The 72,089-nt window shown below is 37.0% G+C and overlaps 2 protein-coding genes across 2 annotated transcripts; both read left to right on the top strand.

Moving 5' to 3' along the window:
* The first annotated feature begins 39,027 nt into the window (after window positions 1-39,027).
* On the top strand, window positions 39,028-40,712 carry LOC147611099 (acetylajmalan esterase 2-like). The gene is made up of 5 exons (XM_086785336.1): window positions 39,028-39,271; window positions 39,419-39,637; window positions 39,723-39,880; window positions 40,017-40,281; window positions 40,390-40,712. The coding sequence occupies exons 1-5, from the start codon at window positions 39,028-39,030 to the stop codon at window positions 40,662-40,664; spliced, it is 1,161 nt and encodes a 386-aa protein (XP_086641462.1). The 3' UTR covers window positions 40,665-40,712.
* A 10,130-nt stretch (window positions 40,713-50,842) lies between these two features.
* Window positions 50,843-52,494, top strand: LOC147611098 (acetylajmalan esterase-like). The gene is made up of 4 exons (XM_086785196.1): window positions 50,843-51,137; window positions 51,287-51,505; window positions 51,591-51,748; window positions 52,258-52,494. The coding sequence occupies exons 1-4, from the start codon at window positions 50,894-50,896 to the stop codon at window positions 52,261-52,263; spliced, it is 627 nt and encodes a 208-aa protein (XP_086641322.1). The 5' UTR covers window positions 50,843-50,893; the 3' UTR covers window positions 52,264-52,494.
* Window positions 52,495-72,089: the final 19,595 nt, after the last annotated feature.

The raw sequence follows: 72,089 nt of genomic DNA, 5'->3' as shown, positions 1-72,089 counted from the left end.
AAGCCTATTCATTAAGCCTTATGGGTGGAAGCATATTACCTTACTACACTTTTTTGTATCCGGGACAGGTGCTAGTTAGCATGCCTTTTTATAATGATTTTTGGATCCAAAGATGACCCACGCTGCAAAATTTTTTATCATGCTATACATCATTAGAAAGCTCTTAAAGAAGATAATCTTTATGAATAATCTCCAAAAAATTCTAATTTAATTTGTAAAATTTTTACCACATGCCCATTTTTATGTTAGCACTACTAAAAAGCGCTGGCAAAAACCTAAAAAAGTGTAGCACATTAATATGTTTCCGCTCTTATGTATAAAGCCTTCGCATAGAGCCTTATACATAGAGCTTGCAAAAGAGTCTTATGCATAGAGACTAGGCATAGAAGCTTTATGCATAGAGCTTGCAAGAGCCTATCATGCATAGAGGTAAACCTAAGCTAAACCTAAACCCAACACCCAAGAGTGCAATAAAGGAAAAACGTGCTGTTGTAAGCAATTAAAAGAAGAAGAGAGCTTACCGCTCTTATGTGAGGCTGAAAAAGAGGATTAGTCCAAGAGCTGCAAAACAAAAGAGGAAACAACACAAGAATGTTCTAACAGAAGAATGCTTAAGGCTTAAAGAAAAGAGCCAACATGTGAAATTAGAACATTGTTGAGACCTTCTACAATACTGCTTAGACAAGCAAGGTGGACAATGCCCCTTTTGGATGATAGCTTTTGAGGACTTTCCAAATGATCCCCACTATTAAATCCAAAGGAAACTTATCTTTTACAATATAAGGATAATGAAAAGATCGAGGGCTCCCCCTCCACTATAACCACCTACTTGCGAAAAACCATTCCTAACTTGAATTAACCAACATTCTAGATGGCCTACAATAATGCCCCATATCTCTATGCATAAGCCTAAACCCTAAACCCGGAAACCAAGGTGCAATAAAAATGAGGTTGCATTAACGATTACATGAATAAGAGAGCTTACCTTGACAATGTCAAGCCGAAGGAGAGGCCAACAATGCAAGACCTACAAAACATAACATGAGAAAACGCTTAGTTACAAATTTAAACTTCATGCATGCATAGCACTCCACATAAAAAAAGAATGAATCCTTAGGGATTATGCATAAATGCCCCATATATCAATGCATAAGCTTTAATCTCTTTTCATAAGCCTATGCATAAAGATTATGATTAAGGCTTATGCATAAGCCTTAAGCATAGGCTTATGCATAAGCCTATGCTTATTAAGACTTATTCTCAAGCCTTAAGCTCTATACATAAAGCTTATGCACGAGCCTATGCTTAAGGTCTATGCATAAGCCTTAAGCCCTCACTACAAGAGAATCATTGTTTTTCTACGCTTAGTTTCCACGCCTGGTCGCACGCGCAAGATAATTTGAAATGTCGGGGAGCACAAGATCTGGAAAGATTTTGAATTTGAAAGAAAAGTAGCGACCGTTGAAATAAGCGTCGAAAAAGCTGTCAAAATATACGTCGAAAAGAGCGTGGGATTTTATTTTTTCAACTCATTTCCACGCTATTTCCCACGTATTTTTTGACACTTTTTTCTACTCTTATTTCGACGCTTTTTTCCACGCATATTTCAACGTATATATTGACGGCGCAGGTTTTTATAGTAAAACAGAACCTCTCTTTTTTCTGCGTTTTTTTCGTACACGTGTTTTGCTTGCTTCCTCACCAGGTATGCCTCCTTTTCCCACACTCCCATCTCCTCTTAGTTACATGTACATGTGATGTAAAATATATGTGTGTGTAATTATGATTTTTTTTTTGTTTTTTTGCTTTCTCATTTGTTTTGCAGGTTCTTTGTCTCTCTCCCAAGCTCTTCTCCACCTCCTTCTTTGCCCTCCCTCTCCTCCCCTCCCCTCCCCTCTCCTCTCCTCTCCTCTTGGTTGTTAAATTGGTGTGTGTGTGTGTTGAAGGATAAACCTCCTTGTGTATCCATGCTATTCACACTTTTAGGGTTTTGTATTACTAATTCTTTTCTCAACTTTTTGTTTTGCTTTGTAGGTCTTCTAATCCTCTCTTTCAACTTCACCAAAAAGAGGTAAAATTTTTTCTCTCTTTCCTCTCTTTTCGATTTTGTATGTATGCATTAGGTTCATAGGGCTTCTGTATGTATGCATTACTAATCCTTTCCTCACCCTTTTGTTGGTTTTGTAGGTCTTCTAATCTTCTCTTTCAACATCACCAAAAAGAGGTAAGTGCTTTCCTCTCTTTCCTATCTTTTTATCCTCTCTTTCCTCTATTTTTATCTACCAAAAAGATGGGTTTTGTTTTGTAGGTCCTCTATGCATAGAGCTTAATGCACATGCATAGAGCTCTAATCATAGATCTTAATCTATGAATTAAGCTCTATTCGTATAGCTTGATGCATAGATTAAGCTCTATGCATGCATTCATAATGCATAGAGATATATGCATAGATTAAGCTCTATGCATGCATTAAGCTCTATCTATGCATGCATAGAGCTTAATTTATGCATGCATTAAGCTCTATGCATGCATGCTTAATGCATAGTGCCGAGGTACGGTTTAGTTTAGGATAGCGTGGCTTGCATAGTGCTTTATGCATAAGCCTCATGCATAATGCTTTATGCATAAGCTTTATGTATAAGGCCTCATGCATGCTTTATGCATAAGCTTTAGCATAGCTTGCATAAGGCTTGCAAAGCGGCATAGTTTGCATAAGGCTTGCATAAGGTTTATAAGCTTTTATATGTATGCAGCATTACTAATTCTTTCCTCACCCTTTTGGTTGTTTTGTAGGTCCTCTAATCCTCTCTTTCCATATCACGAAAAAGAGGTAAGTGCTTTTCTATCTTTCCTCTCTTTCTTCTATTATTATTGCACCCTTGGGTACTGGGGAGTTTTGTAGATTTGCACATAAGCATTATGCATAATGCTCATTCATGCTTTATGCATAAGCCTCATGCATAGCTTTATGCATAAGATCTCATGCATGCTTTATGCATAAGGCCTCATGCATAGTTTTATGCATAAGGCCTCATGCTTAAGGCCTTATGCATAGTGCTTTATGCATAAGGCCTCATGCATAAATGAATGAATGTTGAGGGATAATTCATGTGTATGCTCTTATTAAAGTGTCCATGTGGGCTTTGTTATGTGTGTGTAGAAACATGTCTTGCACTCCAGATGAGACATCGGCTTACTCTCCATCCTTCTCTCCATATGCCATGTTGCCTGACCAGTTTATGGGTTTTTTAACACAAGCCATGCTCGAGCAGCAAAGAGCGATGGCACAACAATATTTTGGGAGAGGGGTGGGCACTTCGGCCGCACCATCAGAAACCACCACCGCTTACCCTAGTTCACCTGTACAAACCCCACAAAGAGCCGCTAGAACCCCTCCTTCAGGTCGCTCATCCACTCACAGAGAGGACAACGCTCAAGTAGTGGAGGTGGAGGTAGTTGTTGTCCAAGTGGGGGCACAGATGGGTCTATGCCCCCACGTGAGCATCCTTCCCCATCCACCGCTAGAAGCACTCCATGCTCGTGATCATCTCGCGACGTTTTGACACACAACCCACACCCGCCGGGGATGGAGAAAAATTTTACACAATTGTCAATGGCAATGTGGTTTTGGATAATGTCGGGCAAGAGATGAAGAGCCTTATCCGCGAGCTTTTCCACATTGTCTTTGTTGCAAATGACTTTATGACTTTATGGCCAAAGTTGGATAAAGACAACAAAGATAGAGTCATAAATCAAATCAAGGATGAGTACAAGCCAGCCGGCGGTAGTGATGTCGTCCCCATAAGGTGGATAAAGGACCACATGGTGGACGTCATGAAACATTGGCGGGGAGATGTGACTAGGAGAGTGAAGGCAGGGGGTGAGAAGCCTTGGTACATGAGCACCGAGGATTGAAATGAGGAGAAGCAAAAGCATGCTCGAAATCCCCAATGCTACAAGCAACAAGAGGACGCGGCCAAAGCCCGAATGGAGAGCATAGGAAGCTCTCACCTTGGAAGCGGCGGTTCGGATGCATTCCATGTCTACTTTGTAAGTATCAACATTTATCTTGTATGTTTCATTTGATGTTATGTCTACTTTGTAAGTATCAACGCTTATCTTGTTATTTTAGTACTTTTAGAATCAAGTGGTTGGTCAGCCGGTAAAACGAGAGAAGAGGAGGACATTGCTCGCCGCCATAACACATACTTTTTTTTGGAGAAGCTTGAGCGAGAAGGTGCCAACCTCAATTGGGGATGCATTGTAGATATGGTAAGTGCGGTAAGCCTTAACCTGATGATTTGTATACTTGCTTTGCCTTGTCATGTTAGATCGCTTTTTTGGTATACCAAAAAAAGTGTCTTGTATGGTTTTTGCAGGGACCAATGCCTTATCCTAAGTGAGAGCTCCGCATAGAGTGGCCTTGCCCATGTCTTTCCCCTTGTACATACACATTTTGGTCAACTCACATCTTTGTTTGAGCTTATATAGATTGTATGCAAATTTTGGCTTATCTCGTCAGAGCTTGATATGTAAATTTTAATTTTGGCTTATCTCGTTAGAGCTTCATATGTAAATTTCACATCTTGCAATATAATTTGAACATTGTTTACACTTGTGTGAATTGTGTACCTACTTTTAATGTCGAAAACGTTATGGCACTCTCTCTAACTTTTTTAACAAATTTGCTTCGTTCTTCACATCAAAGTACAGTTGCCTTTGGTACTCTATAAATTTGGCATAATGGTGTATCCAGTTACAAGACTTGCACCATTATGCCAAAAAAAAATTAATACTTGCATGCGTCAAAATAAACATCAAAAGTTTCTTGCATCCATTAAAAACAGTGTCTAAATGATAGTCGAAATACGTGTCGGAATAGCAGTCGAAATAAGCATCGAAATAGTAGTCGGAATGTTAGTCGAAATAATAATCACAAAAAGAGCGTCAAAAAATACGTGGTAAAATTACTTTTTTTGACTCTTGTTTCGATGCTTATTTCGACGTTTCTATTTTGACGTTTTTATTTCCATGTTTCTATTTTCACATTTTTTTTGATAGATATTTTGATGTTTAAGAGATTTTAAGTTTAGTTCTAAAGCATCAAAAAAAGCGTGAATAATGGCCCTGCCTCTTGTAGTGCCTATGTATAAGGAGTGCATAAGCCTATACTTAAGGCTTATGCTTAAGCCTTAAGCCCTATGCTTAAAGCTCGTGCTTAAGACGTATGAATAAGCCTATGCTTAAGGCTTAAGTCTTATGCATAGGCCTTAAGCATAGGCTTATGCATAAGCCTATGCATAGTGCTTAAGGCTTAAGTATAAGCCTTCAACATAGTCTTATGCATTGCATAAGCCTATGCATAGGGCTTAAGGGGCTGAAGCATAAGCCTTAAGTATAGGCTTATGCACTCCTTATGCATAGGCTTATGCATAAGCCTATGCATAAGGAGTGCATAAGCCTATACTTAAGGCTTATGCTTCAGCCTTAAGCCCTATACTTAAGGCTTATGCTTAAGCCTTAAGCCGTATGCTCAAGGCTTATGAATACGCCTATGCTTAAGGCTTAAGTCTTATGCATAGGCCTTAAGCATAGGCTTATGCGTAAGCCTATGCATAGGGCTTAAGGCTTAAGTATAAGCCTTAAACATAGTCTTATGCATTGCATAAGCCTATGCATAGGGCTTAAGGCTTAAGCATAAGCCTTAACAATAGTCTTACGCATAAGACTATGTTTAAGGCTTATGCTTAAGCCTTAAGCCCTATGCATAAGCCTATGCTTAAGGCCTATGCATACGCCTTAAGCTTTAAGAATAGGCTTATACATGAGTCTTAAGCATAAACTTTATGAAGCATAAGCCTTATACATAGGGCTTAAGGCTTAAGCACAAGCCTTAAGCATAGGCTTATGCATAAGTCTTAAGCATAGACTTATGCATAAGCTTTAAGCATAAGGCTTATGCATAGGGCTTAAGGCTTATGCGCATAAGCCTCATGCAGAGGGCTTAAGGCTTAAGTATAAGCTTTAAACATAGGCTTATACATAAGCTTTAAGCCTTAAGCATAGGCTTATGCATAACTTGACCTAACCCTAATCCCGGCACCCAAGGGTGCAATAACACAAAAAGAAAAGCATAAAAAAAGAATGGAAAAAGAGGGCTTACCTCTTGTATGAGAAGCCTAGGAGAGGATTGGCCTAAACCCTTATAAGTTGTTCACATGAATAAACCTACAAAAAAGTAATATAATAAATCAAAAAGTTAGTTCATTCTAACATATTAGCAAGCAAGGAAAAATAGGTTAGTACCCTAAACCCTATTCCTAATGCATAAGTGATTGAAAGAAATCGGTTTATGTTGCTCTATGCATAGAATGCTTAATAGATAGCTTGATGGAGAGCTCTCCCTCTCAAAGCTCTCTATTAGAGCTCTATGCATAGGGCTAGGGTTAGGGCAAGAGAGAGGAAAGAGAGGGGAAGGGAAAGGAAAGAGAGGGGAAGGGAGAGAAAAGCTTACATACAGCTATTTAGAAGCCTTTTATGAAAGCGCCTTAGAATGAAAGAAAGCATTGAAGCTTTCCATGAAAGCTTGGGAGAAAGAAAGAAAGGAGAGCTGTATGCATAGCGTTGGCTAAGGTTGGGAGAAAGAAAGAAAGGAGAGCTGTATGCATAGCGTTGGCTAAGGTTAGGACAAGGGAGAGGAAAGAGAGGGAAAGAAAAGCGAGCGGAAGGGAAAATATATAGAAGCTTTCCATGAAAGCTTAGAATGAAAGAAAGCATTGAAGCTTTCCATGAAACCTTGGGGGGAGAAAGCAAGAAAGGAAAGGGGCACTTACCTTGGAGAGGAAGAGAGGCCTGATGGAAGAGGTGTGGTGGGAGGAAATGTTGTTGTACAGGTGTCCTTTTCGCATGTTTAAGGAGTCGAAGTAGGTAGAAAGAAAAGACTCCCGTCTCCGACGATTTATAAGGGAGTCCCAGTTTCCAGGTTGCTGTAGTGAAATTTAGGTGGAAGTCCCAGTTTCTAGGTCGTTGCAGCGAAATTTCGGTGCTAACTTCGCTCTTTTTCACTACTGAGCAGCATTTTTTTGTTGCTGGAGTAGAGAAAAAACGCTCCTGTAATCGTTGTCTAGCAGTGAAACCCTGGGTGATTTTCTGTCCTGCCAGTTCTGGATAGCCAGGTTTCAGATGATATCTTCACTCTTGATGGGAAGATGATATCTTCACTCTTCACTACAGATCAATTACTAAATGAGACTAGGGAAGGCAGCTACAATTTGCAAGCTACTGAAAGCTGGTCGGCGGATCAGAGTTTTCTGGGCTATATGATTTTGGCTCCACTACAAAACAAGATTGGGAGCAGCTTGAGAAATCCATAATCTTAGCTCACCAGAGCACTGGCAGTATGAAGTGTGCAAATGAGCAGCGATCATATTTCTGAGATTGCATCAAAAGCAGCTTAATGCAAACAAAGGATAATATAATCAACCCACACAATTATGAAGCCCTTCTCTCTGCTGCTACTACTACTGGTGTCAGCCCCTCTACCTTGAATTTGTCTCAAAGTACATGGGCCTCCTTGGTTACAGTCGATGATAAATTCAGAGATGTAGGGCAGCTACAACAAGAGGGTAGTTCTAATACCGCTCTTAATCACCTGCAATTACAGGAGTGTAATTCTAGTCCAGCTCTTGATCACCTGCAATTACTGCAGGAGTGTAATTCTAGTCCAGCTCTTAATTAGCAAGGTTACACTTCTACCTATAATTACAAAGGAGCGGAATCCTGGGCCAATACTGCAGTCTTTACCGCCGCGTATGGTGATCCCAGAACGTCACTTTACGAGAGTGTGAAAAGGGAGCTGATGTCCGACGATGCAAGGATAGGGCTGAATTTGGGCGGCCGGACATATTTCGCAGCAGATGATTATACAAGTTTTGGGTTTGGGAAAAGGCATAAACCTTTGCGTTCGGGCCCCTTTTGCCAGGTTGACAATTGCCAAACCGACCTTACCACAAAGTCTGCGAATTCATTCCGGCAAAGCAGCTACGGTAAAGATCTCAAAGCAAACACGGCGTTTCTGCCAACAATGCAACAGGTAATTCAGTTAATCAAACTTTCCTATTATAAGACATTTCAATTGCACTCAGTGCGTTACATTTTAAATTTAGGTTTAGAACTAGCCCTCCTAGGCTATAATTTTCCAACTCCTCTTATACTATACATTCACTAGAAAATGATAAATATAGGTTTAAATTCTTGAACATTGTTCAGGTGATGTTGCATGATGATTGTACAAATGTAACAATCCATATAGTCTGTAATCATCCAAGTCCGCTTGAATATTGCTCATAGTTTTACTATATATATACAATATGATGGTTAGGACATTGCACTATCCTCCTATATGTAAAGAGTATGATATTGAGATAAAACAATCTTTACTAATTATGATTAGGTATGGAACTACAACATGACAGTTACATCTCTGATTTTTATTTGCATTGTAGCCTAATGATTGATGTATATCACAGGTTTCATCATCTCTCTGAGTTTGATGATGGAAAAAGAAGTTGCAGAAAGAGGCTCGCCGATCACAACAAACGAAGGAGGAAGCCCCTTGCAATAAGTAGCTTATTGGACACAAGTATTTCCACTATAATCAAAGACTAGAAGAATGACTATGAGCAACACAAGGAGACAAAACTAGCAAGTTTTAGCATCTGCAATGCATATGTGAAATTTCACTTTCTATATAGAAATGCTTATATTACCCTACATTAAGCACCTTTAACTACATCTCAATGTGAAATTTCACTTTCTATATAGAAATGCTTATATTACCCTACATTAAGCACCTTTAACTACATCTCAATGTGATTTCAAGCCGATTCTCTATTGCTATAGTTGATTTAGCATCTGCAATGCATATGTGAAATTTCACTTTCTATATAGAAATGCTTATATTACCCTACATTAAGCACCTTTAACTACATCTCAATGTGATTTCAAGCCGATTCTCTATTGCAATAGTTGATTTAAGCTCATCTTTACATGCCTAATGATGGATAATGATAGTCAAAACTCGAATTCCCAAATGAAAGAGATTCATTTTTTGAACTAGTCTAAGCTTGACTTCAAATGCTACTTTGTTGTAAATAGCGAGTCATGAAAAATGTTCACAAAATCTTGCAAACGTTCACTCAAGTCCATTTTACATAAAGAAACATTAAAAAAGGACTAATTTTTAGAGATTTTTTTAAATAGATCACTTTTTACATAGGTGGGAATTGAAAAATTAATAAATATTTTTCTCTTTTCATACATTTTAGAATGCATTTACTCACTTAAATCATGAGAACTCTCAAAAAATGACTTAATTTGGGCCAAACCAAACCCATCACATTCCATGAAAATTGGAGTACAAAAAACATTACAATAATTGCAGAACACAAATACTTCTCCTTGCAACTAAGAGAGATCTTTGACCTTTTGCTTCAATATCTCTACGGTCGTCTTGTGCAAGTGACCAGATTTTTTCAAATCAAACCCATACACAAGGATTTCTACATCCTCTAGATTGAGCGTGTCCACACGGCGACAACTTCCTATTTTCTTCCCATTTTTGTTTTGTTTCAGCATCTCAGGATCGTACTTGCCTTTCAATGGATCTTCTCCAGTTGTTCGATACCCATGCATTTCCACAGCATTCAATACAAAATGCTCTTTGAAAACCTTTGTGACTTTTGCGAGCCAAAATGGATTACCATTTTCATCGTTGGTAGCAAGAACCGCGATCATTGTGCCCTCACTTAGCTCATTTACATTTCCTTCCCACATTTCTTTCTCTTGTTGTCGACGCTTTCTACTCTTCCTGGGACCAACATACATTTCCCTTGTTTCTCCATGAACAAGAGATAATAACTCTACTGATATTGACATATCACTGACACTAGCAGCTACATCATTGTCACTCCTTTCACTAAGGCCACTCTTGTGCCACACAAATGCATGTTGTATAGCTGAAATGTGTCAACCCTGAACTCTTCAACTAGCTTCTCCTGCTTTGCAAAAAAACTCCTCCACCATGCCAGAGAACTAGCTCGAAAAAACACATGTGCAGCATGTATTGTCTCCTTGATCTCGTTCAAACATTGCAGGAAATCAACAAAGCAATTTTCTTTCTCAGCTTTGTGTGTCTCACTCGTTGTAGAGAGTAGTTTGTACTTTGCTCGTTTAAATTCATGACAAGGAACAAATAGTAAGAACTTCAAACCCTCTTCTCGCAACCACTCTTCAGAGTTTGAGTATTTTTTAGACCACATAACTTAAATTTAGGAATTTTGAAAAATATGCACAATTTTGGGACAATTCTTTGTTAGATCCAATACAATGTTTACTGTGCGATATGCAAGATTTATTATTGGATGTTCTCAACAAGTATTTAAATAATGCGATATGATTTATGTACTATTGTACATTTGTAACAAGTATATATGATGTTGGTGGGATGTAAATTTGCCTGCACACACACACACACACATGCACACTAAGAATTAAGTTTGTTTATATTACATAGCCTCAAGTTGACCATCAAACACAAAAACTTTAACAAAGAAAGGATATTCAATGTAACTTTAAGTTGTAAGAAATACTAGGTGATAGAATTAAAAAGATCACCATCTGTATTGAATCAAAACTTTTGAACAATGGGTGAACCATAAATCTAAAAGCTTAAGAAAGCCTTACAATCTGAATAATGATTGAACTATGAGTTTGGTAGCATCATACAACATTGCTAAAAGATTATGAAGCTAGTTGCCCATGTGCTAATAAATCATTCTTGGGTTGTTGCAAGATCAGGGTGTCCAGTTTTGTCTAGTTTATGCTGGACTGGGACAATTCTTAGAGAGCAAATTTGGGGGGGTAAGATACTTCAAATGAGATCAAGCAACTAATAGAAAGTACACATGCACTTAAATTAACTCAATATAGCTTAAATTAATATAAATTAGTCTAATTAATCAAAATTAAATAAAAATTTAATCTTTCCATACTTAGAGTGATCGAATGTTTTTTTCCATAGATGCACCATTATTACAGGTGCACTAGTGCTTATAGATTTTAGATGATTTACATCAAAAATGTAATTTTACTAATTAGATTATTAATATTTACAGGCCTTCTGATAGCCTGGAAATTTTTTGGAAAAGAGATCATTAAAAATCCAACCATTGGATTTGTAATTTTTACTAACCACCACATTCTAACAATGTCTCACTATCTGCCACTCTTTTGATCTACAAGATTGAGCATTTTAAGTGGTAGTTATTGTGGGTACAAAAAATGGCATCTATTATAACACTTTAAAGACCTTGAAATATTTAAATAAAATAGACAAATAGTTTAAAATTTTCTCAAAAAAATCAAGTTAAGCTCTATATTATGTGAACATCTAAGGTACAAAGTGGGAATCACATATGATCTTATATGTAAAAGATATTAGCATTTTATGAAATCGGTCTAAATTTGGGACAGCATGTATACATTGACTTTGTACCTAAGGAAATGAGGACTTTTGACTATCTAATGCTTAATTAGATTCTAAAACTATATTCCCAACTTTGAATGTGATGTTGCAACAAAAGAAATTGAAAGGAAATTCCTTCATTTTCTAGGAGAGATTAGCCACTAAAGGTAAACAAATGCCTATTTTTTTTACTGTTTACAGGGTGCCTGAGTGGACAAAACTGGGCACCCGATCCTGCAACCACCCTCTTTCTCAACTGCACTGACGTGTGATGGTGCCTCACTTTCATGTTGATTCAATTGATTCTGTTTGGCCTTGAGTATTATAGTCTTTGGAATCTTGATTTTCTCTGGAAGTCGTCCACCCTTGGGCTTCCATGCCCAAATGATGTAGCTAGTGTCTTCCCAGCGCTAAGGATCAATCCTGTTCTATCGCCAATACTTGTTCCAGCAATCCTTATAAACCTCCACATCACTTGCATTCTTCTTCTTTGAAATTGGTGCCCAATATTGTATCTGAACTTGTGGTAGTTTATCGAGTTGTTGTTCTGATCAACATCACTTGTTGTCACTCCCAACCATATTGGGTAATTTGCATCACAAGGTTGTACAAGCACAAAATCTCCTTTAGACACATCAAGAGTCAGGTTGAACTCTTCAGCAGGTCTGTTGCGCATTGGACCACAATAATGGTCCTCATTTACATCAAACCCTTCGTCTACATTATCCTCCACTTGAAGGTTAAGAGGCTTAGATTTTTCGCATACACTCCTTGGCCAAAAGTCATGAAATCCAATGTCTTCCCTTGCACTAGGGGTTTGCATGTTTAGCATAAGATTCTCCCAATAGGCAAGGACCAGATTGATCCACTTAGCATAATCACTTTGGTCTCCTTTCTCTTGCAAGTGCTCTTTCCACCAATTGACATGTTTTTTTAAGCCCTCCACAACCTTCTCATTTTCCTTAACATACTCAAAGGGTGGCAATACTTTTGGAAAACCTTCAGGAAGCTTGGGTCCTCCCTGATCATTTCTCTTCCATAACTCTATACCGCTTTCTGGTAACCAGTCAACATTTTTGGGGTGTACTTTGTATTGCATCAAAGGTATTCCATCACTCATATAAAACCTGAATTGCAATGGCTTTGAATGTCCAATCAAGCTATCGGCTCCATCATGTAAGCATCCCTTGACAAAGCCTTTGAAGTCTACCGCCTTTTGTAGGAGAAAGGGTGCTGGATGCATGCTAACACACTCATTAAAGATCTTCATCAAATGTGGAAATGTGAAAATGGTTTGTTTCCTCAACTTCTCAGAGAAGCGACTAAACAATGCATCAATATCTTCATGAGTATGACCAACCATAAGAAAACCAAGCTGCACCATGTCAAACACTCCTCCTGCAACCAATAGGGATAGATAGGCAAATACATAACGATTCTTATTTTCAAAACCACAATTATCAAGCTGCAACAACAACTTCCTTGGCAATCTCTTGAAAAATGTCCTTGAGTTTGATGGCATTAAACTTGAGGCATTGCCATTGCCCCTATCCTGCACATGTGTGTTAGTATGAAAGACTGACTGCATATGTGAAGAACAATTTCCCTCTATATCCACATTTGTTTCTACATGTGTCTCTGTATCTGCATCCTCAATGCTTTGCTTGCAATATGCGTTTCTCTCCTTCAGCACTCCCATATGCTGATACAGGGCCATAGTTGACAAAACACAATCAAAAAGATCTCTTCGTGGTTCTGCATCTGAGTTTTGTGAGCTCAAGTCACCATACATGTGTTGCTCTCCTCTTTCTAAGTTTCTTAAACATTTTGAGAGAGATGAAATTGTGAAGTTGGCATCACTTGTCCATAACCCCAAGGCAAAGTGACCATAAGCTGTTTGTCCATGTCCATGAGTGAGCATTCCTGTTAAGGATACTGGAAGCCTCTCAACCCCATTGAGAGATTTAGGAACTGGTTTAATTTGTGGTATGGCAGTCTTGCTCTGGTCCATCTTATCATGTATAATACACAAGATGATGATGTATGGTAGAATTGGGTTAAGATCATGAGGCTATATGCAAAAGGCTTGCTACAAAATACAAAGGGCGAAACTTAAACTAAAAGTCTTGATCAAAATCCCAAACTTCTAACTTTGAAGAGTGGGCAAATTGAGCAGGCACCAGGAACAGTCACGCTAGGCCCAACGTTGTTTAGGTGTATTTTAGGCCTTCAAAAGAGTGAAGTTTTGGACATTCAAACAGCACTTCTTGACAAGAGAATATTGCTTAAGAAGGGAAATCAAACCCATCAAAGAATGGATATGGAGGAGATGGCTTGGAAGCGAAAAATAGATCGAGTGCTCAAAGATGCAATAACTGCCTTCTGTTTTGATCTGACAAGGGAAAAGATGACTTGGGAATAGGTGTGTGAGACATATAAGCTAGGGGATTATGAGTATAATCAATTGAGGAGCTACAGCCAGTCCTTTGTTAGGGATGCTCTCAATCGTTCAAAAAAAAAAAGGACGCTCTCAATCGTTCAATTGATTATAAGTATAATCAATTGAGGAGCTACAGCCAGTCCTTTGTTAGGGACGCTCTCAATCGTTCAAAAAAAAATCCACTTCCAAAAAGTGTAGTAACTTTACTCAATCACCTATATAGAGCATCTATGGGTATTGTATCTCAACAAGAGTCTATTCCTTGGACAATTAGGGGGGTGGGTTTTGATATGACAAAGATTATAGCCTTCTGTAATAGTGAAGAGCATGTACCATTTCAATTGGCAATCATGGACCTACATGGTACAAAGGAGAAGCTCTCGTCAAAATTTTTCTCCAGGTTGGCACTTGCTTTAAACACACTAAACTCACAATATGAATATATTCTTGTGTGTTTTGTTGATTTCATCATCATTGGAATGCTTATCGAAGGGTTTTCTAACTAGTCAACAAAGGTGCACTATGAATTTGGCGTGATCCACACACAAAAAGATGGTGCCTGGACATCTAAAACAGTTGAGATTGCAACTGTTATTCTTTTCATCAGCAAGGTTGACAAGTTTGAGGCCATTGCTAAGGTTCTCACAAAAAATGTATTCATCTCAGGCTCTAGTGGCCGAAATAGAGAATTCATCGACAAAGGCTTTATTGATGGTCTCATCACAGGGTTTTGTCTTGAACACAGCTATGTTGTAGAGATATATTATGGTGGAGTTGTGCTAGAGGAGAGCTTGCTAAAGAAGAGACGATGTATTTCTTTATGCAAAGATGATTTGGAAGCGATGGCATTAGAATCAAAGTGCTCTGCTCTTTTAGACGGTCACCCGTCCTTGTTGCAAGAGTGGTGTGGTGCAAGTGGCGGCACAAAAAAGCAAACACTAGATGATGCAGAAAAAGAGAACCTTCAAAATCTTCACATTGACAACCTGCCAAAGTATAGAGGAGGATGACGAAGGGGTGATGATATTGATGACAACAAAAATGACAGAGATGACGATAAAGAAGTTGGGGATGCTATAGACTGTGAAGATGCAGGGCAAAGGAATGAAGAGGACCAAGGGAATTCCATGCTCATAGCCCATCAAGCTCTCAACCAAAGAAAGGTAGAAAAGTGCATTGATAGTGCTTATGAATGTACAATGAATGGTGATCATTGAAAGGAGCTTATCAACAACTAATATTAACATAGGTCTTGTTCAAAGTGTGGATTTGTTGAAATAATTATTAGTATTTTGATTAATACATTGGCTTTTTTGGATTCACTTTTAACATTTTTCTATTAAAGTGAATATTTCTATTCTAATTATCCTTTATTTCATGCCAACGTCTGGTACAAATGATGATTGACACTTACTATTAAGAAATTACTCCATATCCTAGTGTAGCAGTGAGGCTCAAAATTAAGTTTGAGCCTAATACAAATGATGATGCACACTTACTATTAAGAAATTACACTTACTCCATATCCTAGTGTAGCGGTGAGGCTCAAACTTAAGTTTGAGCCGTACCTCCACTTATGTCGAACCTTGGGGGGGTGTCTTCCAACACAAGGCACAATCTCAAGTTGAGCGATCTTTACTTTGCCCTTGTAAGTGAGGCTCAAACTCAAGTTTGACCCTTATGTGAAAGTCTTGGCAGGTAATATGGTTCCTAATTCATTATGGTGCATCACTCAATGTTGAGTAATCTAAGTTTGGATGATACAAAGTATATGTGTAGATATAAAAATGACTAGTATTGTATTAGCCTTGGTGTATTATTTAAATCCTAAAAGTAATAGCATTTTATTTTAATCTTACAAATATATACAAAGAAGGGAAAGACAAAGATAACATTGCTCAACTAGAACATCATCATGAAAGCCCTACTAGGGAGATCAACTCTCATGATTTAAATGCTATAAATAATGAAGACAACATGGTGGAGGTAGATCACATCAATGATTTAGCTTTGCAAACATCTTCAAGGCCTTCAAGTGATAGGACTAAAGAGACTAATGACATTCTTGATTTGAAAATTAATGTTGAGGTTAGTGAGAATAAAGATGAAGTTAATGAAGAGCTTCAAGAGACTTTTACAACCAAGGAGAGACAAGAAGAGATTGTCGAACAAATTGATGAGGCTACATATGCTACGAATAAAGGAAAAATAGTTGAAATCAAGGACTCTGTTCGCAGCGGGTGTTGAAGAAATCGACGAGGCTACATATGCTACGAATAAAGAGAGAATAGTTGAAATCAAGGACTCTGAGGCGCAAAGGTTGCCAAGAAAACTAAAGGTAGATCTTTTTCAATAGGATGTCATTTAAGATGATTTTTTTAGCAATTTTGTGTGTTAAAAAGTATGTTTCTCAGCGAGAGTTGTTTTTGCAGGTATAGCTGCTTCTAACAATCACAAGTTAAGTGCACCAGAAATAGAGCAACATGTTGAGGAGCTACGTTCCGATACACAAAAGAGTAGGCATCTAGGAATTTTATATTCTTTTGAGAGCAACGTGTTGAGAGCAACGTGTTGAGGAGCTACATTCCAATACACAAAAGAGTAGGCCTCTAGGAAGTTTATATTCTTTTGAGAGAGATGGAGAAAGATTAGTATTTCAATCTTCACCAATCAATAGGGAAATGCAATCAAGTCTAGGAGCCATCGTCATAGATGAGTATGGAAGCATGAAACGAAAGTAAACTTGTGGATGTCTTGTTGTAATTAGCTCTCATTGATAATATAGGATCACTTGTTTTAACATTGTTAAGTATGTAAACACATTAAAGTGTTATCATTCTTCTGTATCGTATGCAGAAAAGAATCCTTGTGCAATCACCATAAAGAAACATGCACTTATACTTGATCTTAATGGAGTTTTCTCAACAAGAAAGAGAAGAGGCATCCACAAACAAATTGTATTCGAATTGATATTGGTCGCACCACAGTTGTTATTCGCCCCGGGTGTTTTGAATTTTTGGATGAGATTTGCCAGTACTTTCATGTTGGTACTTGGTCCACCATGCTACACAAGAATGTTTGTGCCTATGTAAACACTCTTGAACAGTATGCACATAAGAAATATCATTTCTTTATGGTGTGGAGACAAGAAGAATGTTATATCCATAATCTTTGAAAAGTGTATAGGCCAGATAAGCCTACTGTTGAGGCTATGTTTAAATCTTTACTCAAGGTTTGGAATCAGTGCCAATATATTTGCAATAAGAAGAATACATTACTTATTGATGATAGCCCTTTCAAGGGATGTGTTAATCCAAAAGACAACTGTCTCTTCCCTGAAAGTTTTCAAGGAGGGCACGACTATGTAAGATCCCTGTTCCCACCGAGCAACAGATTCGGGATACTAGCAGCGGAAGTAGCACTTCTCACGCGGGACAGGGGTCCCACATTCGGGGCCTCATCCACGGATATCCGGATAAGAGACTAATCCGTCGGTTGTTCCAAAACCGAACCCGGAAAAACTTCCTTTACCGGAAAGCACGGGCGATTCCACCAGGATAACTTTTTACTCTAACGTAGTCAAGATCATTTCTGATCGAGCTGATCCAATTACATCTATAAGATACTTGGTCAGATCAAGGAAGAAACTTGCACTTGGATCATTGGGATCAACGCTTTTTTCCCCATTCAAGAGGCACAACCGTTGATTCCTATCCATAGAACAGTTACTGACCGGGATTTATTTTATCTATCGTAAAAACAAAAGTTTGAGTCTCGATTTACGGATCCATCAGTCCACCCTAACCCCATCCGATCCCATGGGTTAGCCAACCGCCCAACCACTGTAGTGATGGGATCCAATTAAGAATTTGGTTAGGTTTTGTCCCGGGTACCAAGGAAAAGAGTTCCAAGGCCCCCTAGCCGGATGTTCATGCAAAAATAAAACTAGTCACACCACTCACACACCCAATATGAAATTGCCTTTTCACAGATTCAACCAGTTTAAAACAATCCTTTAATAAAACCATAGTATCATTGATCACCATCTTCCAATTTATCCAGTTGATTCTTAATTTTTCCATCATTCCTTCATCAGAGTATCTATGGCATCATTGGCAACTAGGACGCTCACCACCTGTCCACTCAGGGGCCGTTTCCTAGTTCCTAGCCCATAATACTCGGCAATATAATCACTTATCAAGATGGACTCTCGTTGACGATCAGCAAGATCAACCAACAGATCCATATAAAGAGCCACGGACTCATCCATTGAAGACCAGCAAGGTCAATCAACCAGATCCATGCCCGATTTCAGAAAACAACTCCTGCTGTGACTTGGAGCAGCAAGAAGCAGCCTACGGTTGCTCTATCCCCAGTAGAAGCCGACCAGTAGAGGCCGAGTACAGAGGTGCTGCTATGGCAGCATGTGAGGTACTTGGTTGAGAAAGCTACTTGCAGATTTGGGTCTATCAGTGGACAAGTTGTCATTTTTTGTGACAACATTAGCAGTATACAGTTGCCCAGGAACCTAGGTTTTCATGCTCGCACACGAAGCATATAGAGGTCCACTACCATTTTGTCAGAGAGAAGGTTTTGGCAAGAGACGTTGACCTTGTTTATGTCAGCACCACACAGGATCAGGTCGCTGACATCTTCACCAAAGCATTGGGTACAGAGAAGCTCCATAGATTCAGGGCTTCGCTTGGTGTACATGAGATGGAGTTGAGCTCAAGGGGGAGTGTCACATAGGCTGTAATGCCTGTGACCGACGGCGGCAGACCGGATGGCCAAGGATGTGGCCATCCGGGGTTCAGTGGGAGAGGACTCCCATGCGGAGTCATGGGCGGCCAAGCTAATGTGGACGGCAGGCCACACACTATATAGCCTGGTTGGGGGAAAGTATAGGAATTTATTGCCACAATACTATGGGCCTTATGTTATCACACAAGGAAGATTGGAGATTGGGCTTATGAATTGCTCCTTCCTCCACATCTTAAGGTTCATAATGTCTTCCATGTTAGTCTGTTAAATATCAACCCTAGACACATCTTAGAGAATGATCATATCATCCTATTAGTACAAGGATAGATGGAACTAAAGCCTGAAGAAATCCTAGATATTAGGGAAAAACCTTTACAAAGTTGGATTCTAAGAGAATACTTAGTTAAGTGGAAGTTTTTCCATGTGTTGAGGATGCAACTTGGGAAAAAGAGGAGGATCTAGCTAAGGACTTCCCCATTTCACCAGATAAGAACATCTCGATGCTTAAGCAGGGGAGAATGTGCCCATATAAATTGCCTCTTGTCTGTATGATTAAGTGGGGGAGAATGTAAGATCCCTCCTGCCCCGTATAGAAAGAAATTATTAAATAGAGGAATTTTTTCTTTTTTTTAAATGACAAAATTGTGTACTTTTAAAGTGAGATAAAATGTGAAATAAATTGAGTAGTCACATGGGAAAATTATCTAAGTTGAGTAAACCTTGGAAAATTTAATATTTACATAGAAGCATTATTTTGATCCTATATACTTTCTAATTTTCTATCATATTGCTAAGGAAACCATCACAATTTTGGCTAACTAGCTATTGAATTATGTTATTAGCTAACCTATGGACTTTTAACAGGTTTGACCAGTGCTCTTGATGCATGTTGTGGTGCCGGGCCTCATTTTCCTTATGACTTCGATAACTCAAATGAATGCAGCATTAGTTCATTCCTGTGCTCTGACCCCGGAACTTATATCCTGTGGGATGGTGCCCACTGTACAGACCACTTCAACTCAGAAATCTCCAAACAAATGTTCAATACGGGTTTCTACCTTGACCCACCTAATGGGCTTAGCGTTTGCTCTTATGCTGAAATCTCTAACAGTAAAGCAGCCACCACTACCATCATGTAGCACTTTATACTTGAATTATGATCTCAAACATTCATGCATCCGATTACGAGTAGACCATTTAATGAGTAGACATTGATTAAATGGTGATTGTTTCTTTTTGATATCACCAAACGTTTACAACCGTATGTTGCATGTGATCATTAAAATGTTGAATAGATGATGATCGATTTTTTGATCGACTCATTAAGCATTATATCTAATTAGTAACATAGACTTTTGTGATCATATATTTTCATTTCTCACTTGCTCGCGTTCTTTTCTTAGACAAAATGCAAAAGATGAATGTCATTCATAGATTGCAGAAGATATAGTATCATCAAAGATCATAGAAAATTGCTGAAGTAGTATTCTTCTACTATTCTTGCGAAGATCCTGACATGAGTAAGATTAGACCTTAGCTCATGAAGCTACATATTTTCTTGCACATTTTTAGTGGTGATTCTTGATGGCCAAGTGACTATGTTAATGTTCTTCATGTGGCATTGTCAAGTCATCATTGTGGTATTTGCCTCATGCCAATTCCTTGGTCCATGTCTCATCATTGTCACTCTTTTTTGACCATTAGGTCCCTTGGGTGGGGATAAAAATTAGAAGTGGTCCTATTTTACATGTTCTTTACTTATCTAGTAATTATGTCTTATATGGGTACATAGTTTTTAATTCATGTTACCACACTTACTATATAACACTCACTATGGTATACTTTTGGTGATAAGTTTTGGATGCATTTGCAAGACATGGGCAGTATCAACTTGTGTTTAATTGGTGTTGTATATCTCTTCTAGCAATACTTTTGTGGATAGGTTCTGGATGCACTTACAAGACATGGGTCTTTGTTTCTCAATATCAACCAGTGCTTGATTGGTGTACATTAATTTGGACATGTGCATTAGAAGGAGAAATAGGTGTAAATATTGTTGAATCAATATCAACTAGCCATTTTTCAATTTGTGATTATCATGTGTAGAGGTATACAAGACACATCACAAACCCACTTATTGTTAGATGCTAAAGCATTTAGAGTGATTCATTTATTTACTCAAATTTAAACAAAGTGGTTATCCTGTTAGGACATAGAGGAAGTTATAAAGTAGTATTGGCATTATAAAACTTTTTTTAGGTTAAATTTGGAGAAATTTCCAACGTGCACAATGTTCCTACTATCATAAAAGCATTAGATGATGTGGTAAAATGAGAGAATGATTAGTGCATCAAATATAGAATTAAAGGAATAGATTGGGAAACATCTCCTAAGATGTCCGTCTTTTATTCTAGAAGAGGAATACTTGTGAGTAAGAAAAAAAAAGTACTATAATAAACTCACGTTGCCTTGCATCTTTTTGCATGCCACACTTTTGCTGAAATGTAAACTCGGGGGGTCACTCATAAATATGTAAGCGTAGCACGTGGGTTCAATAGAAGGGATAAAAAAAAAACATATTTTTTACATACAAAAGGGTACCATTTAAAGGGAGTATTTACATATTGAATAAAAAAAGGGTGTGTTTTATTCATGAAAAATGTATAGTTAAGAGAGTTTACATATAGTGAACTTCTCAAGAATGTAAAGTCGTGTTCTTGTCCATTGAATACCAATGAATTCCCTATTGAGGCCAAGGATATTGTGCCCTCTTACAATATCCCTCCCAACCTACCTCCATCAAAATTCCCTTCTTTAAATTCTCACTATATTTCCCACTGTCTTCTTTAAAATCCGCTAGCTCTCTTAAAAATTCAAAACTCCCTATCTCTAAAATAACTTTGCTTGTTTTTCTAAGTAAAGGAATCTAACTTTTCTAAACTAACCCACCTCCTAACATACACACTAAAATTTTAACTATCCTCCTTTCCTTTTTTCCTAATAACCTTTTCTCCTTTTTATTTATATTTCTCACTAAGCCTCCTTGCCTCTAGTCCTTTTACACAAAAAAGAGGGAGCAAAAAATATTAAACACCAAAAAGATACTCCTCGGATTGATGTTTTTTCACATGTGCCCACATGACTCATTTATGCCTTGATAATAGGCTAATGTTGGACATTCATATTGATAATAGGCTAATGTTGGGCATTCATATTTGATAATAGGCTAATGTTGGACATTCATATTGATGGTTGGCTCACACTTTATGAAGTTGGGCATTCATATTTAATGTTAGGTTAATGTTGGGCATTCAAGGTTGGCTCACTCTATTTCAAGTTGGGCATTCATATTGAATATAATTTAGGCCAATGTTGGGCATTCATATTGAATGTTGGCTCACTCCTTATGAAGTTTGGCAGTCATATTTGATGTAAGGCCAATGTTGGGCATTCATATTAAATGTTGGTTCACTCTTTTTGAATTTAGACATTCATATTTGATGTTAGGCCAACATTGGGCATTCATATTGAATGTTGGCTCACTATTTATGAATTCGGGCATTTATATTTAATGTTGGGCATTCATATTGAAGGTTGGATCACTCTATTTGAAGTTGGGTATTCATGTTTTGATATTCGCTAATGTTGGTGGGCATTCATATTGAATGTTGGCTCACTCTTTATAAAGCTGGGCATTCATATTTGGTGTTAGGATAATGTTAGGCATTTATCTTGAAGGTTGTGTAACTCTATTTGAAGTTGGGCATTCATATTTGATATTAGATTAATATTCAAGAATTATAAAGCATGTATATGATAAATGTTTAAACACTTGTTTTGATGATTAAAGAAATTTTGCCCCTAAGTATTAGAGAGTAATGGATTAGTTCTTTCTACCATTTATGCAATTTTTACCGAAAGAATATTTGATACAAGATTAAACACTAGTTGGAGTGAATATCATTTTTCTCTTCATTAAGTAGAATGATTCAAGGTTTCTTGATAGTATGTGTAGATGCAAGCTTACTTTCTTAAATAGAAAATGTTTCATGCTTAGTAGCTTGCTTAATGACATAAATTGAAAGCAAGGTTAGTATTTATTTAGAAAGATTTACATGTCTAGTTACTTAATGTGAAAAATGAATGCTTGCTTGAATAGCATGGATTGGAATGCATGCTTATCTTTTTCATTGGAATGACGATTAAAGGCATGAAATAGAATGCTAATTAATGTGAACGAGTAAATATCTTTTCATATCTAGTGGAGCTTGAGAAGAAGGATTCTTTATTAGAATGATGATTCAAGGCGTTGAGTAGAATGCTAGTTGATAATGAAAAAATCAGAGTGAATGCCTCTCATAAGATTCATGTTATGACTAAGCTTTTGACCTTGCTCTTACATTAAATAATCCTTCTTATTGATTTCTCTTCAGAGATGCATGGTCTCATGTATGACATGTTAAGCTATCTTCTTTAAAGATGCTCATCTCATGATGATAGTTGAGATCATAGTTGTTATTCTTGTTGCATAATTGAGCTTGATGCTAATTTTATTATAATAATATTGATGAAACTTAATGCTAATTTTCTTACAAGAAGCTTCATGCTAGCTTAATTCTAGTTTTCGTATAAAAAAGTTTGATGATACTTGGGACTTCAAGTTAGAAAGCTTGGTGATTAATTGAGTTACTATACTAAAATCTTGATAAGCCAATCATAATTATCTAGTAATTATTGACATATTAGAAGGCCTAGTATCAAAGTCCAAGAACTATTTACAGGTGCTAAAAATATTAACACTTTTTTTAATATATATTTTAACAGTAAAGGTGGTGGTTAAATGGTCAATAATCACATGTTAATTAGGGCTTCCTCAATTGACTAAAAGTCAAGGTTTAAACTCATAACTATCATATTCATCGAATAAGAAAGGCTTTGAGGAAGCCGCCTCAATATTGCCTATCACCCCCGACCACTATACACAAGAGAATCAAGTATTGTTACGTCAAGGATCTACTTAGAGAAAAAATGTTTCATGGTGTACTCTAGGGTTTAACATAGAGAATATCCTAAACTCATTAAGCATGGTGGACTCTTTCTTTCATTATATGGAGCTCCAGAACCCCATCAACGAAGGAAAAACTCACAGACTCTTGGCACACAATGACCTTAAACTAAGAACATCACAATTTCTTTGCCATATATCAATCCCCTTAAGTTGGTTTAACCCAAGTATCCTAATCCAAGGTTGTCCACAGAAAATCACACATCTAAGTCTAAACATAATAGTGTAATATCAATTGTGATCTTACTGGAGACATTAGAAAGGAGGGGTGAACAGAGGGACACCTTTTTGGAAAAGGAAGGGTCAAACTATTCAAGGTGCAATTGTATGCTTTCTATGGATCATAAGGGCTTCCTTCATCTATCATCTCTTGGTGCCTACTATAATCTTTTTTTAAAGGTCTGAGTTGCATAGTTTTGATAACTCTTTAAAGTAGGATGTTTGTGTTATAGCAAGCGCATCCACCAGTCATGCTGTGAGCAAGATTGAACCCATAAAGTCACATTGTGACTCTATTTCCTTACCAACTAGGCTACATCGTTGGTGGGGACACTCTTAACAACAATATTGTAAAGCAAGTATCTTGGGTGCATGTGCCTAGTACATGAGATATCAGAGGGAAAGTCATTTTTATGGTATATAATCTTCCTTGTTTGCTTTTGTTCTCTATCTTCACTGGTATGGGAAAAGAATGTAATAATTCTTTTTAAATGTTTAGTATTTTTTTGGAGGTGGCAATTCTTTGTAGCTACTCTCGAGTTGTCGCATAACTCGAAAGAGAAATTGAAGTGGTGGATTATCCCATATGTAAGAGCATGGTAAGTCAATAGCAATGGGCTAGGAGATGGGAACCCAACCATCGACGTTGCTTAGTTCCCTAGGGTGGTGTGCGTGCTGCTGCTTTGTGACTATGACATAATCAGCTTGTGAGAGGCCAGCCCACCCTGACCTCATTTGACACTTGTATTCGTTAGAGGGAAGAAAGGGTAGAAAATCCTTTCATTTGGGGCAATATGGGCATCCTCAAAGAAACTAGAACAATAAAAATAGCAAGTAGACAAGCTATTCAAGATATTCAACCTAGTGTTGTCAACAAATCCTAGGAGCAACAGTTAGGCAGTTTGCAGGGAGCACTCTCTTACACTACTCTTTTATCTTTATTGAGCTAGCCTGGGTTCTAACATATCATTTCTAGTAGGGAGAAAGGAGCTTGGAAATGATCAGCACCTTATTGACATTGATACTCTCCTTTTGCAAATGCTAACTACTTAGTGAGGCCTCTGGTAGCCCCCGCCTTGAATGATTAGTCAATCAGTTATATATGTAGCACAAGAGGTTGGGACATCCCACTTGTCATTTGTCTGAGGCCATCCACTACAACCCGTCAGATTTAGTAAGCTAGATAGAATGTATGCCATTGGAGAGCTAGTCAGATATCCTGGGAACAGCTGGAGAGAGCATTCTCTTACACTCACTAAGGAAAGGTCCAAGAGTGCCTCCTGTAGACCAAACTACTTTACAATAAGAAAATCCCATGCTTGGAACTACCGTCTCTAGCTATGGCATCTCATATATGGAGGAGGTTGATGAGTTTAATTAGTTAAAAGATGGAAGAGATGACCAGACCTCAACTGATATCTGCAGATTCTACTCATCATATGATGTTACTCAAACTTATATAACAAGAGTATGGATATGGCAAGCTTGCAACAAAAACACTATCCTCACAAATCAACAAAGGTCATTCCATTAATAACCCTTAGACAATGGGACTTTGAGCAGCTAATGATTAAGTTTTTACAACCAATACATGATCAAACCAATATATCATTTGTATGACAACAACATGATAGCTTCTACACATGCATCTATTGCACAGAGAGTAGCCAACATCACATTGCAAGACCATATTAGGGAGTTTGGAAAAATCCCAATTCCCATTTTGTAAGATAAAAAAGATGGGGCACAATGAACCCTTTTAAACTTTTATTAAAACTAGCTCATCTAATATATCGTAAAGCTCATGAAGAGTAGGTTCTAAATCCACATTCTCCATCAACTTTGGATTTAGTAAGTTATATTGAAAAGAAAATTCCTAAAGTAATGGGAATTTTCCAAGCTCCCTAATATAGTGTTTTGTGATGTTGCACACATTTTGATGTTGTAATGCCATGCACAAAAGAAAGTTTTAACAATTGTGGGGAATTATAAGTTGCATGTAGAGACAATCATAACAACCTAGGCAACAATCGCATGAGAAATACAAAGCTAAGAATAACATGAAAAATGCAAAAATGAGTATAGGCACTATGATAACAAAGGACGTGTTTTGAGATCCTGTTTCATTTTTCTGAAATGCTTACACATGATAAATCATACAAATACTGTGTTGTGGACTTCATCCAAGTACATGGTGACAGTCTCCATGTTTATAGCGTTGTATGCATTTGTTGTGAAATAGTGCACCTCATGGTATTGATGAAGAGCATCATCTATTGCCTTTTCATTCATCTCCATGTTGTGCAACATACAACATGCAAAAATTAGCATTAGGAGCTTGTAGATATGTGGATTATGAATAGTTACATGTAAGATATGCCACAGGCCTTTCAACCATCCAAATGCATGCTTCACTACCATACGTGTCAACGAGAGCCTGAAATTATAGCGTGCTTGTAATGGAAAAAGTGGAGATTGGAATGGAATTCGCTTGGGGGGTTCACCTAAAAATATGTAAGTATAGCACGTGAGTTCAAATAAAGGGGATTTTTAATTCAAAAATTTAATATAAATTTATAAAAATATATTTATAGAAATATATTTATACAAGGGGTTTTTAAAATCGATTTTTGAAAAAAAAAACCATAAGTCCATTAAAAAAAAAGATCATTTTACTCTTGAAAAAATCATATAGGTCAAGTGTTTTTTTAATACCCCTTAAAACACACGTAATACATAGGGTTTCTTAGTAGTGCACCCCCCTTAATACCCCTTAAAACACACGTAATACATAGGGTTTCTTAGTAGTGCACCCCCCTCAGGGGATTAGGAGAGCAGCCATGAAAGTTGGTAATAGCCGCCATCTCCAATAATGTATTCCCTTATGGCATAACCCCTCTCCATAAAGCAAGGACCATTGGATGAGGTTCGATTACCCCAGATAAAAGACGGTAAATTTTTACAACACTCTCTTGTCATTGGTGGGCCTTTGGAAACCCATAAAAACATCAAGGAACCACATATTTGAATCAGCGATGCCCTGCAACACCATGGAGTACCTACCCTTTTGGTCAAACTAATTGGTTGAGTGCTAGGTGTTCAATGGCTATGTGTGTGCACCCCACAACAATTGGGCAACCCGTGCTTGCTTGCTTGTTCTGCATGCCAACTTTTAAATTGGCCATGTCACCAGGAGTAGAGTAGAGTTTGAAGTGCTCTATTAAGGCATCAAGAAAGTCCTCGACAATCTTGGGAACAGTTGAGATACCACAACCAAACTTATGAGAGACCTGAGGGTAAGTGCAACAGCTTGTGGCAAGACGCATGAGTGCAATAGCAATCGTGCGCTCGCTGCTATACATGAATTTCTCGACCCAGGAACTTGGAAAATTTGACGCTGGGATTGCACGAGATCATCATGGAGAAGATTGGTTGGCAAGCTGATTAATAAAAAGAGATCGAGGAAGCTGAAAGAAAGAGCGAAAACGTTCACCATCGATCATCTCCACACCATACTAGTGTTGCCAGTACCCACCAGTGTATTGACCGCGGCTTCACGTACCATTGATGTTGTGCGATATCAAACCATGGTAGATGAGGCGAGTTGATTAAGACGAGGTTGCCAAAGACATATGGTAGAAGCTTGAAGAGAAGAACATCACCACCCACCAACGAGAGTGTTGCTGCTGCAAGCACACTACCCATCCTCAAGGCCAAGGAACTTTTGGTGGTTCCCTATATAGTGAACTTCACGATATATATAGGAAATTTTGAGAGATTTCTTCATTGTCTAGATATAAATATCTTATATGTAACTAGAAAATCATATTCCCTTTTACTCAATCCTCCATATATATATATATATATATATATATATATATATATATATATATATATATATATATGAGATATGGGCTAATATCCAAGTAATTTAATTTCTTCTATAGACATATATGGGCTAATATCTAGGTAATTCAATTTCTTATATAGGAAATATGGGCCAATATCTAGGAAATTCGATTTTCTATATAGAGAATATGGGCTAATATCTAGGTAATTTAATTTCTTATCTAGGTAATTCAATTTCTTATATAGGAAATATGAGCCAATATCTAGGTAATTCAATTTCTTATATAGAGAATGAATAAGAAATATGGGCTATTATCTAGGTAATTCAATTTTGTAAGATCCCTGTTCCCACCGAGCAACAGATTCGGGATACTAGCAGCGGAAGTAGCACTTCTCGCGCGGGACAGGGGTCCCACATTCGGGGCCTCACCCACGGATATCCGGATAAGAGACTAATCCGTCGATTGTTCCAAAACCGAATCCGAAAAACTTCCTTTACCGGAAAGCATGGGTGATTCCACCAGGATAACTTTTTACTCTAACGTAGTCGAGATCATTTCTGATCGAGCTGATCCAATTACATCTATAAGATACTTGGTCAGATCAAGGGAGAATCTTGCACTTGGATCATTGGGATCAACGCTTTTTTCCCATTCAAGAGGCACAGCCGTTAATTCCTATCCATAGAATAGTTACTGTCCGGGATTTATTTTATCTATCATAAAAACAAAAGTTTGAGTCTCGATTTACGGATCCATCAGTCCAGCCTAACCCCATCCAATCCCATGGGTTAGCCAACCGCCCAACCACTGTAGTGATGGGATCCAATTAAGAATTTGGTTAGGTTTTGTCCCGGGTACCAAGGAAAAGAGTTCCAAGGCCCCCTAGCCGGATGTTCATGCAAAAATAAAACTAGTCATACCACTCACACACCCAATATGAAATTGCCTTTTCACAGACTCAACCATTTTAAAACAATCCTTTAATAAAACCATAGTATCATTGATCACCATCTTCCAATTTATCCAGTTGGTTCTTAATTTTCCCATCATTCCTTCATCAGAGTATCTATGGCATCATTGGCAACTAGGACGCTCACCACCTGTCCACTCAGGGGCCGTTTCCTAATCCCTAGCCCAAAATACTCGGCAATATAATCACTTATCAAGATGGACTCTCGTTGAAGATCAGCAAGATCAACCAACAGATCCATATAAAGAGCCATGGACTCATCCATTGAAGACCAGCAAGGTCAATCAACCAGATCCATGCCCGATTTCAGAAAACAACTCCAACTCTGTTCCAATATCTTCCTCGACGCACGCATGGGTATCCTAGGCGACCTAGAGCCCGAGCACCGTATGGTCAGCACCCTCTAGGATCCTTCGCAGGTGACCTAGCGCTTCACTCATAGGCCGCTTCCTTGGCCCCTCGTCCACCGTACCGGAAGCTCACCATTTTAATCGCACCGAGGCTGGTCAAGACCTCGGCCGACCTTGCTACGCGAGACGTCCTTCATTGACTCTCCGTCAGCAGTTGCAACTTTTTCAGTTAGGTCTCCACGACCTTAATCACAAGATGGTCACAATGCTTTCCCAGCAATCTTGACATAAAACAGTCATTTACAAACAGCATTTACAAACAGTCACAAAATACAGTTTCTATATTAACTCTCATTTTTCCACATTATCCCTCATCAATCCACATTGCTTATTCCACATTCCAGTTATATGTGTACTCATCCCATCACATCATTTTCCATCTCATCACTTCAGATTCCTTCACATCACATATCATATATTCACATCCGGGTGGTTACAGAATCAGGGTGCCCAGTTTTGTCCACTCAGGCACCTTGTAAATAGTAAAAAAACAGGCATTTATTTACCTTTAGTGGCCAATCTCTCCTAGCTAACGAAGGAATTTCCTTTCAAGTTCTTTTGTTGGAACATCACATGCAAAGTTGGGAATATAGTTGCATAATCTAATTAAGCATTAGATAGTTAAAAGTCCTCATTTCCTTAGGTACAAGCTCAATGTATACACCATGTCCCAAATTTGGGCTGGTTCCATAAAATGCTAATATCTTTCACATATAAACTCATATGAGATTTCCACTTTGCATCTTAGATCTTCACATAATATAGAGCTTAACTTGATGTTTTGAGAAATTTTTAAGCTATTTGTCTATTTTCTTTAAATATTTCAAGGTCTTTAAAGTGTTATAATATATGCCACTTTTTGCACCCACAATAACTACCACTTAAAAATGCATAATCTTGTAGATCGAAAGAGTGGTAGATAGTGAGACATTGGTAGAATGTGGTGGTCAGTCAAAATTGCAAATCCAATGGTTTGATTTTTAATGATCTCTTTTCTAAAATTCTTCCAGGCTGTCAGAAGGTCTGCAAATACTAATAATCTAATTAGTAAAATTACATTTTTTATGTAAATCATCTAAAACCTATAGGGACTAGTGTACTTGTATTGGTGCATCTATGGAAAAAAAATTAGATCACTCTAAGTATGGAAAGATCATTTTTTATTGTTTTATCATATTTTTGGTTAATTTTGATAAATTGGACTAATTTATACTAATTTAAGTTATATTGGGGTTAAATTTGAGTGTACGTGCATTTTCTATTAGTTTCTTGATCTCGTTTGAAGTACCTTTCCTTTCCCCCCCAAATTTGTTGTCCAAGAATTGTCCCAGTCCAGCATAAACTGGACAAAACTGGACACCCTGATCTTGCACCCACCCATCCATACATATATCTACATCCACATCCACATTCACATCCATACATCCACATCTACATCCATACATCTATTTTCACATCCACATCTATACATCTACATCTACATGCATACATCCACATCTCTATTTACATCCTCATCTATACATCTACTTCTACATGCATACATCCACATCACCATTCACATCTACATCTATACATCTACATCTACATGTATACATCCACATCCACATCTATACCTCTACATCTACATGCATACATCTACATCTCCATTCACATCCACATCTATACATCTACATCTACATGCATCCATCCACATCTCTATTTACATCCTCATCTATACATCTACTTCTACATGCATACATCCACATCTCCATGCATACATCCACCTCCACATTCACATTCACACTCACATCCATACATCTACATCTACATGCAAACATCCACATCTCCATGCATAATAAAATTCTTTTAATTAATCTAGAATGATAGTTCCTAGAATATGGTAAGAAGTCCTCTTTTTATGCTTTGAATGAAATTATTTTATGCGTAATTTCTATAAAAATTTTGCCATAGCTTTGCTACTATGACTGATAAATCTCAATTTTTTCTAAGGGATAAAGCTTATCATTAAGGAAATAATTACAATGGTCTCTAATTGAATCATCAATCCATAATGGATTGAATCATTAATGTGCATAAACTAAAAGCATAGAAAAAAGCCATTAATTTGGCCTCAAGTATAGCTTAATCTTGGATTAAGGAAAAGCTTTATGAAAAGCTTCATTTGGATTGAGAATGGGTCATGAGTATGACCATTTCTTGAGTGAGAGAGAGAAATTACATAAAAACCATCAGAATTTAAACATAAATGGAAATTATCTTCAATAGCATTTATTAAATTATGTAACTCTTCACTACTATTCACCAATTAACTTCAATAGCATTTAAAAAACCATACCAATTAAGCTTCTCAAGCTTGAGAGGGGTTGAGAAGAGAGAATCATTGAGAAATTATAGAAAAGATCAAAATTCAATATACTTATCTTATAATTTGCTTGATTCTTTGTTCACGGTAGAGGCCCCCAACCAATCAATTGGTTTAGTATGTTGATGGAGCCACCAATGGGAATTGAAGAAAGAGAAAAGTGTCAAAAACTAGTGAATTATTAAAGAATTCATAGTTCTTGGCTTAGGTGGAGTAGAGTAACAATGTATAAGACACTATATATTTTGGCTTAGGTGGAGTAGAGTAACAAAGCATAAGACACTATATATTTTGGCTTAGGTGGATTAGAGTAACAAAGCATAAGACACTATATATTTTGGCTTAGGTGGAGTAGAGTAACAAAGCATAAGACACTATATATTTTTCAACAAGGGGAGGCTTCTATTTATAGGAAAATTTGAGCCCCTAACCAAACAAATTGATTCTAGAATTTTCCAAGTCAGTTTGGTCACTTTTTAACCATTTTTAGGTCAGTTAAGCTAACTTTTTGGAACTAGACTTGAATGAGGAGAGAGGAGAGATGAAATATCTCAATTTTTATGAGTTTAAAACTCATTCAAGCATGTGAAATATGCACCTCCTTTAAAGAACTCTCCTTCCTTACATATGTGTCATAGTTTTTTTACTAATAAACCTTGTACATTTTCAACTCTTCATCTTATGTGAAATATGCACCTCCTTTAAAGAATTCCCCTTCCTTACATATGTGTTTTTTTACTAATAAACCTTGTACATTTTCAACTCTTCATCTTATGTGAGCATTTACTCATTTTTGGATACCCAAAATATCTCATATTTTTAATATTGCTCATAGTTTTTTACTAATAAACCTTGTACATTTTCAACTCTTCATCTTATGTGAAATATGCACCTCCTTTAAAGAACTCCTCTTCCTTACATATGTGTCATAGTTTTTTTTTTACTAATAAACCTTGTACATTTTCAACTCTTCATCTTATGTGAGCATTTACTCATTTTTGGATACCCAAAATATCTCATATTTTTAATATTGCTCATAGTTTTTTACTAATAAACCTTGTACATTTTCAACTCTTCACCTTATGTGAGCATTTACTCATTTTTGGGGTATCTTCTTTTTACAAATTGGATTTATCTCCTCCCTACACATGTATTGATGCTATTGGCCCATAGGAACCTTAATTGGACCATAGTCTAAAGATTTCTGAAAATCTAGACCCTTAGACTAAGGTTCTTTATACCTATTTCTAATTAATTCCAATTGCACTTTGGAAAATTCTTTTTGAATTTCTGTTTCAGGGGAACTTATTTTAATAAGATGAGTTATTTTTCTATCCAAAAATATTCATAATCTGAATATTCTCTCTCTAGAATATTTTTCTCTCTCTAAGCTAAAACAGTTAGAAACAAGGTCTTTATATTTCTGAAGAGGGATTGATTACAGGGGAAGATACTAGACATCAAAAAGGGGGTTGGGAGAGGAATCTTACAAATTTCCTATATAAAGAATGAATTGCCTAGGAGTGTAGACATGGGATATATCAAGTGAGGATTAAAGAAGGTATATAGATTACTATCTTTCCTTGAAGATTAGAAAAGTAAAAGTTTATGATAAATTATTGCCTCTTGATCACATGTCCTTTTCTAATAATGCACGGTAAAACCCATAAATGGTACTTAAAGAAAATAAAAGAAAGATAGAGGATTTCCACTAGGGATGGTTTTTTCTTGAAGAGAAGAAAGTATAAATAGAGAATCCCCAGTATGTATGGTCATGATTAGGGCCATTTTATGTGTACACATAAGCCACTTAGTTGCATAGTACTTTTAAAAAAAATGAGCTCAATCAAAGTCTCCAAAATATGATGGGGAATTTATGAAAGGAACTTACACAGTATGATATTGAACTCTTTTTTAAATCAAAAATCATACATCATTTCAAAAGGGTAATTGCATTCTCTATTGAAAATCGTGACATGCTCTTATTAGTGTTCTGGTTTATGAGCATTGTCTTCGTTTTGATTAGTTAAGTGTTGTGTTTAGTGATGTTAGGACTTCAATGTGCAAAACACTGCGATGAGTTGCAATTATCATAGACATCATAAATCTCATATAGGTAAAGTGATCCAGGGGAGTATCTTTGATGATGAATGGTATCTTCATATGGTATGTGTGTCATGTGACTTGGTGCAATCAACTTATTAGCATACATGGAGTTCTTGGCTCTAGTAATACGACCATGTCAAGGTAATCTCACATACACAAGATGATGGGAAGACGATTTTGACAATGTGTGTGTGCTCACACATGCTGTAACATATGTGAATGTGCATTTGGAAGCTCTTATGAGCTTATAGGATCCGATGAAAGTCCTTTTTTCATCATATGAGATAATAAATGGATAGTGCTTTTTTACAAGATAATAAATGGGTAGTGTATTTATTTTTGAGATATTTTCTTATGTGAAAGTGTATGTCACTAGGAATCATTTAGAGAAGTAAACGCGGACACTTTCTTATGTGAAAGTGTATGTCACTAGGAATCATTTAGAGAAGTAAACGCGGACACAAGAGTTTCTTTATTCTCATAAGAGTTCATTAAACTTAATATACATTGGCCACTATGTTTCTTTCTTTCCATATTGAGATGATAGTCATAAATGTGACTTTTCTTGCATGACTAGGAATCATTTATAGAAGTAAAAGGGGAAACAAGGGTTGCTTTATGCTCATAAGAGTTTTTTAAAACTTTCTTTCTATATTCAGGTGGTAGTCATAAACATGATTTTGCTTGCATGTATACAACTTAGGTTAATGTGATCATCTTATAATATCTAACATTAGATTTTATGACCACATAGTGTATGGTAGAAGCTCTTAAGATCTCATAAGACCATATATGAGCTCAAAAACTTTCTTAGATCAATGTAATCATCTTAAAATATCTAAAATTAACTTTTATAACCACAGTGTGTATGTCTGTATGGTAGAAGCTCACAGTGTGTATGTGTGTATGTGTGTATGGTAGAAGCTCACTAATTCCCATTTTGTAAGATAAAAAAGATGGGGCACAATGAACCCTTTTAAACTTTTATTAAAACTAGCTCATCTAATATATCGTAAAGCTCATGAAGAGTAGGTTCTAAATCCACATTCTCCATCAACTTTGGATTTAGTATGCTAAAGATATACTAAAAGTTATATTGAAAAGAAAATTCCTAAAGTAATGGGAATTTTCCAAGCTCCCTAATATAGTGTTTTGTGATGTTGCACACATTTTGATGTTGTAATGCCATGCACAAAAGAAAGTTTTAACAATTGTGGGGAATTATAAGTTGCATGTAGAGACAATCATAACAACCTAGGCAACAATCGCATGAGAAATACAAAGCTAAGAATAACATGAAAATTGCAAAAATGAGTATAGGCACTATGATAACAAGGGACGCGTTTTGAGATCCTGTTTCATTTTTCTGAAATGCTTACACATGATAAATCATACAAATACTGTGTTGTGGACTTCATCCAAGTACATGGTGACAGTCTCCATGTTTATAGCGTTGTATGCATTTGTTGTGAAATAGTGCACCTCATTGTATTGATGAAGAGCATCATCTATTGCCTTTTCATTCATCTCCATGTTGTGCAACATACAACATGCAAAAATTAGCATTAGGAGCTTGTAGATATGTGGATTATGAATAGTTACATGTAAGATATGCCACAGACCTTTCAACCATCCAAATGCATGCTTCACTACCATACGTGTCAACGAGAGCCTGAAATTATAGCGTGCTTGTAATGGAAAAAGTGGAGATTGGAATGGAATTCGCTTGGGGGGTTCACCTAAAAATATGTACGTATAGCACGTGAGTTCAAATGAAGGGGATTTTTAATTTAAAAATTTAATATAAATTGATAAAAATATATTTATAGAAATATATTTATACAAGGGGTTTTTAAAATCGATTTTTGAAAAAAAAACCATAAGTCCATTAAAAAAAAGATCATTTTACTCTTGAAAAAATCATATAGGTCAAGTGTTTTTTTAATACCCCTTAAAACACACGTAATACATAGGGTTTCTTAGTAGTGCACCCCCCTTAATACCCTATAAAACACACGTAATACATAGGGTTTCTAAGTAGTGCACCCCCCTGAGGGGATTAGGAGAGCAGCCATGAAAGTTGGTAATAGCCGCCATCTCCAATAATGTATTCCCTTATGGCATAACCCCTCTCCATAAAGCAAGGACCATTGGATGAGGTTCGATTACCCCAGATAAAAGACGGTAAATTTTTACAACACTCTCTTGTCATTGGTGGGCCTTTGGAAACCCATAAAAACATCAAGGAACCACATATTTGAATCAGCGATGCCCTGCAACACCATGGAGTACCTACCCTTTTGGTCAAACTAATTGGTTGAGTGCTAGGTGTTCAATGGCTATGTGTGTGCACCCCACAACAATTGGGCAACCCGTGCTTGCTTGCTTGTTCTGCATGCCAACTTTTAAATTGGCCATGTCACCAGGAGTAGAGTAGAGTTTGAAGTGCTCTGTTAAGGCATCAAGAAAGTCCTCGACAATCTTGGAAACAGTTGAGATACCACAACCAAACTTATGAGAGACCTGAGGGTAAGTGCAACAGCTTGTGGCAAGACGCATGAGTGCAATAGCAATCGTGCGCTCGCTGCTGTACATGAATTTCTCGACCCAGGAACTTGGAAAATTTGACGCTGGGATTGCACGAGATCGTCATGGAGAAGATTGGTTGGCAAGCTGATTAATAAAAAGAGATCGAGGAAGCTGAAAGAAAGAGCGAAAATGTTCACCATCGATCATCTCCACACCATACTAGTGTTGCCAGTACCCACCAGTGTATTGACCGCGGCTTCACGTACCATTGATGTTGTGCGATATCAAACCATGGTAGATGAGGCGAGTTGATTAAGACGAGGTTGCCAAAGACATATGGTAGAAGCTTGAAGAGAAGAACATCACCACCCACCAACGAGAGTGTTGCTGCTGCAAGCACACTACCCATCCTCAAGGCCAAGGAACTTTTGGTGGTTCCCTATATAGTGAACTTCACGATATATATAGGAAATTTTGAGAGATTTCTTCATTATCTAGATATAAATATCTTATATGTAACTAGAAAATCATATTCCCATTTACTCAATCCTCCATATATATATATATATATATATATATATGTGTGTGTGTGAGATATGGGCTAATATGTAAGTAATTCAATTTTCTATATAGACAAATATGGGCTAATATCCAAGTAATTTAATTTCTTCTATAGACATATATGGGCTAATATCTAGGTAATTCAATTTCTTATATAGGAAATATAGGCCAATATCTAGGAAATTCGATTTTCTATATACAGAATATGGGCTAATATCTAGGTAATTTAATTTCTTATCTAGGTAATTCAATTTCTTATATAGGAAATATGAGCCAATATCTAGGTAATTCAATTTCTTACATAGAGAATGAATAAGAAATATGGGCTATTATCTAGGTAATTCAATTTCCTATATAAAGAATGAATTGCCTAGGAGTGTAGACATGGGATATATCAAGTGAGGATTAAAGAAGGTATATAGATTACTATCTTTCCTTTAAGATTAGAAAAGTAAAAGTTTATGATAAATTATTGCCTCTTGATCACATGTCCTTTTCTAATAATGCACGGTAAAACCCATAAATGGTGCTTAAAGAAAATAAAAGAAAGATAGAGGATTTCCACTAGGGATGGTTTTTTCTTGAAGAGAAGAAAGTATAAATAGAGAATCCCCAGTATGTATGGTCATGATTATGGCCATTTTATGTGTACACATAAGCCACTTAGTTGCATAGTACTTTAAAAAAAAATGAGCTCAATCAAAGTCTCCAAAATATGATGGGGAATTTATGAAAGGAATTTACACAGTATGATATTGAACTCTTTTTTAAATCAAAAATCATACATCATTTCAAAAGGGTAATTGCATTCTCTATTGAAAATCGTGGCATGCTCTTATTAGTGTTCTGGTTTATGAGCATTGTCTTCGTTTTGATTAGTTAAGTGTTGTGTTTAGCGATGTTAGGACTTCAATGTGCAAAACACTGCGATGAGTTGCAATTATCATAGACATCATAAATCTCATATAGGTAAAGTGATCCAGGGGAGTATCTTTGATGATGAATGGTATCTTCATATGGTATGTGTGTCATGTGACTTGGTGCAATCAACTTACTAGCATACATGGAGTTCTTGGCTCTAGTAATACGACCATGTCAAGGTAATCTCACATACACAAGATGATGGGAAGACAATTTTGACAATGTGTGTGTGCTCACACATGCTGTAACATATGTGAATGTGCATTTGGAAGCTCTTATGAGCTTATAGGATCCGATGAAAGTCCTTTTTTCATCATATGAGATAATAAATGGGTAGTGCTTTTTTACAAGATAATAAATGGGTAGTGTATTTATTTTTGAGATATTTTCTTATGTGAAAGTGTATGTCACTAGGAATCATTTAGAGAAGTAAACGCGGACACAAGAGTTTCTTTATTCTCATAAGAGTTCATTAAACTTAATATACATTGGCCACTATGTTTCTTTCTTTCCATATTGAGATGATAGTCATAAATGTGACTTTTCTTGCATGACTAGGAATCATTTATAGAAGTAAAAGGGGAAACAAGGGTTGCTTTATGCTCATAAGAGTTTTTTAAAACTTTCTTTCTATATTCAGGTGGTAGTCATAAACATGATTTTGCTTGCATGTATACAACTTAGGTTAATGTGATCATCTTATAATATCTAACATTAGATTTTATGACCACATAGTGTATGGTAGAAGCTCTTAAGATCTCATAAGACCATATATGAGCTCAAAAACTTTCTTAGATCAATGTAATCATCTTAAAATATCTAAAATTAACTTTTATAACCACAGTGTGTATGTCTGTATGGTAGAAGCTCACTAATAGCATTTATTTGAGTTCACCACGAACTTCTTGCAGCAATGTGATCATCTTTTAATATCTAACATCAACTTTTGTGACCAGCTAGTGTATGGTAGAAGCTCGAGAAGGCATCATTAGCAGCCTTTTACATTCCGTCGCTGTATGAGCGCCATTATTAATGCCGTTGCGCGACGCTGGATAAACTCTGCTCTGCCGTTCCGCGCTGGATAAATGCCGCGCAGCGAGACGCTGAAAAAAAAAAATAGCGTACCGGTCATTCAATGGGCAGTACATACAACGCGATTGAACCATGGAGCATTCAATGTCCCGGTGACCACGCGACGGAACCCCCTCTCTCTCTCTCTCTCTCTCTCTATGGGGGATAAGTAGCAGTGACCAGCCCCACAATTGCGAGTCTCTTTGGAGCTGGAATTCTCCGGGAGCACAAGTAGTCATGCAGATGCTGCTATATTTTCTCATAAACTCTTTAGTGATTACAATTAGTGGGGTGATTGCCGCAAACCCTTGCAGCTACCCTGCAATGTTCGTGTTTGGCGACTCCTTGTCCGACACAGGGAACGCAGTCCTCATGGGCCACTCAGACGCCTTCAAGTCGACCGTGCTGCCTTACGGTGAGACCTATCCCGGCAGACCTGCTTGCCGCTTTAGCGATGGCCGCCTGGTGATCGACTGCTTGGGTTTGTTCTTTGATGTTTGAATTATTCACGTTTATTATTATTATTATTATATATACAAATACAACTATTTCTCTCTCTCTCTCTCTCTCTCTATATATATATATATATATATGATCGGGTTGGCTAAGAGAAGCTTATTGTGTGCAGCTACATACTTGGGTCTACCACTATTGAACCCGTTCCACAATACCACAGCCAACTTCACCACCGGCGTTAACTATGCCATTGTCGGAGCAACTGCGCTCAACAGATCCCAACTTAATAGCCTTCACATCTACTCAAGCGATGATGGCTATCTTGACGAGCAACTCTTATGGCACCTTACCCTTAAAGCAGAAGTGGAGCACGCACACGAGACACTAACACGTGGGAAACTTAAAAATACTTTGCATGTGCATCCATATACTATGTATGTACTTGTCTCAAAATAATTTGTATATTTTGAGTGTAGGCAAGCCCAACCTGGCTTCATTTGCTAATGGATTATATGTCATTTGGATCGGTGGTAATGATTACACATCTGCTTTTAACTCGAGCACCTACTCAACGAGTTTTATCAATGCAACCGTTGTGCCTTTTGTCATTCAAAAGATAAGACAACTAGTAGAGGTAATGTTTCTTATTCCTTGCTTTAGTGAACTACTTGTCCAATCTAAAAACTCTATTGAAGTCCAAAGAAATTATTGGTTTAAGTGAATGCCATGTTTACCTTTCATGACCTAATTAAAAACATGTTGTACAACAGACCTTATACATCAATGGGGCAAGCCACTTCTTAATTTTGGACATCCAACCTATCGGTTGCTTGTCTAGATTTCTTGAACCAAACCTTCTTGCCACCAGGAATAACGATGGGTTCTTGCGCGACTACAATATTGTTGCTTACAACCATGGTGTATTGTTGCTCAATGAAGTGGAAAGCCTAAGAAGAATATACACTAATGGCACATTCCTCTTTGCAGACTATTATGGTGCTCACATTCATATTATGAGGAATCTAGCATCATTTGGTAGCTATATACTTTCTAATTTTCTATCATATTGCTAAGGAAACCATCACGATTTTGGCTAACTAGCTATTGAATTATGTTATTAGCTAACCTATGGACTTTTAACAGGTTTGACCAGTGCTCTTGATGCATGTTGTGGTGCCGGGCCTCATTTTCCTTATGACTTCGATAACTCAAATGAATGCAGCATTAGTTCATTCCTGTGCTCTGACCCCGGAACTTATATCCTGTGGGATGGTACCCACTGTACAGACTACTTCAACTCAGAAATCTCCAAACAAATGTTCAATACGGGTTTCTACCTTGACCCACCTAATGGGCTTAGCGTTTGCTCTTATGCTGAAATCTCTAACAGTAAAGCAGCCACCACTACCATCATGTAGCACTTTATACTTGAATTATGATCTCAAACATTCATGCATACGATTATGAGTAGACCATTTAATGAGTAGACATTGATTAAATGGTGATTGTTTCTTTTTGATATCACCAAACGTTTACAACCGTATGTTGCATGTGATCATTAAAATGTTGAATAGATGATGATCGATTTTTTGATCGACTCATTAAGCATTACATCTAATTAGTGACATAGACTTTTGTGATCATATATTTTCATTTCTCACTTGCTCGCGTTCTTTTCTTAGACAAAATGCAAAAGATGAATGTCATTCATAGATTGCAGAAGATATAGTATCATCAAAGATCATAGAAAATTGCTGAAGTAGTATTCTTCTACTATTCTTGCGAAGATCCTGACATGAGTAAGATTAGACCTTAGCTCATGAAGCTACATATTTTCTTGCACATTTTTAGTGGTGATTCTTGACGGCCAAGTGACTATGTTAATGTTCTTCATGTGGCATTGTCAAGTCATCATTGTGGTATTTGCCTCATGCCAATTCCTTGGTCCATGTCTCATCATTGTCACTCTTTTTTGACCATTAGGTCACTTGGGTGGGGATGAAAATTAGAAGTGGTCCTATTTTACATGTTCTTTACTTATCTAGTAATTATGTCTTATATGGGTACATAGTTTTTAATTCATGTTACCACACTTACTATATAACACTCACTATGGTATACTTTTGGTGATAAGTTTTGGATGCATTTACAAGACATGGGCAGTATCAACTTGTGTTTAATTGGTGTTGTATATCTCTTCTAGCAATACTTTTGTGGATAGGTTCTGGATGCACTTACAAGACATGGGTCTTTGTTTCTCAATATCAACCAGTGCTTGATTGGTGTACATTAATTTGGACATGTGCATTAGAAGGAGAAATAGGTGTAAATATTGTTGAATCATTATCAACTAGCCATTTTTCAATTTGTGATTATCATGTGTAGAGGTATACAAGACACATCACAAACCCACTTATTGTTAGATGCTAAAGCATTTGGAGTGATTCATTTATTTACTCAAATTTAAACAAAGTGGTTATCCTGTTAGGACATAGAGGAAGCTATAAAGTAGTATTGGCATTATAAAACTTTTTCTAGGTTAAATTTGGAGAAATTTCCAACGTGCAGAATGTTCCTACTATCATAAAAGCATTAGATGATGTGGTAAAATGAGAGAATGATTAGTGCATCAAATATAGAATTAAAGGAATAGATTGGGAAACATCTCCTAAGATGTCCGTCTTTTATTCTAGAAGAGGAATACTTGTGAGTAAGAAAAAAAAAGTACTATAATAAACTCACGTTGCCTTGCATCTTTTTGCATGCCACACTTTTGCTGAAATGTAAACTCGGGGGGTCACTCATAAATATGTAAGCGTAGCACGTGGGTTCAATAGAAGGGATTAAAAAAAAATAACACATTTTTACATACAAAAGGGTACCATTTAAAGGGAGTATTTACATATTGAATAAAAAAAGGGTGTGTTTTATTCATGAAAAATGTATAGTTAAGGGGTTTTTTAATTAGGCTTTAAACGCACGTGATATAGAGAGTTTACATATAGTGAACTTCTCAAGAATGTAAAGTCGTGTTCTTGTCCATTGAATACCAATGAATGCCCTTTTGAGGCCAAGGATATTGTGCCCTCTTACAATATCCCTCCCAACCTACCTCCATCAAAATTCCCTTCTTTAAATTCTCACTATATTTCCCACTCTCTTCTTTAAAATCCGCTAGCTCTCTTAAAAATTCAAAACTCCCTATCTCTAAAATAACTTTGCTTGTTTTTCTAACTAAAGAAATCTAACTTTTCTAAACTAACCCACCTCCTAACATACACACTAAAATTTTAACTATCCTCCTTTCCTTTTTTCCTAATAACCTTTTCTCCTTTTTATTTATATTTCTCACTAAGCCTCCTTGCCTCTAGTCCTTTTACACAAAAAAGAGGGAGCAAAAAATATTAAACACCAAAAAGATACTCCTCAGATTGATGTTTTTTCACATGTGCCCACATGACTCATTTATGCCTTGATAATAGGCTAATGTTGGACATTCATATTGATAATAGGCTAATGTTGGGCATTCATATTTGATAATAGGCTAATGTTGGACATTCATATTGATGGTTGGCTCACACTTTATGAAGTTGGGCATTCATATTTAATGTTAGGTTAATGTTGGGCATTCAAGGTTGGCTCACTCTATTTCAAGTTGGGCATTCATATTGAATATAATTTAGGCCAATGTTGGGCATTCATATTGAATGTTGGCTCACTCCTTATGAAGTTTGGCAGTCATATTTGATGTAAGGCCAATGTTGGGCATTCATATTAAATGTTGGTTCACTCTTTTTGAATTTAGACATTCATATTTGATGTTAGGCCAACATTGGGCATTCATATTGAATGTTGGCTCACTATTTATGAATTCGGGCATTTATATTTAATGTTGGGCATTCATATTGAAGGTTGGATCACTCTATTTGAAGTTGGGTATTCATGTTTTGATATTCGCTAATGTTGGTGGGCATTCATATTGAATGTTGGCTCACTCTTTATAAAGTTGGGCATTCATATTTGGTGTTAGGATAATGTTAGGCATTTATCTTGAAGGTTGTGTAACTCTATTTGAAGTTGGGCATTCATATTTGATATTAGATTAATATTCGAGAATTATAAAGCATGTATTTGATGATTAAAGAAATTTTACCCCTAAGTATTAGAGAGTAATGGATTAGTTCTTTCTACCATTTATGCAATTTTTACCTAAAGAATATTTGATACAAGATTAAACACTAGTTGGAGTGAACTTCATTTTTCTCTTCATTAAGTAGAATGATTCAAGGTTTCTTGATAGTATGTGTAGATGCAAGCTTACTTTCTTAAATAGAAAATGTTTCATGCTTAGTAGCTTGCTTAATGACATAAGTTGAAAGCAAGGTTAGTATTTATTTAGAAAGATTTACATGTCTAGTTACTTAATGTGAAAAATGAATGCTTGCTTGAATAGCATGGATTGGAATGCATGCTTATCTTTTTCATTGGAATGACGATTAAAGGCATGAAATAGAATGCTAATTAATGTGAACGAGTAAATATCTTTTCATATCTAGTGGAGCTTGAGAAGAAGGATTCTTTATTAGAATGATGATTCAAGGCGTTGAGTAGAATGCTAGTTGATAATGAAAAAATCAGAGTGAATGCCTCTCATAAGATTCATGTTATGACTAAGCTTTTGACCTTGCTCTTACATTAAATAATCCTTCTTATTGATTTCTCTTCAGAGATGCATGGTCTCATGTATGACATGTTAAGATATCTTCTTTAAAGATGCTTATCTCATGATGATAGTTGAGATCATAGTTGTTATTCTTGTTGCATAATTGAGCTTGATGCTAATTTTATTATAATAATATTGATGAAACTTAATGCTAATTTTCTTACAAGAAGCTTCATGCTAGCTTAATTCTAGTTTTCGTATAAAAAAGTTTGATGATACTTGGGACTTCAAGTTAGAAAGCTTGGTGATTAATTGAGTTTCTACACTAAAATCTTGATAAGCCAATCATAATTATCTAGTAATTATTGACATATTAGAAGGCCTAGTATCAAAGTCCAAGAACTATTTATAGGTGCTAAAAATATTAACACTTTTTTTAATATATATTTTAACAGTAAAGGTGGTGGCTAAATGGTCAATAATCACATGTTAATTAGGGCTTCCTCAATTGACTAAAAGTCAAGGTTTAAACTCATAACTATCATATTCATCGAATAAGAAAGGCTTTGAGGAAGCCGCCTCAATATTGCCTATCACCCCTGACCACTATACATAAGAGAATCAAGTATTGTTACGTCAAGGATCTACTTAGAGAAAAAATGTTTCATGGTGTACTCTAGGGTTTAACATAGAGAATATCCTAAACTCATTAAGCATGGTGGACTCTTTCTTTCATTATATGGAGCTCCAGAACCCCATCAACGAAGGAAAAACTCATAGACTCTTGGCACACAATGACCTTAATCTAAGAACATCACAATTTCTTTGCCATATATCAATCCCCTTAAGTTGGTTTAACCCAAGTATCCTAATCCAAGGTTGTCCACGGAAAATCACACATCTAAGTCTAAACATAATAGTGTAATATCAATTGTGATCTTACTGGAGACATTAGAAAGGAGGGGTGAACAGAGGGACACCTTTTTGGAAAAGGAAGGGTCAAACTATTCAAGGTGCAATTGTATGCTTTCTATGGATCATAAGGGCTTCCTTCATCTATCATCTCTTGGTGCCTACTATAATCTTTTTTTAAAGGTCTGAGTTGCATAGTTTTGATAACTCTTTAAAGTAGGATGTTTGTGTTATAGCAAGCGCGTCCACCAGTCATGCTGTGAGCAAGATTGAACCCATAAAGTCACATTGTGACTCTATTTCCTTACCAACTAGGCTACATCGTTGGTGGGGACACTCTTAACAACAATATTGTAAAGCAAGTATCTTGGGTGCATGTGCCTAGTACGAGATATCAGAGGGAAAGTCATTTTTATGGTATATAATCTTCCTTGTTTGCTTTTGTTCTCTATCTTCACTGGTATGGGAAAAGAATGTAATAATTCTTTTTAAATGTTTAGTAATTTTTTGGAGGTGGCAATTCTTTGTAGCTACTCTCGAGTTGTCGCATAACTCGAAAGAGAAATTGAAGTGGTGGATTATCCCATATGTAAGAGCATGGTAAGTCAATAGCAACGGGCTAGAAGATGGGAACCCAACCATCGACATTGCTTAGTTCCCTAGGGTGGTGTGCGTGCTGCTGCTTTGTGACTATGACATAATCAGCTTGTGAGAGGCTAGCCCACCCTGACCTCATTTGACACTTGTATTCGTTAGAGGGAAGAAAGGGTAGAAAATCCTTTCATTTGGGGCAATATGGGCATCCTCAAAGCAACTAGAACAATAAAAATAGCAGGTAGACAAGCTATTCAAGATATTCAACCTAGTGTTGTCAACAAATCCTAGGAGCAACAGTTAGGCAGTTGCAGGGAGCACTCTCTTACACTGCTCATTAATCTTTATTGAGCTAGCCTGGGTTCTAACATATCATTTCTAGTAGGGAGAAAGGAGCTTGGAAATGATCAGCACCTTATTGACATTGATACTCTCCTTTTGCAAATGCTAACTACTTAATGAGGCCTCTAGTAGCCCTCGCCTTGAATGATTAGTCAATCAGTTATATATGTAGCACAAGAGGTTGGGACATCCCACTTGTCATTTGTCTGAGGCCATCCACTACAACCCATCAGATTTAGCAAGCTAGATAGAATGTATGCCATTGGAGAGCTAATCAGATATCCTGGGAACAGCTGGAGAGAGCATTCTCTTACACTCACTAAGGAAAGGTCCAAGAGAGCCTCGTGTAGACCAAACTACTTTACAATAAGAAAATCCCATGCTTGGAACTACCGTCTCTAGCTATGGCATCTCATATATGGAGGAGGTTGATGAGTTTAATTAGTTAAAAGATGGAAGAGATGACCAGACCTCAACTGATATCTGCAGATTCTACTCATCATATGATGTTACTCAAACTTATATAACAAGAGTATGGATATGGCAAGCTTGCAACAAAAACACTATCCTCACAAATCAACAAAGGTCATTCCATTAATAACCCTTAGACAATGGGACTTTGAGCAACTAATAATTAAGTTTTTACAACCAATACATGATCAAACCAATATATCATTTGTATGACAACAACATGATAGCTTCTACACATGCATCTATTGCACAGAGAGTAGCCAACATCACATTGCAAGACCATATTAGGGAGTTTGGAAAAATCCCAGTTCCCATTTTGTAAGATAAAAAAGATGGGGCACAATGAACCCTTTTAAACTTTTATTAAAACTAGCTCATCTAATATATCGTAAAGCTCATGAAGAGTAGGTTCTAAATCCACATTCTCCATCAACTTTGGATTTAGTATGCTAAAGATATACTAAAAGTTATATTGAAAAGAAAATTCCTAAAGTAATGGGAATTTTCCAAGCTCCCTAATATAGTGTTTTGTGATGTTGCACACATTTTGATGTTGTAATGCCATGCACAAAAGAAAGTTTTAACAATTGTGGGGAATTATAAGTTGCATGTAGAGACAATCATAACAACCTAGGCAACAATCGCATGAGAAATACAAAGCTAAGAATAACATGAAAAATGCAAAAATGAGTATAGGCACTATGATAACAAAGGACGCGTTTTGAGATCCTGTTTCATTTTTCTGAAATGCTTACACATGATAAATCATACAAATACTGTGTTGTGGACTTCATCCAAGTACATGGTGACAGTCTCCATGTTTATAGCGTTGTATGCATTTGTTGTGAAATAGTGCACCTCATGGTATTGATGAAGAGCATCATCTATTGGCTTTTCATTCATCTCCATGTTGTGCAACATACAACATGCAAAAATTAGCATTAGGAGCTTGTAGATATGTGGATTATGAATAGTTACATGTAAGATATGCCACAGACCTTTCAACCATCCAAATGCATGCTTCACTACCATACGTGTCAACGAGAGCCTGAAATTATAGCGTGCTTGTAATGGAAAAAGTGGAGATTGGAATGGAATTCGCTTGGGGGGTTCACCTAAAAATATGTAAGTATAGCACGTGAGTTCAAATGAAGGGGATTTTTAATTCAAAATTTTAATATAAATTTATAAAAATATATTTATAGAAATATATTTATACAAGGGGTTTTTAAAATCGATTTTTGAAAAAAAAAACCATAAGTCCATTAAAAAAAAAAGATCATTTTACTCTTGGAAAAATCATATAGGTCAAGTGTTTTTTTAATACCCCTTAAAACACACGTAATACATAGGGTTTCTTAGTAGTGCACCCCCCTGAGGGGATTAGGAGAGCAGCCATGAAAGTTGGTAATAGCCGCCATCTCCAATAATGTATTCCCTTATATGGCATAACCCCTCTCCATAAAGCAAGGATCATTGGACGAGGTTCGATTACCCCAGATAAAAGACGGTAAATTTTTACAACACTCTCTTGTCATTGGTGGGCCTTTGGAAACCCATAAAAACATCAAGGAACCACATATTTGAATCAGCGATGCCCTGCAACACCATGGAGTACCTACCCTTTTGGTCTTACTAATTGGTTGAGTGCTAGGTGTTCAATGGCTATGTGTGTGCACCCCACAGCAATTGGGCAACCCGTGCTTGCTTGCTTGTTCTGCATGCCAACTTTTAAATTGGCCATGTCACCAGGAGTAGAGTAGAGTTTGAAGTGCTCTGTTAAGGCATCAAGAAAGTCCTCGACAATCTTGGAAACAGTTGAGATACCACAACCAAACTTATGAGAGACCTGAGGGTAAGTGCAACAGCTTGTGGCAAGACGCATGAGTGCAATAGCAATCGTGCGCTCGCTGCTGTACATGAATTTCTCGACCCAGGAACTTGGAAAATTTGACGCTGGGATTGCACGAGATCATCATGGAGAAGATTGGTTGGCAAGCTGATTAATAAAAAGAGATCGAGGAAGCTGAAAGAAAGAGCGAAAACGTTCACCATGGATCATCTCCACACCATACTAGTGTTGCCAGTACCCACCAGTGTATTGACCGCGGCTTCACGTACCATTGATGTTGTGCGATATCAAACCATGGTAGATGAGGCGAGTTGATTAAGACGAGGTTGCCAAAGACATATGGTAGAAGCTTGAAGAGAAGAACATCACCACCCACCAACGAGAGTGTTGCTGCTGCAAGCACACTACCCATCCTCAAGGCCAAGGAACTTTTGGTGGTTCCCTATATAGTGAACTTCACGATATATATAGGAAATTTTGAGAGATTTCTTCATTATCTAGATATAAATATCTTATATGTAACTAGAAAATCATATTCCCATTTACTCAATCCTCCATATATATATATATATATATATATATATATGTGAGATATGGGCTAATATGTAAGTAATTCAATTTTCTATATAGACAAATATGGGCTAATATCCAAGTAATTTAATTTCTTCTATAGACATATATGGGCTAATATCTAGGTAATTCAATTTCTTATATAGGAAATATGGGCCAATATCTAGGAAATTCGATTTTCTATATAGAGAATATGGGCTAATATCTAGGTAATTTAATTTCTTATCTAGGTAATTCAATTTCTTATATAGGAAATATGAGCCAATATCCAGGTAATTCAATTTCTTATATAGAGAATGAATAAGAAATATGGGCTATTATCTAGGTAATTCAATTTCCTATATAAAGAATGAATTGCCTAGGAGTGTAGACATGGGATATATCAAGTGAGGATTAAAGAAGGTATATAGATTACTATCTTTCCTTTAAGATTAGAAAAGTAAAAGTTTATGATAAATTATTGCCTCTTGATCACATGTCCTTTTCTAATAATGCACGGTAAAACCCATAAATGGTGCTTAAAGAAAATAAAAGAAAGATAGAGGATTTCCACTAGGGATGGTTTTTTCTTGAAGAGAAGAAAGTATAAATAGAGAATCCCCAGTATGTATGGTCATGATTATGGCCATTTTATGTGTACACATAAGCCACTTAGTTGCATAGTACTTTAAAAAAAAATGAGCTCAATCAAAGTCTCCAAAATATGATGGGGAATTTATGAAAGGAATTTACACAGTATGATATTGAACTCTTTTTTAAATCAAAAATCATACATCATTTCAAAAGGGTAATTGCATTCTCTATTGAAAATCGTGACATGCTCTTATTAGTGTTCTGGTTTATGAGCATTGTCTTCGTTTTGATTAGTTAAGTGTTGTGTTTAGCGATGTTAGGACTTCAATGTGCAAAACACTGCGATGAGTTGCAATTATCATAGACATCATAAATCTCGTATAGGTAAAGTGATCCAGGGGAGTATCTTTGATGATGAATGGTATCTTGATATGGTATGTGTGTCATGTGACTTGGTGCAATCAACTTACTAGCATACATGGAGTTCTTGGCTCTAGTAATACGACCATGTCAAGGTAATCTCACATACACAAGATGATGGGAAGACGATTTTGACAATGTGTGTGTGCTCACACATGCTGTAACATATGTGAATGTGCATTTGGAAGCTCTTATGAGCTTATAGGATCCGATGAAAGTCCTTTTTTCATCATATGAGATAATAAATGGATAGTGCTTTTTTACAAGATAATAAATGGGTAGTGCTTTTTTACAAGATAATAAATGGGTAGTGTATTTATTTTTGAGATATTTTCTTATGTGAAAGTGTATGTCACTAGGAATCATTTAGAGAAGTAAACGCGGACACAAGAGTTTCTTTATTCTCATAAGAGTTCATTAAACTTAATATACATTGGCCACTATGTTTCTTTCTTTCCATATTGAGATGATAGTCATAAATGTGACTTTTCTTGCATGACTAGGAATCATTTATAGAAGTAAAAGGGGAAACAAGGGTTGCTTTATGCTCATAAGAGTTTTTTAAAACTTTCTTTCTATATTCAGGTGGTAGTCATAAACATGATTTTGCTTGCATGTATACAACTTAGGTTAATGTGATCATCTTATAATATCTAACATTAGATTTTATGACCACATAGTGTATGGTAGAAGCTCTTAAGATCTCATAAGACCATATATGAGCTCAAAAACTTTCTTAGATCAATGTAATCATCTTAAAATATCTAAAATTAACTTTTATAACCACAGTGTGTATGTCTGTATGGTAGAAGCTCACTAATAGCATTTATTTGAGTTCACCACGAACTTCTTGCAGCAATGTGATCATCTTTTAATATCTAACATCAACTTTTGTGACCAGCTAGTGTATGGTAGAAGCTCGAGAAGGCATCATTAGCAGCCTTTTACATTCCGTCGCTGTATGAGCGCCATTATTAATGCCGTTGCGCGACGCTGGATAAACTCTGCTCTGCCGTTCCGCGCTGGATAAATGCCGCGCAGCGAGACGCTGAAAAAAAAAATAGCGTACCGGTCATTCAATGGGCAGTACATACAACGCGATTGAACCATGGAGCATTCAATGTCCCGGTGACCACGCGACGGAACCCCCTCTCTCTCTCTCTCTCTCTCTATGGGGGATAAGTAGCAGTGACCAGCCCCACAATTGCGAGTCTCTTTGGAGCTGGAATTCTCCGGGAGCACAAGTAGTCATGCAGATGCTGCTATATTTTCTCATAAACTCTTTAGTGATTACAATTAGTGGGGTGATTGCCGCAAACCCTTGCAGCTACCCTGCAATGTTCGTGTTTGGCGACTCCTTGTCCGACACAGGGAACGCAGTCCTCATGGGCCACTCAGACGCCTTCAAGTCGACCGTGCTGCCTTACGGTGAGACCTATCCCGGCAGACCTGCTTGCCGCTTTAGCGATGGCCGCCTGGTGATCGACTACTTGGGTTTGTTCTTTGATGTTTGAATTATTCACGTTTATTATTATTATTATTATATATACAAATACAACTATTTCTCTCTCTCTCTCTCTCTCTCTCTCTCTCTATATATATATATATGATCGGGTTGGCTAAGAGAAGCTTATTGTGTGCAGCTACATACTTGGGTCTACCACTATTGAACCCGTTCCACAATACCACAGCCAACTTCACCACCGGCGTTAACTATGCCATTGTCGGAGCAACTGCGCTCAACAGATCCCAACTTAATAGCCTTCACATCTACTCAAGCGATGATGGCTATCTTGACGAGCAACTCTTATGGCACCTTACCCTTAAAGCAGAAGTGGAGCACGCACACGAGACACTAACACGTGGGAAACTTAAAAATACTTTGCATGTGCATCCATATACTATGTATGTACTTGTCTCAAAATAATTTGTATATTTTGAGTGTAGGCAAGCCCAACCTGGCTTCATTTGCTAATGGATTATATGTCATTTGGATCGGTGGTAATGATTACACATCTGCTTTTAACTCGAGCACCTACTCAACGAGTTTTATCAATGCAACCGTTGTGCCTTTTGTCATTCAAAAGATAAGACAACTAGTAGAGGTAATGTTTCTTATTCCTTGCTTTAGTGAACTACTTGTCCAATCTAAAAACTCTATTGAAGTCCAAAGAAATTATTGGTTTAAGTGAATGCCATGTTTACCTTTCATGACCTAATTAAAAACATGTTGTACAACAGACCTTATACATCAATGGGGCAAGCCACTTCTTAATTTTGGACATCCAACCTATCGGTTGCTTGTCTAGATTTCTTGAACCAAACCTTCTTGCCACCAGGAATAACGATGGGTGCTTGCGGGACTGCAATATTGTTGCTTACAACCATGGTGTATTGTTGCTCAATGAAGTGGAAAGCCTAAGAAGAATATACACTAATGGCACATTCCTCTTTGCAGACTATTATGGTGCTCACATTCATATTATGAGGAATCTAGCATCATTTGGTAGCTATATACTTTCTAATTTTCTATCATATTGCTAAGGAAACCATCACAATTTTGGCTAACTAGCTATTGAATTATGTTATTAGCTAACCTATGGACTTTTAACAGGTTTGACCAGTGCTCTTGATGCATGTTGTGGTGCCGGGCCTCATTTTCCTTATGACTTCGATAACTCAAATGAATGCAGCATTAGTTCATTCCTGTGCTCTGACCCCGGAACTTATATCCTGTGGGATGGTACCCACTGTACAGACTACTTCAACTCAGAAATCTCCAAACAAATGTTCAATACGGGTTTCTACCTTGACCCACCTAATGGGCTTAGCGTTTGCTCTTATGCTGAAATCTCTAACAGTAAAGCAGCCACCACTACCATCATGTAGCACTTTATACTTGAATTATGATCTCAAACATTCATGCATACGATTATGAGTAGACCATTTAATGAGTAGACATTGATTAAATGGTGATTGTTTCTTTTTGATATCACCAAACGTTTACAACCGTATGTTGCATGTGATCATTAAAATGTTGAATAGATGATGATCGATTTTTTGATCGACTCATTAAGCATTACATCTAATTAGTGACATAGACTTTTGTGATCATATATTTTCATTTCTCACTTGCTCGCGTTCTTTTCTTAGACAAAATGCAAAAGATGAATGTCATTCATAGATTGCAGAAGATATAGTATCATCAAAGATCATAGAAAATTGCTGAAGTAGTATTCTTCTACTATTCTTGCGAAGATCCTGACATGAGTAAGATTAGACCTTAGCTCATGAAGCTACATATTTTCTTGCACATTTTTAGTGGTGATTCTTGATGGCCAAGTGACTATGTTAATGTTCTTCATGTGGCATTGTCAAGTCATCATTGTGGTATTTGCCTCATGCCAATTCCTTGGTCCATGTCTCATCATTGTCACTCTTTTTTGACCATTAGGTCACTTGGGTGGGGATGAAAATTAGAAGTGGTCCTATTTTACATGTTCTTTACTTATCTAGTAATTATGTCTTATATGGGTACATAGTTTTTAATTCATGTTACCACACTTACTATATAACACTCACTATGGTATACTTTTGGTGATAAGTTTTGGATGCATTTACAAGACATGGGCAGTATCAACTTGTGTTTAATTGGTGTTGTATATCTCTTCTAGCAATACTTTTGTGGATAGGTTCTGGATGCACTTACAAGACATGGGTCTTTGTTTCTCAATATCAACCAGTGCTTGATTGGTGTACATTAATTTGGACATGTGCATTAGAAGGAGAAATAGGTGTAAATATTGTTGAATCATTATCAACTAGCCATTTTTCAATTTGTGATTATCATGTGTAGAGGTATACAAGACACATCACAAACCCACTTATTGTTAGATGCTAAAGCATTTGGAGTGATTCATTTATTTACTCAAATTTAAACAAAGTGGTTATCCTGTTAGGACATAGAGGAAGCTATAAAGTAGTATTGGCATTATAAAACTTTTTCTAGGTTAAATTTGGAGAAATTTCCAACGTGCAGAATGTTCCTACTATCATAAAAGCATTAGATGATGTGGTAAAATGAGAGAATGATTAGTGCATCAAATATAGAATTAAAGGAATAGATTGGGAAACATCTCCTAAGATGTCCGTCTTTTATTCTAGAAGAGGAATACTTGTGAGTAAGAAAAAAAAAGTACTATAATAAACTCACGTTGCCTTGCATCTTTTTGCATGCCACACTTTTGCTGAAATGTAAACTCGGGGGGTCACTCATAAATATGTAAGCGTAGCACGTGGGTTCAATAGAAGGGATTAAAAAAAAATAACACATTTTTTACATACAAAAGGGTACCATTTAAAGGGAGTATTTACATATTGAATAAAAAAAGGGTGTGTTTTATTCATGAAAAATGTATAGTTAAGGGGTTTTTTAATTAGGCTTTAAACGCACGTGATATAGAGAGTTTACATATAGTGAACTTCTCAAGAATGTAAAGTCGTGTTCTTGTCCATTGAATACCAATGAATGCCCTATTGAGGCCAAGGATATTGTGCCCTCTTACAATATCCCTCCCAACCTACCTCCATCAAAATTCCCTTCTTTAAATTCTCACTATATTTCCCACTCTCTTCTTTAAAATCTGCTAGCTCTCTTAAAAATTCAAAACTCCCTATCTCTAAAATAACTTTGCTTGTTTTTCTAACTAAAGGAATCTAACTTTTCTAAACTAACCCACCTCCTAACATACACACTAAAATTTTAACTATCCTCCTTTCCTTTTTTCCTAATAACCTTTTCTCCTTTTTATTTATATTTCTCACTAAGCCTCCTTGCCTCTAGTCCTTTTACACAAAAAAGAGGGAGCAAAAAATATTAAACACCAAAAAGATACTCCTCGGATTGATGTTTTTTCACATGTGCCCACATGACTCATTTATGCCTTGATAATAGGCTAATGTTGGACATTCATATTGATAATAGGCTAATGTTGGGCATTCATATTTGATAATAGGCTAATGTTGGACATTCATATTGATGGTTGGCTCACACTTTATGAAGTTGGGCATTCATATTTAATGTTAGGTTAATGTTGGGCATTCAAGGTTGGCTCACTCTATTTCAAGTTGGGCATTCATATTGAATATAATTTAGGCCAATGTTGGGCATTCATATTGAATGTTGGCTCACTCCTTATGAAGTTTGGCAGTCATATTTGATGTAAGGCCAATGTTGGGCATTCATATTAAATGTTGGTTCACTCTTTTTGAATTTAGACATTCATATTTGATGTTAGGCCAACATTGGGCATTCATATTGAATGTTGGCTCACTATTTATGAATTCGGGCATTTATATTTAATGTTGGGCATTCATATTGAAGGTTGGATCACTCTATTTGAAGTTGGGTATTCATGTTTTGATATTCGCTAATGTTGGTGGGCATTCATATTGAATGTTGGCTCACTCTTTATAAAGTTGGGCATTCATATTTGGTGTTAGGATAATGTTAGGCATTTATCTTGAAGGTTGTGTAACTCTATTTGAAGTTGGGCATTCATATTTGATATTAGATTAATATTCGAGAATTATAAAGCATGTATATGATAAATGTTTAAACACTTGTTTTGATGATTAAAGAAATTTTACCCCTAAGTATTAGAGAGTAATGGATTAGTTCTTTCTACCATTTATGCAATTTTTACCTAAAGAATATTTGATACAAGATTAAACACTAGTTGGAGTGAACTTCATTTTTCTCTTCATTAAGTAGAATGATTCAAGGTTTCTTGATAGTATGTGTAGATGCAAGCTTACTTTCTTAAATAGAAAATGTTTCATGCTTAGTAGCTTGCTTAATGACATAAGTTGAAAGCAAGGTTAGTATTTATTTAGAAAGATTTACATGTCTAGTTACTTAATGTGAAAAATGAATGCTTGCTTGAATAGCATGGATTGGAATGCATGCTTATCTTTTTCATTGGAATGACGATTAAAGGCATGAAATAGAATGCTAATTAATGTGAACGAGTAAATATCTTTTCATATCTAGTGGAGCTTGAGAAGAAGGATTCTTTATTAGAATGATGATTCAAGGCGTTGAGTAGAATGCTAGTTGATAATGAAAAAATCAGAGTGAATGCCTCTCATAAGATTCATGTTATGACTAAGCTTTTGACCTTGCTCTTACATTAAATAATCCTTCTTATTGATTTCTCTTCAGAGATGCATGGTCTCATGTATGACATGTTAAGCTATCTTCTTTAAAGATGCTCATCTCATGATGATAGTTGAGATCATAGTTGTTATTCTTGTTGCATAATTGAGCTTGATGCTAATTTTATTATAATAATATTGATGAAACTTAATGCTAATTTTCTTACAAGAAGCTTCATGCTAGCTTAATTCTAGTTTTCGTATAAAAAAGTTTGATGATACTTGGGACTTCAAGTTAGAAAGCTTGGTGATTAATTGAGTTTCTACACTAAAATCTTGATAAGCCAATCATAATTATCTAGTAATTATTGACATATTAGAAGGCCTAGTATCAAAGTCCAAGAACTATTTACAGGTGCTAAAAATATTAACACTTTTTTTAATATATATTTTAACAGTAAAGGTGGTGGCTAAATGGTCAATAATCACATGTTAATTAGGGCTTCCTCAATTGACTAAAAGTCAAGGTTTAAACTCATAACTATCATATTCATCGAATAAGAAAGGCTTTCAGGAAGCCGCCTCAATATTGCCTATCACCCCTGACCACTATACACAAGAGAATCAAGTATTGTTACGTCAAGGATCTACTTAGAGAAAAAATGTTTCATGGTGTACTCTAGGGTTTAACATAGAGAATATCCTAAACTCATTAAGCATGGTGGACTCTTTCTTTCATTATATGGAGCTCCAGAACCCCATCAACGAAGGAAAAACTCATAGACTCTTGGCACACAATGACCTTAAACTAAGAACATCACAATTTCTTTGCCATATATCAATCCCCTTAAGTTGGTTTAACCCAAGTATCCCAATCCAAGGTTGTCCACGGAAAATCACACATCTAAGTCTAAACATAATAGTGTAATATCAATTGTGATCTTACTGGAGACATTAGAAAGGAGGGGTGAACAGAGGGACACCTTTTTGGAAAAGGAAGGGTCAAACTATTCAAGGTGCAATTGTATGCTTTCTATGGATCATAAGGGCTTCCTTCATCTATCATCTCTTGGTGCCTACTATAATCTTTTTTTAAAGGTCTGAGTTGCATAGTTTTGATAACTCTTTAAAGTAGGATGTTTGTGTTATAGCAAGCGCATCCACCAGTCATGCTGTGAGCAAGATTGAACCCATAAAGTCACATTGTGACTCTATTTCCTTACCAACTAGGCTACATCGTTGGTGGGGACACTCTTAACAACAATATTGTAAAGCAAGTATCTTGGGTGCATGTGCCTAGTACATGAGATATCAGAGGGAAAGTCATTTTTATGGTATATAATCTTCCTTGTTTGCTTTTGTTATGTATCTTCACTGGTATGGGAAAAGAATGTAATAATTCTTTTTAAATGTTTAGTAATTTTTTGGAGGTGGCAATTCTTTGTAGCTACTCTCGAGTTGTCGCATAACTCGAAAGAGAAATTGAAGTGGTGGATTATCCCATATGTAAGAGCATGGTAAGTCAATAGCAACAGGCTAGGAGATGGGAACCCAACCATCGACGTTGCTTAGTTCCCTAGGGTGGTGTGCGTGCTGCTGCTTTGTGACTATGACATAATCAGCTTGTGAGAGGCCAGCCCACCCTGACCTCATTTGACACTTGTATTCGTTAGAGGGAATAAAGGGTATAAAATCCTTTCATTTGGGGCAATATGGGCATCCTCAAAGCAACTAGAACAATAAAAATAGCAGGTAGACAAGCTATTCAAGATATTCAACCTAGTGTTGTCAACAAATCCTAGGAGCAACAGTTAGGCAGTTGCAGGGAGCACTCTCTTACACTGCTCATTTATCTTTATTGAGCTAGCGTGGGTTCTAACATATCATTTCTAGTAGGGAGAAAGGAGCTTGGAAATGATCAGCACCTTATTGACATTGATACTCTCCTTTTGCAAATGCTAACTACTTAGTGAGGCCTCTGGTAGCCCCCGCCTTGAATGATTAGTCAATCAGTTATATATGTAGCACAAGAGGTTGGGACATCCCACTTGTCATTTGTCTGAGGCCATCCACTACAACCCATCAGATTTAGCAAGCTAGATAGAATGTATGCCATTGGAGAGCTAGTCAGATATCCTGGGAACAGCTGGAGAGAGCATTCTCTTACACTCACTAAGGAAAGGTCCAAGAGTGCCTCCTGTAGACCAAACTACTTTACAATAAGAAAATCCCATGCTTGGAACTACCGTCTCTAGCTATGGCATCTCATATATGGAGGAGGTTGATGAGTTTAATTAGTTAAAAGATGGAAGAGATGACCAGACCTCAACTGATATCTGCAGATTCTACTCATCATATGATGTTACTCAAACTTATATAACAAGAGTATGGATATGGCAAGCTTGCAACAAAAACACTATCCTCACAAATCAACAAAGGTCATTCCATTAATAACCCTTAGACAATGGGACTTTGAGCAGCTAATAATTAAGTTTTTACAACCAATACATGATCAAACCAATATATCATTTGTATGACAACAACATGATAGCTTCTACACATGCATCTATTGCACAGAGAGTAGCCAACATCACATTGCAAGACCATATTAGGGAGTTTGGAAAAATCCCAATTCCCATTTTGTAAGATAAAAAAGATGGGGCACAATGAACCCTTTTAAACTTTTATTAAAACTAGCTCATCTAATATATCGTAAAGCTCATGAAGAGTAGGTTCTAAATCCACATTCTCCATCAACTTTGGATTTAGTATGCTAAAGATATACTAAAAGTTATATTGAAAAGAAAATTCCTAAAGTAATGGGAATTTTCCAAGCTCCCTAATATAGTGTTTTGTGATGTTGCACACATTTTGATGTTGTAATGCCATGCACAAAAGAAAGTTTTAACAATTGTGGGGAATTATAAGTTGCATGTAGAGACAATCATAACAACCTAGGCAACAATCGCATGAGAAATACAAAGCTAAGAATAACATGAAAAATGCAAAAATGAGTATAGGCACTATGATAACAAAGGACGCGTTTTGAGATCCTGTTTCATTTTTCTGAAATGCTTACACATGATAAATCATACAAATACTGTGTTGTGGACTTCATCCAAGTACATGGTGACAGTCTCCATGTTTATAGCGTTGTATGCATTTGTTGTGAAATAGTGCACCTCATGGTATTGATGAAGAGCATCATCTATTGGCTTTTCATTCATCTCCATGTTGTGCAACATACAACATGCAAAAATTAGCATTAGGAGCTTGTAGATATGTGGATTATGAATAGTTACATGTAAGATATGCCACAGACCTTTCAACCATCCAAATGCATGCTTCACTACCATACGTGTCAACGAGAGCCTGAAATTATAGCGTGCTTGTAATGGAAAAAGTGGAGATTGGAATGGAATTCGCTTGGGGGGTTCACCTAAAAATATGTAAGTATAGCACGTGAGTTCAAATGAAGGGGATTTTTAATTCAAAAATTTAATATAAATTTATAAAAATATATTTATAGAAATATATTTATACAAGGGGTTTTTAAAAACGATTTTTGAAAAAAAAACCATAAGTCCATTAAAAAAAAGATCATTTTACTCTTGAAGAAATCATATAGGTCAAGTGTTTTTTTAATACCCCTTAAAACACACGTAATACATAGGGTTTCTTAGTAGTGCACCCCCCTGAGGGGATTAGGAGAGCAGCCATGAAAGTTGGTAATAGCCGCCATCTCCAATAATGTATTCCCTTATGGCATAACCCCTCTCCATAAAGCAAGGACCATTGGACGAGGTTCGATTACCCCAGATAAAAGACGGTAAATTTTTACAACACTCTCTTGTCATTGGTGGGCCTTTGGAAACCCATAAAAACATCAAGGAACCACATATTTGAATTAGCGATGCCCTGCAACACCATGGAGTACCTACCCTTTTGGTCAAACTAATTGGTTGAGTGCTAGGTGTTCAATGGCTATGTGTGTGCACCCCACAACAATTGGGCAACCCGTGCTTGGTTGCTTGTTCTGCATGCCAACTTTTAAATTGGCCATGTCACCAGGAGTAGAGTAGAGTTTGAAGTGCTCTGTTAAGGCATCAAGAAAGTCCTCGACAATCTTGGAAACAGTTGAGATACCACAACCAAACTTATGAGAGACCTGAGGGTAAGTGCAACAGCTTGTGGCAAGACGCATGAGTGCAATAGCAATCGTGCGCTCGCTGATGTACATGAATTTCTCGACCCAAGAACTTGGAAAATTTGACGCTGGGATTGCACGAGATCATCATGGAGAAGATTGGTTGGCAACCTGATTAATAAAAAGAGATCGAGGAAGCTGAAAGAAAGAGCGAAAACGTTCACCATGGATCATCTCCACACCATACTTTTGTTGCCAGTACCCACCAGTGTATTGACCTCGGCTTCACGTACCATTGATGTTGTGCGATATCAAACCATAGTAGATGAGGCGAGTTGATTAAGACGAGGTTGCCAAAGACATATGGTAGAAGCTTGAAGAGAAGAACATCACCACCCACCAACGAGAGTGTTGCTGCTGCAAGCACACTACCCATCCTCAAGGCCAAGGAACTTTTGGTGGTTCCCTATATAGTGAACTTCACGATATATATAGGAAATTTTGAGAGATTTCTTCATTATCTAGATATAAATATCTTATATGTAACTAGAAAATCATATTCCCATTTACTCAATCCTCCATATATATATATATATATATATATATATATGTGAGATATGGGCTAATATGTAAGTAATTCAATTTTCTATATAGACAAATATGGGCTAATATCCAAGTAATTTAATTTCTTCTATAGACATATATGGGCTAATATCTAGGTAATTCAATTTCTTATATAGGAAATATGGGCCAATATCTAGGAAATTCGATTTTCTATATAGAGAATATGGGCTAATATCTAGGTAATTTAATTTCTTATCTAGGTAATTCAATTTCTTATATAGGAAATATGAGCCAATATCTAGGTAATTCAATTTCTTATATAGGAAATATGAGCCAATATCTAGGTAATTCAATTTCTTATATAGAGAATGAATAAGAAATATGGGCTATTATCTAGCTAATTCAATTTCCTATATAAAGAATGAATTGCCTAGGAGTGTAGACATGGGATATATCAAGTGAGGATTAAAGAAGGTATATAGATTACTAAATATCCCTCCCAACCTACCTCCCTCGAAATTCCCTTCTTTAAATTCTCACTATATTTCCCACTCTCTTCTTTAAAATCTGCTAGCTCTCTTAAAAATTCAAAACTCCCTATCTCTAAAATAGCTTTGCTTGTTTTTCTAACTAAAGGAATCTAACTTTTCTAAACTAACCCACCTCCTAACATACACACTAAAATTTTAACTATCCTCCTTTCCTTTTTTCCTAATAACCTTTTCTCCTTTTTATTTATATTTCTCACTAAGCCTCCTTGCCTCTAGTCCTTTTACACAAAAAAGAGGGAGCAAAAAATATTAAACACCAAAAAGATACTCCTCGGATTGATGTTTTTTCACATGTGCCCACATGACTCATTTATGCCTTGATAATAGGCTAATGTTGGACATTCATATTGATAATAGGCTAATGTTGGGCATTCATATTTGATAATAGGCTAATGTTGGACATTCATATTGATGGTTGGCTCACACTTTATGAAGTTGGGCATTCATATTTAATGTTAGGTTAATGTTGGGCATTCAAGGTTGGCTCACTCTATTTCAAGTTGGGCTTCGCAGGTGACCTAGCGCTTCACTCATAGGCCGCTTCCTTGGCTCCTCATCCACCGTACCGGAAGCTCACCATTTTAATCGCACCGAGGCTGGTCAAGACCTCGGCCGACCTTACTACGCGAGACGTCCTTCATTGACTCTCCGTCAGCAGTTGCAACTTTATCATCACGACCTTAATCACAAGACGGCCAAAATGCTTCCCCAGCATTCTTGACATAAAACAATCATTTACAAACAGCATTTACAAACAGTTTACAAATACAGTTTCTATATTAACTCTCATTTTTCCACATTATCCCTCATCAACCCACATTACTTATTCCACATTCCATTTATATGTGTACTCATCCCATCACATCATTTTCCATCTCATCACTTTAGATTCCTTCACATCACATATCATATATTCACATCCATACATATATCCACATCCACATTCACATCCATACATCCACATCTACATGCATACATTCATATCTACATGCATACATCCACAACTCCATGCATACATCCACATCCACATTCACATTCACATCCATACATCTACATCTACATGCATACATCCACCTCCACATTCACATCCACATCTATACATCTACATCTACATGCATACATCCACAACTCCATTCACATCCACATCTATACATCTACATCCATACATCCACATCTCCATTCACATCCCCATCTATACATCTACATCTACATGCATACATCCACATCTCCATTCACATCCACATCTATACATCTACATGCATACATCCACATCTCCTATTCACATCCACATCTATACATCTACATCTGCATGCATACATCCACATCTCCATTCACCTCCACATCTATACATCTACATGCATACATCCACATCTCCATTCACATCCTCATCTATACATCTACATGCATACATCCACATCTCCATTCACATCCCCATCTATACATCTACATCTACATGCATACATCCACATCTCCATGATTACAATAAAATTCTTTTAATTAATCTAGGATGATAATTCCTAGAATATGGTAGGAAGTCCTCTTTTCATGCTTTGAATGAAATTATTTTATGTGTAAATTTTTATAAAATTTTGCCATAGCTTCGCTACTATAACTGATAAATCTCAATTATTTTAAAGATAAGGCTTATCTTTAAGGGAATGATTAGAATGATCCCTAATTGGATCATTAACCCTTAATGGATTAAATAAAAATAATCATGAACTAAAAGCATAGATAAAAAAACTATTAATTTATTCTCAAGCATAGATTAATCTTGGATTAAGAAAAAGCTTTATGAAAAGCTTCATTTGGATTGAGAATGGGTCATGAGTATGACCATTTCTTAAGTGAGAGAGAGAGAGAAAAACCATTAGAATTAAACATAAATAAAAATTTATGTAGTTCTTTACTATCATTAATTAATTAACTTCAATAGCATTTCAAAAACCATACCAATTAAGCTTCTCAAGCTTGAGAGGGGTTGAGAAGAGAGAATCATTGAGAAATTATAGAAAAGATCAAAATTCACTATACTTATCTTATAATTTGCTTGATTCTTTGTTCACGGTAGAGGCCCCCAACCAATCAATTGGTTTAGTATGTTGATGGAGCCACCAATGGGGATTGAAGAAAGAGAGAAGTGTCAAAAACTAGTGAATTATTAAAGAATTCACAGTTCTTGGCTTAGGTGGAGTAGAGTAACAAAGCATAAGACACTATATTTTTTTCAACAAGGGAAGGCTTCTATTTATAGGAAAAATTGAGCTCCTAACCAAACAAACTGATTCTAGAATTTTTCAAGTCAGTTTGGTTGAATTTGGACTAGATTTGGACCTAGTTTGGTTACTTTTTGATTCGATTTGGTTCCATTTTGATTTGGTTTGGTTCAAGAGAGATGAGAGATAAAAATATCACATTATTTTTTAGTTTAAAACTCATTCAATCATGTGAAATATGTACCTCCTTTAAAGAACTCCCCTTCCTTACATATGTGTCAAAATTTTATTGCTCATAGTTTTTTTACTAATAAACCTTGTACATTTTCAACTCTTCATCTTATGTGAAATATGCACCTTCTTTAAAGAACTCCCCTTCCTTAGATATGTGTCAAAATTTTATTGCTCATAGTTTTTTACTAATAAACCTTGTACATTTTCAACTCTTCATCTTATGTGAAATATGCACCTTCTTTAAAGAACTCCCCTTCCTTACATGTGTCAAAATTTTATTGCTCATAGTTTTTTACTAATAAACCTTGTACATTTTCAACTCTTCATCTTATGTGAAATATGCACCTTCTTTAAAGAACTCCCCTTCCTTACATATGTGTCAAAATTTTATTGCTCATAGGTTTTTACTAATAAACCTTGTACATTTTTAACTCTTCATCTTATGTGAGCATTTACTTATTTTTGGGTATCTTCTTTTACAAATTGGATTTATCTCCTTCCTACACATGGATTGATGCTATTGGCCCATAGGAACCTTAATTGGACCATAATCTAAAAAATTTCTGAAAATCTAGACCCTTAGACTAAGGTTCTTTAAACCTATTTCCAATTAATTCCAATTGCACATTGGAAAATTCTTTCTGAATTTCTGTTTCAGGGGGATTCATTTTAATAAGGTGAGATATTTTTCTATCCAAAAATATTCAAAATCTGAATATTCTCTCTCTAGAATATTTTCTCTCTCTAGGTTAAAACAGCCACAAACAAGATCTCTTATATTTCAGAAAAGGAATTGATTACAGGGGAATATGCTAGACATCAAAAAGGGGGTTGGGGGAGGAATCTTACAGACTACGTACTGTGCAATGACCTTCTACCCTACCTTTGACATTAGGTCTAGGCTAGGTCAATCTCCTATCACACATGCTCATAATTTATTTATCGATTTTCAAGATGTATTGGAAGAATGGCTCCAATTCACCTCCCAATTTTTGCGAGAAGAGCTCAACGAATATTCAGATGAAGTGGAAAACTCATCTTGTGCATCTTCACACTTACCATTGTATGGTGATAAGCTAAAGTATGTCCAATCAAGAGGGGAAAAAAGAGAAGTAGAATCCATAAGCAAGGATCTAGCAATGTTGGCATCCAAAGCTGGAGTACCATTACTATCCAAAGACCAGCTAAGCTTGTTAAAAGTGTGCTACAAAAGAAGGATTTTGAGTGATCAACACGCTATTGCTTATGCTACTCGCTTGGGATATGATCGTGGTCATCTCATAAGTGGAGTTGCAGCAAAAGCATACATATCAAGGCTACAAAAGGCTTACTTGAGCTTATGGGGGTAGGATAATGTTTGGTTTCATTAAACATTGAGTGACAGTATAATCAGATTCCAATCTAACCTATACTAGTTGTTGCTGCAGGTCGAAGGAAACCATTTCTGAGGTCTAAACATGCAGTTTGAAGTATGGGATCTGCACAAATATCAAGACTTGGGTGTAGAATGTTTGGAGCCATTTTGTACTAAAAGCCCATAAGATAGACTTAGGATTTGGCCAAAACAATGTGCGTAGATGGGTTTAATTTTTGGATTGTACGAGCCAAATCTTTACACTATTGTATCAAGCAATCAAATGCCTCCAAACTTACTGTCATTTGATTATCTCTTTTGTCAATATTTGCAATTCGATTGCAATGAAGATGTGCTTGTTTTTTATTGAAGATATTGCCTTGTTAAGGTGTAAGGCTATGAATATTATAATTTAATTTGGATAGACTCAATTATCTCAACAGAGAAAATCTTTTATACATCATATTCAATAAATTTGATGAAATTTAGCATTGACAATATACTCGCTCTTTTATTTTTTTGGTTGAACTTATGAGGTATTGGAGCATTTGTCTATGAAGGTCTAAGACCATCCATATCATGGATGAATTTATGTTGTTGGCACATAATATATTTATTTAAAATTTTGAATGTCCATTAACCATACATTTTATTTTCAACAGGATATGTTGAAGCATATAGCTTTGATTTCAAGTGTACAGAAAACTTACTATTGAGGTGGCACCAATCATTGGTGACTCATGTACCTAGAAGCAAAAGAGTTCCACCACCCCTAGATACAATAAGGAAACAAAGAAGAGTATTGATACTTGAACTCAATGGTGTTTTACTTAAGACCATTGAGATGCAACATGGTGATGTATTCCAGACTAGGCCAAACATATGCATCTTGTAGAAGAGAATACAAGTGTTTGGAATTTGATTCGCAAAGATGCATTCACTTTCCTTGATTTTTGTATACAATGGTTTGAGGTATGGATCTGGAGTACTAATAGACTACAAAGGACTCGACGCATTATTGAGTTGTGCTTTCCTCGGTACCATCAAAAGTTTAAGGTCGTTAGCAAGGCAGGCAGCATGTCAAAAGACGGATCTTCTAATTGGATATCGATTTGTATACCACAAAAACTTGGATGTAGTATGGAGAATTTTTCATGACCTGGATGGAAATAACACGCTAATTTTTTATGATACCCTCTACAATGTAATGTGGAATATGCCCGGAACCTACTTGATTTTTCCAAAGATGTGGAATCAAAATATAGAGGAGCTTCAAAGTTTTTTGGAGACAACAATTAGCGCATGGTTACTTGGTTGGATTTATGCAAAGAACAAACGGGAGTATACTTGCAACACTTTAGTAAATGAAGCAGCTTATGATAGAGAAACTTTGTATGTATTGGAGAAATACATGAGAAAACGCTATGTTTGAGATACAATTACATCCATTCACATTTACCCAAGTCCACATCTCATCCATTCATATCTAACCAGATCCACATCACATCACATCCATTCACATCTCATTACATTACATCCATTCACATCTCATTACATCACATTCACATCTCACCACATCCATCACACTCATTCCCATCCCACATTCATTCACATCTCGTTACATCCATCCTCATCTTATCACATCTCGTTCACATCTCATTCATTCCATCCACATTACATCACATCCACATCTATCCATATCACACCACATCCATTCACAACTCATCACATTTATCCACATCCATTCGTTCATTTACATTCACAACTATCCACATCCATTCATTCATTGACATGCATATCTATCACATCACATCTTATTCTCATCCATTTATATCACATCACATCCTTTCACATATCATCACATCTTATTCACATCTCATCACATTCACATCCACATCCATTTACATCACATCACATCCCATCCATTTACATCACATCACATCCCATCCACATCTCATCACATTTAGTACCGTTTTCTACTTTCGATATCGATGGGACTTTTCTAAGTTTCTACCAATTGCTTGGCCTAGTTAAAGGTACTTTTTCTCGATGTATTTTTTCATATTCTTTCTCAAATTTCTCAAGTGAAATATATTCAATATTCTGTTGCCATATATATAGGCAGTGATGTGTGTGAACACACTTAGGACCGCCGGGGCACTTTTTCCCTCTTTAGGAGGTTTTTTCCCCCGACTTGTATATACGCCCATCATTCTAGGGCTAACTTATCTTTTGTACATTGACACAATCTAATACATTGTGTGTTATGTGCATTCCTGCTTCTTCTTCTCCAAGTTTTGTGTGCTTTCTTGCAACCCTAATTCCAACAATTGGTATCAGAGCAGGCATCGGCTCCCAGGGCTACGCCGCCGACACCCTCCGACTCACGTTCTCCGATTGAGGTGAGCTTTCACGAACGCTTGCAGGTCCCTATACTCTGCATCTGAGGTCGTTTCGGGCTCCGTTTTTGCATTTCAAGTTCCGCACAGGTGTTTTCGTCATTTTGTGCAGAAATTTCGACAGTGCAATTTTCTGCAAAACAGGCATACGTGTTCTATTGTGGACCGTGCTATATAGCACAAGTTGTCTTCTGTTTAGTCTTTGCTTCATTACAGGTATCTTTTGCATCAGTTTCAGTCAGTGGCCATGGCTGATAACAGCAATGATGTATTTCGCATGTTGTCTACTAAAGACAAACTGGATGGAGACAGCAACTACCCACTTTGGGCATACATGATGCAGCATGTTTTGGTTGCAAAAGGAGTGTGGAACATTGTGCAGGGTATGGATGTACGTCCAGGTTCTGTGGATGTAGGATCTGTTGAGGATGTTGCAGGTTCTAGTAGCTCTACTGTTGCTGCTGTTTTACCCACTGCTGAACAAGCTCGTTGGGATGGTAAAGATGCGCAGGCTCATGCCTTGATTGCACTTTCTGTCAAACGTAATATCACCCCACATATTCGTTCAGCTAAAACAGCAAAACAGGCTTGGGATATTCTAGCTAGTTTGTATGCAGGTCGTAATGAGGCAAAAATCTCTTACCTGCGTAAAGAGCTAGAATCAAAGATTATGCAGGAAGATGATGACATGAATGTTTTTCTTGCTGAGATTAAAGATCTCAAGGAACAGTTGATCTCTGCAGGTGAGATTATTCCTGATCATTCTCTTGTGTAGACTGTTCTTGATGCTTTACCAGAGTCATATCAGACTTTTGCTTCCACGTGGAGACTTGTTACTGAGGATAGACCTGATGTGGTCAAGTATGATACTTTAGTCAATAAGCTCTTGCAAGAAGCGCAGTCCAGGCAAAACAGGACTAGGCAGCATGCAGTGGATCAGGCATTTATTACTGCCCAGCAGAGAAGAAGTGGTAAGGCAGCCCCTTCCACTGTTTCTTCTCCTATTAGTAGGTCTGCAACTTCTTCTCCTTCCACACGTAACAACAATAAGTCTGAGAAGGCTCTTGATAAAGGCAAGAAAAAGACCAGGTGCAACTATTCTAAGGTAAATGATCATGTCATTAAGAATTGCCCTAAGCTAAAGGCTAAAGAGGCAAAGAAGAAAGAGTCAAATGCAGCCACAATAGCGGATGCTTCTACAAATGCAGATTCTGCAAATGTTGTGTAGGATACAGAATGGGCATTTAGCGTGTATTGCCAGTATGACCCATCTGTACATGATGCATGTTTGGTAGTTTCTGTTGACTCTCATGTATGGTATTTTGACAGTGGTGCTACAAAGCACATTACCTCGCATCGTGATATGTTCACTTCTCTTGAGGCTGTCCCTAATGGGAATACTATCACATGTGCCAATAATGCTTCTTACCCAATGAAGGGCATTGGTAAAATTATGCTTAATGCTGCAAATGGCAGCGCTTTCACACTTTCAGATGCTTTGTATGTTCCAGGGATAAAGAAGAATCTATTGTCTGTCTCTGCGCTTGCTAGATTTGGACTTGTAGTCAAATTTGTAGATGACAGATGTACTGTTCATGATTTGACTTTTGGTGATACGATTATTGTATCTGGCACCTTGTTTCGTGGGCTGTATAGGCTCAATTCTTATGACAAGTGTGTGGAAGATTCAGCAAATGCAGTTTCTGATGAAAAGGCAGTTTCAGATGCAAAACTATGGCATGCTCGTTTTGGTCATCTGAACTTTGCTAGTTTGCTGCGTTTGCAGAAATTTGATATGGTTGCTTCATTGCCCCCTCTTAAGGCACCATTGAAACATGTTTGTGAAAGTTGTATTTTGGGCAAAATGCAGCGTTCTGCATTTCCAAAGGATGGTTCTGTGCGGGCCACTCTCGCAAATTGTAACTTGTACATAGTGATGTATGTGGGCCTATGCAAACTCCGTCATTTGGTAAACACTTGTACTTCATGACTTTCATTGATGATTACTCAAGGCATGCATGGGTATATCCACTGAAGGCAAAGTCCGAAGTGTTTTTGTGCTTCAAACAGTTTTTGCTTATGGTTGAAAATGTATCCAATTGTAATGTGGGCATCCTCCGTTCTGATCGAGGGGGGGAGTACATGTCTAAAGAGTTTGATGCATTTCTGGCTAGTCGTGGGATAAAACACCAATGTACAGTGCCGTATACCCCTCAGCAAAATGGTGTTGCTGAGAGGAAAAACAGGTCACTTATGGAGATGGCACGATGTATGGTCAAGAGCCAAGCTTTGCCACATGCATTTTGGCTTGAGGCTGTCATGTGTGCTGCATATGTACTCAACAGGTGTCCCACTAAGGCCTTGCAGTCTATTACTCCATACGAATCTTGGCATGGCAATAAGCCTTCTATTGGTCACTTGCGTGTCTTTGGTTGCTTGGCCTATGCTTTAGTGCCTGTGCAACAACGCAGAAAATTGGATGATAAGGCTGTCAAATGCATTTTTGTTGGTTACAGTGCTGAGAGCAAGGGTTACAGATTGTATCATCCGCAGTCAAAGCGTATCTTGATTAGTCGAGATGTTGTTTTTGTGGAAGATGCTATGCAACCTTTGTTATCATGTACCAAAGAGACAGGTGTGAGCTCACGGGATGTATTTGATACGTTGTTGCCTCTGTTTATAGGTGGGAATCCTAATGTAAGTCCTAATGAGGTAAATATTCAGCCTATGCAGATTTCAAACGACATCTTCTGATGCAGATTTATAGGATGTAATTCATGAAGATAGGGCTAAAAATGAGCAGGCTAGAGGTATGCCTAAATGGCTGGTGCAAACCTTGCGTGATAGTAAAATTGATGCACCTATGTCTAGTCGTACTCATTCAGGTTTTCAGCATGCCTCTTATGCATCAGATTGTTATGCTTTGGCTGTGTCTAGTATGTGTGAAGAGGAAGAACCTCTTTCATTTGATGAGGTATAAAAATCAGAAAATTGGTTGGCTGCAATGCAAAGTGAATATGATGCTATAATGAAGAATGGTACATGGTCTTTGTGTGATTTGCCTATTGGTAAAAAGGCCATTGGATGTAAGTGGGTTTTTAAATTGAAATGAAAGCCAGATGGCAGTGTTGATCGCTATAAGGCTAGACTTGTTGCAAAAGGTTATGCTCAAGAAAAGGGCATTGATTTTGATGAGACCTTTGCTTCCACTTGTCGTATGACTACCATTCATAGCATTTGTGCATTGGCAGCTCATAATGGTTGGAATGTACATCAGCTAGACATAAAGACTGCGTTCTTGAATGGAGATATGCATGAGGAGGTGTATGTATCGCAGCCTCGTGGTTTTGTTCAAAGAGGGTAGGAAAACAAAGTGTGCAGGTTGAAAAAGGCTTTATATGGTTTAAAGCAAGCTCCACGAGCTTGGTATGAAAAGATACATGCATATTTGATTGCACATGGTTTTCAGAATAGTCCAACAGAAAGCACTTTGTATGCTAAACGTGTGGATGATGTACATCTAATCATTGCTCTCTATGTCGATGACATGCTGCTCACAGAAAGCACTTTGTATGCTAAACGTGTGGATGATGTACATCTAATCATTGCTCTCTATGTCGATGACATGCTGCTCACAGGACCAAATGAGAGTCATATTGCTGATTTTAAGGCTGATTTGAATGCCTCTTTTGAGATGTCAGATTTGGGGCATTTGCATCATTATTTGGGGATACAGTTTAAGCAGTGTGATGGAGGTATTGCTTTGTGTCAAACAAAGTATATTGAGACATTGTTGCGGAGATTTGGCCTTGAAGACTGCAAGCCTATTGCTACTCCAATGGAGACAGGTTTGAAGTTGAGTCTTCATGATGCTGGAGATTACTTTGATGTCACACTCTATCAGACAGCTGTTGGTTGCCTCATCTATGTATGCATTACGAGGCCGGACATTCAGTTTGCAGTCTCACAGGTGAGCAGGTTTATGCATAGCCGAGGGTCTCAGCATTGGAAGGCAGTTAAACGCATCTTTCGCTACTTGAGTGGCACCATACATCTTGGGTTGTTTTATCCCAAGGGGGGATCGTTGCCGCTAGATTTGCATGCTTTTTCGGACTCAGATTGGGCTGGTTGCTATGACACAAGAGTGTCCACAAGTGGTTTTTGTTTCATGCTCGGTAGCTCATGCATATCTTGGTTGAGCAAGAAGCAACCTACTGTGGCCACTTCAAGTTGTGAAGCTGAGTACAGGGCAGCTTTCATAGCTATGGTTGAGTGTGTGGCTCAGACGGCTTATGGGGCTGACTTGGGTGTTGGACAGGAGTCTGCCACCTCTATCTTCACTGACAGTCAGAGCGCATTGGCAGTTGCGAGAAACCCAATTTTTCATGCTCGCACAAAGCACATTGAGGTGCATTATCACTATGTCAGGGAGAGACTCTCAGCAGGAGAGATCAGCTTGGCCTATGTGCCAACACAGGACAACCTCGCCGATCTTTTCACAAAGGCGCCTCCTCGTGAGAAGTTCGAAGCTTTCCGCAAAGCTTTGGGCTTGCTCCCCTTTGTGGATTGATCTACTTCGGGCATGGCACTCCCCTATACATGAGTGCCAGCTTTCGTTCACACCATCACTCCCAGGGGAGATTTGTTGCCATATATATAGGCAGTGATGTGTGTGAACACACTTAGGACCGCCGGGGCACTTTTTCCCTCTTTAGGAGGTTTTTTCCCCCGGCTTGTATATATGCCCATCATTCTAGGGCTAACTTATCTTTTGTACATTGACACAATCTAATACATTGTGTGTTGTGTGCATTCCTGCTTCTTC

The sequence above is a fragment of the Cibotium barometz genome, chromosome 48 (genome assembly GCF_041138505.1).
Source record: "Cibotium barometz isolate CiBa-2024 chromosome 48, ASM4113850v1, whole genome shotgun sequence".
Taxonomy (NCBI): domain Eukaryota; kingdom Viridiplantae; phylum Streptophyta; class Polypodiopsida; order Cyatheales; family Cibotiaceae; genus Cibotium; species Cibotium barometz.
The sequence above is the reverse complement of the archived record's forward strand: the minus strand, read 5'-3'. Positions and strand labels throughout refer to the sequence as shown.

What these genes read in the sequence shown, in the direction of transcription:
- LOC147611099 (XM_086785336.1), top strand. Translation starts at nt 39,028, where the DNA reads ATGCAGATGCTGCTATATTTTCTCATAAACTCTTTAGTGATTACAATT. An exon ending in CCTGGTGATCGACTGCTTGG is followed by an intron (nt 39,272 to 39,418) that starts GTTTGTTCTTTG and finishes TATTGTGTGCAG; the next exon opens with CTACATACTTGGGTCTACCA. An exon ending in CGCACACGAGACACTAACAC is followed by an intron (nt 39,638 to 39,722) that starts GTGGGAAACTTA and finishes TTTTGAGTGTAG; the next exon opens with GCAAGCCCAACCTGGCTTCA.
- LOC147611098 (XM_086785196.1), top strand. Translation starts at nt 50,894, where the DNA reads ATGCAGATGCTGCTATATTTTCTCATAAACTCTTTAGTGATTACAATT. An exon ending in CCTGGTGATCGACTACTTGG is followed by an intron (nt 51,138 to 51,286) that starts GTTTGTTCTTTG and finishes TATTGTGTGCAG; the next exon opens with CTACATACTTGGGTCTACCA. An exon ending in CGCACACGAGACACTAACAC is followed by an intron (nt 51,506 to 51,590) that starts GTGGGAAACTTA and finishes TTTTGAGTGTAG; the next exon opens with GCAAGCCCAACCTGGCTTCA.